Below are 62987 nucleotides of genomic sequence, written 5' to 3'. Positions count from 1 at the left end.
TAAATACAAGGAGACTCCTATTGTCAAAGCCAACAACCGGGACCTCTCCTACATTCTCCTTGTCTCCCTGCTGTTCTGCTTCCTGTCTTCTTTTCTCTTCACTGGCCAACCAAGGAAAGTCACCTGCCTTCTCCGACAAACCATGTTCAGCATTGTCTTTTCAGTAGCTGTGTCTTCTGTGTTGGCCAAAACAGTCACAGTGGTACTGGCATTCTTGGCCACAAAACCAGGGAACAGGGTGAGACGATGGCTGGGGAAGAGCTTGGCCAATTCCATCATCCTTTCTTGTTCTGCTGTCCAGATGTTCATCTGTACCATTTGGCTGGGAGTTTCTCCTCCATTCCCGGACTCTGATCTGCACTCCCAGCCTGGAGAGATCATCCTTCAGTGCAATGAAGGTTCTGTCACCATGTTTTATGTTGTCCTCGGGTACATGGGTTTCCTTGCTGCCATTTGCTTCATAGTGGCTTTCCTGGCCAGGAACCTGCCTGGGGCCTTCAATGAAGCCAAGCTGATCACTTTCAGTATGTTGGTCTTCTGCAGCATCTGGGTCTCCTTCCTGCCCACCTACTTGAGCACCAAAGGAAAGTTCATGGTGGCTGTGCAGGTCCTCTCCATCTTGACATCCAGTGCTGGACTTCTGGGCTGCATCTTCTTCCCCAAGTGCTACATTATCATCCTGAGACCAGATCTAAACACTAAGGAACATCTAATGATAAAAATAGGCAACTGATAATAAAAATTTATCTTAGACTCATAGCCTGTAGATTTTCATTGCAGTTATTTTTGGACTTCTTTGCTTCCTTTTCCTCTGTTTGAGAATTAAGATTATTTAAAACCAAAGAAAATAAAACATATGAGTGTTTAATGAAGATTAATGAAATTAAAACCCAGCATAATCATCAAACAATAAATTAATTAATCATTAAAATTGTTATGCAGCCAGGGAAGGACAGCATAAGAAATAAGATAGTTATTTTAAGATAAGATGGCTGAAGAGAAGAGGCAAGATTCCTTAAAGAGAAGGGGAAGGAGTCTTTTGCCTTGGGTGGGATGAATATGGCAATCTAAATCTGTGTGAAACAGTGGTGGTATTCACAATTTTTTACTACCGGTTGTGTGGGCATGGCTTGTTTTGTGGTCATGGCTTGGTGGTCATGTGATGGTGATCATGGCTTGGTGGTCATGCATTTGAAATAAAGCTTCTCTGTGCATTCAAATGTTTTGCAAAGATGTCTCTTTGTGGTGATTTTCAGGCTAGAGTTTCCATCAGTGCCAATCTACTCAACATGCCTTGACATTTGAGATAAAGCAACCAAAAAAATGTCTACCTTGAAAGGAGAACCATTTCATAATATTCTGATCTCTGATGTGTATGCACACAGACAATCACACAGACAAACACACACACACACACACACACACATACACACACACCATGTACTGGTCAGAATCAGGAGACTTTATGATGACATTCCTTCTTTTTAAGCACGTGGTAAGCACTCCTCGTCTCTTCTACTTCTCATCTGAGTTTGGCAGATTTATGAATTTGTTTAATAAAAATGTATAAGTTTTTATGAGTTTTTTATTTTGTTGTGTTTAAAATTGTAAGCTATCCAGAGCCCGCTATGTGTGAATTGGGTGTCTGTAAAAATCTATTCATTAAATAAATATATAAGTATTTATATATTTCAGAAAGGAAGAGGAAATGATGCCAAAAAAAAAAGGGGGAGAAAGTGATCCATCCATCCATATTCATAAATAATGGCATAATAACTCTCAGGTTACTTCTTGCCCTTCTTTTATCTGCAAAGGAAAATGGTCTTAGTTGGAAGAAACATCTGCATCTTCAGAGTCAGGGGTTTCTATGGGAATTTTCTGATAAAATTTCCCATAGATCACTATAAGCTGACAGGCCACATTCTTTATCTCTTCATTTGTGTACTAAACAGTTTCATTCATCTGGAAACTGATTTTACCCACACGAAAAATAAGACTTGGTGTTTTGCTATTGGTCTCTTTAGTAATATAGAGGAAACTAAATAGGAGTAGCTTTAGGAATAAGAGGAATACCTCCTCCCCATGTATATCTTACTCCCTTCCTTCCCATCTTTGTCAATTTTAAACCAATGTTGGTATACTATTGTTTTACTCTTTCTTCTTCTTTTTTCTTGATTGTAAGGTGCCTAGAGTCATTTCTAGCTTAGATGGGCAGCATTTAGGTTAAAGAAATAAAGAAACAAACTCTAGAAATGACTTGGCTGGAGTGACAATAGAGGTGGCTGGGGATAACTAACACATGTTTCTGCTTGATATTTTTCAGAGGCTTTTTTCATTGTAAGGGGAGCTGACTGTCAACTCTCAAAACAACTTGGCAGGAGCCATACTTTCTTCTGCTTCATTTCTTAGTTGCCACATCAGAGGGGAGGACAATAAAGGGCTCCAATGTGCCAGACACAACATAAACAAAGATGGTGGGAATCAAGGTCATTGCAACGGATGCTCGTAGCAGCCGGGGAGAGTGACTGAGAAGCCCACCACTTTTCCAGTTGGTTATTGTGAGCTGTGATACTTGGCAGGGTGGGAGTTTTATTCTCTTAGTTATGTTGTCATCCACATGGGAAAAGTTTAGAGTTGGTTTCACTTTTGAACATGCTGATATGATGCACCCAGTAAAAAGGATCTCTGAGCAGACGATAGACCTTAGAGTCCTAACTCGGTTGAGGGCATTACTCGGAACCATGAAACAAATGTTAAATGGTCAAAACCTGTTAATGATGTTTTTGAAAGACAATAGATTTGTAAAAGTCATTTTTAAATTTTATTTTGACATCAAATGTTCTTTTGTATTCAGATCTGGCCTAAAAATAATAATGTAGCATTTAGGGAAGAAGATGCAGCCCAACAGACCAGCACTGGAGGCCAAGCTAGAGAAGATCTGAACAGCCACCGTGTACTTCCCTTTGGTGCTCAGGTAAGCTGGCACAAAGGACATCCAGACACTGCAGAAGACCAGCATGCTGAAGGAGATCAGCTTGGCTTCGTTGAAGGCCCCAGGGAGATTCCTGGCCAGGAAAGCCACTGTAAAACAGACGGCAGACAGGAAGCCCATGTATCCGAGGGCAACATAAAACATGATGATAGAACCTTCATTGCATTGAAGGATGATCTCTCTAGGTTGGGAGTGCATGTCAGAGTCAGGGAATGGGGGGAAAGTTCCCAACCAAATGCTACAGATGACAGCTTGGAGACCAGAACAAGAAAGGACAATGGAGTTGGCCAAGCTCTTCCCCAACCATCTCTGCACTTTATTCCCTGGTTTGGTGGCCAAGAAGGCTAACACCACTGTGATCGTTTTGGCCAAGATAGAAGAAATGGCAATTGAGAAGATGATGCTGAAGGCTGTTTGTCGAAGGAGGCAGGTCATCTTCCTTGGCCGGCCAATGAAGAGGAAGGAGGTCAAGATGGAAAGCAGGAGGGAAAGCAGGAGGATGTAGGAGAGGTCCCGGTTGTTGGCTTTGACAATTGGTTTTTCCATGAATTTAATGAAGATCCCCAAGCCAAAGCCTGTGGTTAAAGAGAGGAACAAGGCAATGGAAGTCAGGATAATCCCCAGATTTTCCTTATAAGAAAGATAGCTTTTAATCTTGGAAATACAGTGAACTCGATTGATGTTTGGATGTTGATCATCTGGACATTTGGTGCATTTGTCTGCATCTGAAAAAGAGCAAGAATAGGATCTCAATTTAACAGGGCCTCTTGTGACTCAACAGACTAATTGTCAGCCTCCACTCCAATCTTCATATACTTTTGAATGATTATATCAGTAGATAGAATGTGAAATGTTTATTTCTGTATTATAAAACTATTAAGGAAATGAGATGTATCATACCACCGTACAGGGTAAGGGAAAGGAGCCTATTAAGAGTGTCGGCTGACATAACAGTGGGGGAGGGATGATTAACGACTGAGTGTTATCAGCTGGTTTTCTAACAGACACTGCAGAAGACCAGCATGCTGAAGGAGATCAGCTTGGCTTCGTTGAAGGCCCCAGGGAGATTCCTGGCCAGGAAAGCCACTGTAAAACAGACGGCAGACAGGAAGCCCATGTATCCGAGGGCAACATAAAACATGATGATAGAACCTTCATTGCATTGAAGGATGATCTCTCTAGGTTGGGAGTGCATGTCAGAGTCAGGGAATGGGGGGAAAGTTCCCAACCAAATGCTACAGATGACAGCTTGGAGACCAGAACAAGAAAGGACAATGGAGTTGGCCAAGCTCTTCCCCAACCATCTCTGCACTTTATTCCCTGGTTTGGTGGCCAAGAAGGCTAACACCACTGTGATCGTTTTGGCCAAGATAGAAGAAATGGCAATTGAGAAGATGATGCTGAAGGCTGTTTGTCGAAGGAGGCAGGTCATCTTCCTTGGCCGGCCAATGAAGAGGAAGGAGGTCAAGATGGAAAGCAGGAGTGAAACCAGGAGGATGTAGGAGAGGTCCCGGTTGTTGGCTTTGACAATTGGTTTTTCCATGAATTTAATGAAGATCCCCAAGCCAAAGCCTGTGGTTAAAGAGAGGAACAAGGCAATGGAAGTCAGGATAATCCCCAGATTTTCCTTATAAGAAAGATAGCTTTTAATCTTGGAAATACAGTGAACTCAATTGATGTTTGGATGTTGATCATCTGGACATTTGGTGCATTTGTCTGCATCTGAAAAAGAGCAAGAATAGGATCTCAATTTAACAGGGCCTCTTGTGACTCAACAGACTAATCCAGTCTGTTATTAACACAGCTGCTTGCAATTACTGCAGGTTCTAGTCCCACCAGGCCCAAGGTTGACTCAGCCTTCCATCCTTTATAAGGTAGGTAAAATGAGGACCCAGATTGTTGGGGGCAATAAGTTGACTTTGTATATAAATATACAAATAGGATGAAGACTATTGCTAACATAGTGTAAGCCCCCCTGAGTCTTCAGAGAAGGGCAGGATATAAATGCAAAAAAATAAATAAATTCAAATGCATTGTTTGGGTAAACTTGTGTGAATGACTGTGTGTAGACAATACATCTTTTCATTACCCTTCTGCTAGAACAGCTTAATGTTACTTTTCTTTTTTGGTGTTCATTGATTTCATTGACTGAGAGAGAAGAAGGGAAAAGGAAAGGATTCAAAGAAGGCAGGCAGTTCTACCCTTTTACCTTTTCACTGCTGAACCTGCTAAAAACTGGGCCCAGCCTTTTGTCGATGCTTTAAGGCACCAATGAGATCCAGCTTATAGTGGAATGAAGTACATGCATGGTGACACAATGATTAGAATGTAGTATTGCAGGCTACGTCTGCTGATTGCTGATTGACAGCCGTTTGGCAGTTCAAACCTAACCAGCTCAAGGCTGACTCAGTCTTCCATCCTTCCAAGGTGGGTAAAATAAGGATCCAGATTATTGAGGGCAAGAGCCCACTTAGAGAGGGCTGTAACTGTCGTGTCCCACTCCTCCTCTGACGGCTGGGTCTGGGAAGTCTGTATCAAGTGTGGCCACGAAGCCTCTGCAGCTTTGCCAAATTCCTGTCAGAGTTCTCAGGGCAGGCAGAAATCCAAGGTGTGACTTCAGCAACCAGATGAGACTTTGCCTGACTCAAGGAATGACAAAAAGCAGATCCTTTATATAGGCCATGGGGTGTGGCTCCATGACTCAGCACTTATCCAGGCCTGCCCCTCCCTTCCTTTTGCTGATGTCGCCTCTCCATTCTCCGGAAGCGGGGATCTGTCCACTGTGTCTGTTCATCCTCAGCTGCTGGCAATTCTAGCTTGTGGCTGGCTTCGTGCTCACACGCTGTAGGAAGGAGGTTTGTTTGCTCAGTCTGTCCGGGCATGGTGCCAGGGCTGGGGGCTGGAGGCATGCCAGGCCATTCTTCTTCACTATCAGTCTCTGGCTCAGATAACAGGAGCTGGGAGGGGCCCGGCTGCGGAGAGGAGGGCGGGCAAGGCACAACAGTAACACACTGTGAAGCAGTATATAAATCTAAGTGCTATTGCTATTGCTATTACATAAGCTTGGAACTTTGGAAATGGTTGAACTCCTGAGAGGTATAGGAGAAGAAATAAAAGATTTTCAAGTTGCAGCACTATTACTTAATAGATAATTACTTAAAAGATAATGAACATGTTTTTCAATCTAAAAGTTGCACCTCATATTTGCAAACATGATGTGTTGATTCAGAATCTACAAGGCACATGACAAATGACAGAAATTTCTTAACTCACCTTGACCAGAGTAAAACAGAAAAAAAAAATCACCACAGCTAATGGGCAAATAATGGAATCAGAAGGAATAGGATATTGTTTTCTTTACTGTCCTATTTCCCAGAGTGTCACCAGAAAGATAATTGTCAAAAATGTACTCTCTGTCCCTGCTCTTGAAACTAATATTTTGTCGGTGAACAAGCTCACAAAAACAAGGCAATCTAGTGACTTTTAAATGGAGCAGTTGTATTATCACAGAAGGGGATATCTTACTTCCAAAGGCTAAAATTACAGATGAACTGAATCAGTTAACTTCATTCAGGTGGTTCGTACTGCCAAGGAGGAAAAACATTCAGACTGCATACACACATGGCACAGGCAACTTGGGCACAGAAGACCTGACACAATAAAGAACTTAACTGAGAAAGACTATCCAAATGTTACAAAGGAAGAAGCCAGGCCACAAGAGGCTTCAATCAGGAGACACTACAGAAGCAATAAAGGCACCCTAGCTAAACATCTATCCGATGTTGCTCGTGAAACATTAAGACCCAGAGATGGGAAGGAGAATTCAAAAGAGACTTCAACCACTGCCATGGTACTCCAGCCCAGCCCCAGCCAGAGCTCCAGCAGCTCCAGTGTCAGCAGTTAAGAGAGCCAAGGTCAAAACCACAGCAGCAGTGCCAGCTCTGAAGACACCCAAGATGTCAAGAAGAAGAGGAAAAGAAGGACAAGGAGAAACATAAAGTAAAGGAAAAGGTTCCCCTTGCACATATGTGCTAGTCGTTCCTGACTTTAGGGGGCGGTGCTCATCTCCGTTCCAAAGCCAAAGAGCCAGCGCTGTCTGAAGACATCTCCATGGTCATGTGGCCAGAATGACTAAACACCAAAAGCGCGTGGAACGCTGTTACCTTCCCTCCAAAGGTGGTCCCTATTTTTCTACTTGCATTTTTTACTTGCTTTCGAACTGCTAGGTTGGCAGAAGCTGTGACAAGTAATGGGAGCTCACCCTGTTACGCAGAACTAGGGATTCAAACCGCTGAACTGCCAACCCATCAATCGACAAGCTCAGCATCTAAGCCACAGAGCCACCACATCCCTAAGCATAAGAAGAGAGAAGCATAAGAAACAGATTTATAGAACTAAGATCCAAAATGGGACAAATATAGGAGTAATTGTGGAGTGCTGTTTTTCGAATTCAGTGTTGGAATGTATTTCTATACAACAACTACAGTAGTATTCAGGAGTAGATGACAGTGTTTACAAGTTTGGATCTATGGTATATACTCTATGCTCCTTTGTTCTAAGTATTTACAGTTAAATAGTTGAGAAGTAAGACACATGGTGAATGTACTCTTTGTTTGTTCTGTGGTGCCCTATATAAATGTAATTTCTAACAAGAGCAATGAAGTAAATAGTAATTTGAAAGATGGAAGATGTGTCCTAAAAGATAAAGAGCAAGAGAGGTCACCTCTCTCACAATATTCAACCCCCACTTATCCTGCATCTTTATCCATGATCTCTATCCCTTTTTGCTTGTGCTAGATACCAGATTAATCTCCAAGATCAGTTCTTATGAGTCACATTCAAATGTAATTTGATCAAGACTCAAAGAGGTGGGACCCTTTATTACCAATCCTTTCAAATTCACGTTCAAGTAAAATCTCAGGATTTGTGGTCCTCCCCAAAGTCTGTCCCTTTCTCCTGCTGTCACCCACCTTCCTTGGTGGAGGTGCTTCCTTCGGGACAAGGGCGGCAATTGTAGCAGCAGATGGGCTTCCCTTCCTGAGCCACCTTCATGAATCCAGGAGGACAGCTTTCCACACACCTGGAAGGAGGCAGAGGCTGGGCAGAGAGAATGAAATAAATACATCCACAGCATGAATTATTGTATTCCTTACGGGGGTAAAGGGAGAACTTTGGACATTTCCAGTTCAAGGCTCAGCTAAACTTAGAGTCCATCCAACAGATTTGGCTGCATGATGTAGGCCTTTTTATCTACTCTTCTAATTTTTCTCCCAGTACAATTTTATTTTAACTTCTACACTGACAGCAAATGCACCAAGACAAATTCCTTGTGTGTCCAATCATACTTGGCCAATAAAATTCTGTTCTATGTATCGACTCAAGAGTAAGTCGAATGGATTTCTATTTTGGTAAAATCAATCGTTTTGTCCTATGATTTAATTCTAGCTCCCTTGCAGAAGACTGATACACAGTTAACTGGAATAGTTAAGAATATTTTTCTTACAGACTCCTGAACAACAAACCAAAAGTTAAGTTTCTCCTCTGGGAGAATTGAGATGATACCCAAGCCTGTCCCTTCCCCAGCTCTGGCATCCACTTGGTAAGACATTGAAAAAAAAATAAAGTATTTTCCAGGGGTGGGGCTGTTGGGGGTTCGCAGGAGGTCAGGAGAACCTCTAGCTAAGATTCTGTGCAGTTCGGAGAACCCCCAAATCCCACTCCTGGCTGGCCTTGCCCACCCTTCTCTTCCCCTCCCAGGAATCCATTTTGGATGCAGGTAAGCGCAGGGCACGTGAGGAGGATTGGGGAGGGTGAAAAATGGGCCTACTGGATGTTCGGGAAGGCCTCCAGATGGCCTCCAGAGCCTGGGGAGGCCATTTTTGCCTTCCTGAAGGCTCGAGGAAAGCCTCTGGAGCCCAGGGAGAGAAAAAACACCCACTCACACACATCATGGTGCAGGAGGCCGACTAGGCCATGCCCAATATGGCCACACCCACCCAGCAACTGGGCAGAGAACCCCTTCTAAATTTTTTGAAGCCCACCTCTGGGATTTTCTCTACCTTGTTCAACATTTCCATGTTTGCAATAGCATTCTGGTTCATCATGAACTTGAAATGCGAGGATCCCACTCTTTCTAGACTTCCAACTGTCACTTGGCTAACAGACATATTGTGGGAAAGAACCGTGTTCACAATGTCCAGGTCTGCTACCAGCTCTCCAGTCTCATCCAAATAGACCCCATGGATGGAATTATTATAAAACTGAGAGCTTCGAAGGAAAGGCTGAAGCTGGAATGGAAGAGAAAAGGGGCAATGTTACATAAACACAGAAAGCTCTCTGGCAGGACTCCTCCAGTTGAGCTGGAATGAAGGATCTGAACTGAGGAATAGAGGATAAAAATCTTAGAAGAACCAATAATGACTTGAAAAATAAAGATGGCAAAGGATGTCCTTTATCTCTCCCACTCATAATTGTCACTGCAGAATTGAGAAAGCCAATGGGAAGGAAAGGATACATCCAGTGTGAACTAATGAGGTTCAAAGTCAAAACCCAAAAGGAGATGATGTGGTGCACAAGCAGACTCAAGGAATTCTGCCTGTGAAGCCAAAATGAAATCAGATGCCCCACACAGAGGCAATGCTGTAAACAACTGTTGTACTGGTCAACGGGCAGATAGGAAGAGAAAAATCTTTGAAGATGAGCAAGGGGGCCTTTGTTCCATGAGTGTTTTGCATTTATGAAACTCTGCACTGAGCTGAAGATTGATCTCTTGGCACGGAGAAGAGACCCCAGATCTTCATTGTGAAAGGTGATCTCCAGTACCAGTTAAGGTCACTTCCTTCAACTTTATTGAATATTTATTGAATATTTTATGGAACATTCTTCACTCTTGCTGCTTCAAGACCCTTCATCTTTTATTTATTTATTTATTATTTAAATTTGTATACCGCCCTTCTCCCGAAGGACTCAGGGCGGTTCACAATAAATAAAATACAATCCACTATAAATACAATTAAAATACAATTAAAAAACTTATTTAAATTGGCCACAATTAAAATTTGGAGATAAAACCCATTAAAAAACCCATAACTTAAAAAACTAACCCAGTCCAGCGCAGATAAATAAGTAAGTTTTAAGCTCATGCGAAAAGGTCTGAGGTCCGGAAGTTGACGAAGTCCTGGGGAGTTCGTTCCAGAGGGCGGGAGCCCCACAGAGAAGGCCCTTCCCTGGGTGTCGCCAGACGACACTGTCGCGCCCGGCACCCTGAGGAGTCCCTCTGTGAGAGCGCACGGGTCGGTGAGAGGTATTCGGTAGCAGCAGGCGGTCCTGCAACCCGCCCTATGCCATGGGCGCTTTAAGACATTCACCAACACCTTGAAGCGCACCCGAAGGCCACAGGTAGCCAGTGCAGCCTCGCAGGATAGGTGTCACTCGGGAGCCACGAGGGCTCCCTCTATCACCAGCAGCTGCATTCTGGACTAACTGCAGCCTCCGGATGCCCTTCAAGGGAGCCCCATGTAGAGAGCATTGCAGTAGTCAGGCGAGGCGTCACAAGGGCGTGGTGACTGTGCACAAGGCATCCCGGTCTAGAAAGGCGCAACTGGCGCACCAAGCGAACCTGGTGGAAAGCTCTCCTGGAGGCGGCCGTCAAATGGTCTTCAAAAGACAGCCGTGCATCCAGGAGAACGCCCAAATTGCGCACCCTCTCCGCCGGGGCCAATGACTCGCTCCCGACAGTCAGCCGGACTCAGCTGACTGTACCGGGATGCCGGCATCCACAGCCACTCCGTCTTGGAGGATTGAGCTTGAGCCTGTTTCTCCCCATCCAGACCCGTCGGCTTCCAAACACCGGGACAGCACTTGATAGCTTCATTGGGGTGGCCCGTGGAAAAGTACAGCTGGGTGTCATCAGCGTACAGCTGGTACCTCACACGAAGCCACTGATGATCTCACCCAGCGGCTTCATATAGATGTTGAACAGAAGGCGAGAGAATCACCCCGCGGCACCCCACAAGTGAGGCGCCCGGGCGACCTCTGCCCCCGTCAACACGTTTCGCATCGGTCGGAGAGATAGGAGGAGAACCACCGATAAACGGTGCCTCCCACTCCCAATCCCTCCAACCGGCGCAGCAGGATACCATGGTCGATGGTATCAAAAGCCGCTGAGAGGTCTAATAGGACCAGGGCAGAGGAATAACCCCTATCCTGGCCCTCCAGAGATCATCCACCAACGCGACCAAAGCCGTCTCAGTGCTGTAACGGTCGAAGCCGGACTGGAACGGGTCCAGATAGACAGTTTCCTCCAGGTGCAGGGGAAACTGATATGCCACCATACTCTCTACAACCTTCGCCGCAGCGAAGGTTGGAGACCGGACGACACCTAAAACAGCCGGGTCCAGGAAGGCTTCTTGAGGAGGGCCTCACCACCGCCTCTTTCAAGGCGGCCGGAAAGACTCCTCCAACAAGGAAGAAGCTGAATCCCTGGAGCCAGCCTCGTGTCACCTCCTGAGTGGCCAGCACCAGCCAGGAGGGGCACGGGTCCAGTAAACACGTGGTGGCATTCAATCTACCCAGCAACCTGTCCATGTCCTCGGAGTCACAGGGTCAAACTCATCCCAAACAACATCACCAAGACCGCCTCAGATACCCCGTCTGAATCGCCACAATTTTGGTCCAGACCGTCCCTAAGCTGAGCGATTTTATCGTATAGATAACCGTTAAACTCCTCAGCATGTCCCTGCAGGTCATCCCGCTCCCCTGGTGAAGGAGGAGGCGGGTCACCCAAACAGGGCAGCTGGGCGGTTATCTGCCGGCGCAATGAGGGAGGAGGCGAGACGCTTCCCTCAGTGCCACTAGGTAGGTCCTAGTATAGGATCTAACTAGTGTCCGATCAACCTCTGAGCGGCTGGACCTCCAGGAACTCTCTAGGCGTCTTCTCCGGCGTTTCATCCCCCTCAGCTCCTCGGAGAACCAAGGAGCCGGTTGGGATCTGCGCCGGGTCAGAGGCCGCAAAGGCACGACACGGTCTAAAGCCCCAGCCGCAGCCCGTTCCCAGGCTGCAGCTAGTTCCTCTGCCGTGCCGTGAGCCAGACCCTCAGGAAGTGGCCCAAGCTCCGTCCGAAACCTCTCTGGGTCCATCAGGCGCCTGGGACGGTACCAACGTAATGGTTCCGTCTCCCTGCGGTGTTGGGTAGCGGTCAGAAAGTCCAGGCGAAGGAGAGTGATCTGACCATGACAAAGGTTCAATGACTATTTCCTTTAAGTCCAGATCTCTCAACCACTGACCAGAGACAAAATCAGGTCCAATGTGCTGATGTGAGTGGGGCCATCCACTACTTGAGTCAGGTCCAAGGCCGTCATGGAGGCCAAGAACTCCCGAGCTACCGTCGATGACGAGCCGGCAGATGGCAAGTTAAAGTCCCCCATGACTAAAAGTCTGGGGGTCTCCACTGCCACCCCGGCAAGCACCTCCAGGAGCTCGGGCAGGGCAGCTGTCACGCAGCAAGGAGCCAGGTACGCGACCAGCAAGCCCATCTGGCATCTATGGCCCCACCTCACAAAGAGGATTCACCCGGCAATCTGAGGTACAGTGGTCTCCCTCGGCTCTAGACTCTCTTTAATAGCAACCGCCACCCCTCCACCCCTACCCTGGGCCCTCGGCTGATGGAATGCACGGAAACCTGGTGGGCACATCTCGACCAGGGGCACACCCCCTTCAGTGCCCAACCAGGTCTCCGTAACGCCTGTAATATCCGCGGCACCCCCCTGAATCAGATCATGTATTAGGGGGGCCTTATTGGCCATGGACTCCCTTGACCTTGGCCTGCTTAGCTTCTTGGCCAAAAGTGTCTTTTCCATATGCTGCTTCTTGATGTTATCCTTTATTATCTGTGATTGTACTGAGAGATTTGAGTCGTGGAAGGAAAATCGAAGGGATTCTTAACCAAAGGATGAGAGTCACTCTGGATAAAGGCTGCCCCAGAGCAGAAGAGCATCCCAGGAAGTGAGATAACATAACATAACATAACATAACATCAGAGTTGGAAGGGACCTTGGAGGCCTTCTAGTCCAACCCCCTGCCCAGGCAGGAAACCCTACACCATCTCAGTCAGATGGTTATCCAACATTTTCTTAAAAATTTCCAGTTTTGGAGCATTCACAACTTCTGAAGGCAAGTCATTCCACTTATTAATTGTTCTAACTGTCAGGAAATTTCTCCTTAGTTCTAAGTTGATTCTTTCTTTGATCAGTTTCCACCCATTGCTTCTTGTTCTACCCTCAGGTGCTTTGGAGAAGAGCCCGACTCCCTCTTCTTTGTGGCAGCCCCTGAGATATTGGAACACAGCTATCATGTCTCCCCTAGTCCCCTAGACATACCCAGTTCCCGCAACCGTTCTTCATATGTTTTATCCGCCAGTCCCCTAATCATCTTTGTTGCTCTTCTCTGCACTCTTTCTAGAGTCTCAACATCTTTTTTACATCGTGGCGACCAAAACTGGATGCAATATTCCAAGTGTGGCCTTACCAAGGCATTATAAAGTGGCACTAACACTTCACGTGATCTTGATTCTATCCCTCTGTTTATGCAGCCCAGAACTGTGTTGGCTTTTTTAACAGCTGCTGCACACTGCTGGCTCATATCTAAATGGTTATCCACTAGGACTCCAAGATCCCTCTCACAGGTACTACTATTGAGCAAAGTACCAAATATACGGTACTGGTGCATTTTGTTTTTTTGCCTAAATGTAGAACCTTATTTTTTTCACTGTTGAATTTCATTTTGTTAGATAGCGCCCAATGTTCAAGTCTGTCAAGATTCTTCTATATCTTGAGCCTATCTTCTGGAGTGTTGGCTATTCCTGCCAGCTTGGTGTCATCTGCAAATTTGATGAGTTCCCCATCTATCCCCTCGTCCAAGTCATTGATGAAGATGTTGAAGAGTACTGGGCACCTGGTCAGAGGTGTTAGACAGCTTAATATAAACAGTGTGTGACATGTTAATGGCCCTGCTTTGTAAAATAAAAAAGAGCCAAAAAAAGAAAGAGGTGGAGGAAAAATATGTTTTTTACCAAAAAGCTTGTAAAAAGACATTGGAAAAGAAATGAGCAGGGTGAAATGAATTATAGAAAAGAGAGCAATGGAAAATTGGAATTTAATTTGTTTTTTCAGAGTACAATAAAACTGTTCTCGGAATAGTTTCACAGTTCTGACAATTGTAAAATTGATTCTCAACTGTTATGGAGAGCTGTGCAATAGAAAATAAGTACCTGCCATGCCTTCAGCATAGGAGTTTTCAGGTTTTTACCATCTTTAAACGTTCTCCTGGATCTGGATATATAAGCTGCATTTAAGGCCCGTGCCACAGCCCAGATTGTGTTGTAGATGAAATAGTTGTCCCCAGTCAGGATTGGATCCATCTCCTCTTCTTTGAGAGCTTCCAGATCTTCTCTCTGCCTGCACCGTCTCCAGACTTTCACCGAAAGGGTATTGTTGGTGTATGAACACAGGAAGGAAGTTTCTTCAAAGTGCCTCATAAGAGAGTAAAATTTCAAAAACCAACCATACTTTGAAATTTGATTTTTCTTCATAGGAAAGGAAAATATGCTGTGGATGTATTGAATATGAAAGGGTTTGTTTGACAAATAAATAGTGAAATCCCAGCGGATTGTGAAGATCAGGACTTTTCCTTTAGGAGGTTCAGTAATCATTTCAAATATCTGAAACAAAACTGAAATGCCTGCATGGAATGAAGTCAAGTCTGCCCCATAAATAAAGACCTTCACCTTTCTCCAGCTAAAGTATAAATCACTATCTATGTTCGCATTCCAAGAAGCTGGGGAAAAGGTTTGTGATAAAACTGGGCAAATGCCATTCCTGACCAGCAGGGAAGTCATCGTCCTCATGAAACTTTGTCCATTCTCATTGTCTGGAGCAAGGAGACCCACCAAAGTCCACCTGAAATGGAGGACCAGCTTCACCATCCCTGGATACTGTGATCCTTCAGCAGGGAGCATTGGGTAGAAGAAAGGATTTTCATCACTCAGAACCTGGGAATCAAAACCGTGATTGATCTGAAAAGGGGGAAAAATAAATAAAATAAATAAAACTTTGTTTTATTGGAGATCATAAAAACAAAATCTAGCCCTGGTGGAGGAATTGCTCCACTCCTTGCCATGAAGAACCTTTTATAAGGAGTTTCTGGTCATTCTGCCTTACATTGTTTCTGTTCTCACTTCAGTGAAGCCTTTGACTGTTGCAAAGAGTCAGCAGAGATGCACAATCTGCATTACAAGTGTAGCAGAGAGAGGGTTGTCTGCTCAGATCCTTCTCTACTATTTGATAGAACCTTCATCCTTACTTCATGGAATTCCCACAATAGAACTTTGCTCTTCATTTACAAGAGAGGATGCCTGGCTGTAAGTTGTATGTCTAAAAATGGTCTTCACAGCAAAGATGTCAGCTTTGGAAGCCATACTAGGTCAAAGGCTTCCACATGCTGCTACTTTCTCCTCTGTGGGAAAGGAGGGGAGGAGGGTGGTAGTACAAGGGATGATTAGACAAAACAACATTCTTCCTGCTGGTGAAGGTCAGGCTGGGTTCGCATCTGGAGAAGGAGTGGCTGGAGTGATGCTTCGACATGGGACGGTTGAGGATTGGAGCATGTGACCGGCAGAGGGGTCATGAGGATGGAGATTTTGGGGTTTGTCATGTCCCACTCCTCCACTGATGGCCGGATCAGGGAAATCCGAATCAGGCGTGCCTCTGCAGTTCTGCCAAAGTCCTAGCAAAGTCCTCAGGGCAGGCAGGAGACCAGAAAGTGACTTCAGCAAGATATGTTTAGACTTTGCCTGACTCAGAGAATGCCAGAAAGCAGGTCCTTTATATAGGCCATGGGGTGTGGCTCTATGACTCAGCACTTATCCAGGCCTGCCCCTCCCTTCCTTCTGTTGCCTCCGTCTATCAAGTCTTCTGACGCGAGGGTCACTCCAGTCTGCAGCTGTTGGCAATTGACCTCCCTCAGGCTCACATGCTGTGGAGGAGGGGGAGGGGTCTAGTTGCTCCATTTGCCTGGGCATGGAGCCAGAGCTGGGGGCTGGAGATACTTCCTCCTCTTCAGCCTGTCTGGGCATGGAGCCAGGGCTGGGGCCGGGAGGCATACTAGGACATTCCTCCGTGTTCGGAAGCAGATAAGAAGGCCCCGGCTGTGGTGAGATTGGACGAGACACAACAGGGTTTGTATTATTGAGGCAGGAGCCAGAATCCCTAGTTTCGGTTTTCCTCCAACTGTGCCAGTTTACCTATGCTAGTAAAAGAGCTTTGAAAGATGCAGGAGGGGTTTTCTGGAACATTGACAAAAGACACACCTGTGGGATTTTGTAGGTTCCCAACATGGTTAAAATCTGGAAGGAGATGTCAGTATCAGCCCCTTCGAGAACAGCCATGGTGTTTCTCTGCCTTCCACAGCTGTAGTTGGGAACATTGGCCTCCCCCTCCGAAAGCAGGTCCAGCAAAGCCTCCGAGGTCATTTGTGCTGTGAAATAATTGTCATAGATGTTGTATCCCAGAGTGACATTGAACAAAATGTTGGGATTCTTGTTGATTGCCTGGATTGCAAAAAGGAAGGATAGGATTTTCCAGTCCTCTGTTAATGCTTTCCTAAAAGTATGAATATATCAGGACATAATCAATGGAAGCAACATGTTATTTAATTGTTTTTTTTAAAAAAAATATTTCTAATCCATGTAAGGCTGAAAGGTTTGGAGGCATTTTCAAATCTTTAAAAAATATCTCACTTATCTGAGTGGAACTTTTATTTTTAGATACTGAATGCATATTATGTCTCGGTCAATTTAGTTATTGTTTAGCTTTCTCTAATTCTTTTTTAAATTTATATTTACTAAGAACTTTTACAGACGTAAAATATTAATCAGAAGAAAGAAAAAAATAAAGGAAAGAAGAAAAGGTCCAAGAAATTTTAAAAAAGAAAGAAAACTGATTTCCCATTTTCTTTTGAACAGATAATTTTTTTTCATTTCTGCAAATTCTACATTTTTCACAATCTAGTCCTTCACGGAGGGAATTCCAGATTCTTACATCCATGAGCATATAATAATCTCACTGCAGTTGCCATATATAAAATTCATCCACTATGAATGCCTTTTAATTCATTGTTCAGATGTCCCAATAAAAAAAAAATCTGGTTTCTTTACCATTTTTAGCCTTTCAAATTCTTTGCATTATTTGTCCATTTCTATCTGAAATTTCTGAGTTTTCTCACAAGTCTGCCTGGCATGATAAAATATTTCCCCATACTTTTCACAATTCCTGCATTGGTTTGAAATAAGTTTACACATTTTTGATAATTTCTCTAATGTCATATACTGAGAATAGATCATGTTATTTTTTTCAAAAAATTAAATTTTTAAAATTATGACAGTGTAAACTGAATATCCATTACCCCAATTCTCTGTCTCTGTTTAATATCCAAATTTAAGAGTGCATTCAGTCATTCAAATTTAACCAGTTTGTCTTCTGTTTCAAATCCTTAAAACTTTATACATTGATTGTTATTACATGTTCACCATTTTTACGAAATCCATTCAATTCAGTTTTGGTTTATTCTTCACATTGTCCTTATTCTTGCTGTTGTATTAAGATTTCAGACTGATTTCTTTCTATCCCTTTGCCTGTTTATCTTCTCCAATAATTAATAATTGGAAGTGTGACCTATTATTCCACATCAAATACAGAATCATTAAAGGACACATACAGACAGAGATCTTCACAATGACACATAAAATAAGCAACTATGACTGTTAAAAATGTAGTAAATGCTTCATTGCTGGAGATGTTTATATGACTTGAATGTCCACAATAGAGACCTAGCTAAGTTTTAATTATTTGTATGATGAGGATGCTGGCATCCACTCAAATGAGATTCACACATTTAAGAAATTCAATTCTGATCTGGGATCCATTTATTTAATTGGTGGTACAGGACAAAATTATTTCATTTTTACTTCAGAGGAAAAGTCAACATTTCTGCATTTTTCTACCCATTCTGATGACCTTATTGGGCCTGAGAGTGGTAGAAGAGAAGAACCATCCTCTCTTCTCCATCCACAGTCGTCCTCTGCTAAGAGGATGTTAAGAAAAGCAGATGCTTCTTCTTCAAAGACAAGAAACACAGAAAATCTCTACTGATTACTTATTTGAGAATTTCAGATCAGGCTCATCAACTGAAAAGGATGAGCCAAGGATGAAAGGAGACAGAAAGAGAGAAAAAATAGCAGATCAAAGAGATCATTCATTGTAAGAGAGGCAGGGTGGAACTCAGGGTGGAATGGAAAGGCTCTAATTCTGTGCAGGAACTTTGACATACACAGAAATTTGAGTCAAAGGAGATTTGTTGAAGCTTATTGGTAGAAGCAACTTCCTCGTTGCAGAGATGATGCCACCAATGAGAAACTTTCCTGGCTGGTAATAATTCTGTGGATGCACCTCGTCCCTCTTCAGAGTCAGGAGACATTTGGCTCTGAAACTTCCCAGAACTTCCTGGGACAGCAGAAGAAGCAGAAGCAGCAACATGACTTGTGTTCCTGATGAAGTCTCCAGCCTTGCTTTGAAGACACAAGTAAATGAAGAGGTGGACGAAACCAAAGCCCTCTTCCAAGACAGAAGCTCCAAGGATTTCCTAATCCAGACAGAGTCCAGCCGAGCTTTCACATCTGCAGCCCCTGCATGTCTTAAAATCATTCAAGGTTCTCTTTTTCTCCAGGGCCATTTATGCCCCCAAGATTTTCCAGTGCAAAGAGATCAGCTAACAAGGCTGTGATACGATATATCAAAGTGGAAGATTGTTATGGCTGTGTTTGTGTGATATCTGAAAGCAATCCAAAATGTCTTTTGAGATTTAGCACCAAGAGAATAAATAAATCTCTATGATTTGGATAATGGCAACAAGAAAATACATCATTTCTCTAAACTCTTGAGTGAGTCAACAAGCAGGTGCCCAATGGGTGGAGTCAGAAATGGGGTGAATCTGTGAAAATAAGCCAAGGAAGAAGAAGGAAGAACTTTCTCTCAAACATCCCTTAGAAATTCTCTCGATACATTCCAGTCTCAAGAGAGAATTTTGGGATGAATCTGAATTCATCCCAAAATTCAAAAAGCAAACTTCAAAAACCACTACAGAAATATTTGCAACCAAATAAAAACTGAATGCACCATTTACCACATCAAGCAAGAAGATCTTCTGCACACAAATTCCAATTGTGCTTTTTATAATTTTGTGAACAATAAACTTAAAGAATCAAGATCCATCCCACCACTAAAAGAATGTAACGGCAATGAATGTAACGATGAAACAGTTAAAGCAAACCTCTTTAACACATTCTTTGGCTCAGTCTTTGTTAACAGTGATGGCACATATCCAACATTCCCCAATCATACTAACAATGATTACAACAACTTAACTCATATAGACTTCACAGAAGATAATGTTGAAAAATCTCTTCGCAAACTGAAACCATCTTTATCTGTTGTGCCTGATGGACTATGTGCATACTTCTTAAAAACACTTTCCACTAATATAGCAGAACCCCTAAGCATAATCTTTGATAAAGCTTTCACAACTGGTTCCCTTCCCAAACTTTGGTCTCTAGCCACAGTCATCCCTATCTTCAAAAAAGGAGATCCCAGCCTAGTTGAAAATTACAGACCAATCTCTCTATGCTGCATCACCTGCAAAGTAATGGAATCTATCATCAACCAATCCATTACCCTCCATCTAGAAACAAACAACCTACTCTCTAATAAACAATTTGAAAAAAATTATCATGTAACTTACAACTTCTCCACTGCAAAAACATATGGACTACTAATCTTGATCAAGGCACAGCAATAGATGCAATCTACATTGACTTCTGCAAAGCTTTTGACTCAGTAGTACACGATAAACTTCTCCTAAAACTAAAATCCTACGGCATTTCAGGACCCCTACACAATTGTATATCTGCTTTCCTGTCAAACAGACAACAAGTGGTCAAAATAGGCAATGCTCTATCAAATCCTGTTCCTGTCATGAGTGGTGTTCCTCAAGGCAGTGTTCTTGGACCAACGCTCTTCATACTATACATAAATGATCTCTGTGACCGTATCTCAAGTTATTGCGTTCTCTTTGCTGACGATGTCAAACTATTTAACACCACCAACAATACTACTACCCTTCAAAAAGACCTTGACTTTGTATCCGCTTGGTCTAAAACTTGGCAACTCCAAATCTCAACCAGCAAATGCTCAGTCTTACATATTGGAAAAAAGAACCCTAAGTACAAGCTTAATAGACATTACCTTACAGATGACCCCCACCCTGTTAAAGACCTTGGAGTTTTCATATCAAATGATCTAAGTGCCAAAGCCCACTGTAACTACATAGCAAAAAAGGCTCTAAGAGTTGTAAACCTAATTCTGCATAGCTTCTTTTCCAAAAACTCTACACTATTAACCAGAGCATTCAAAACATTTGCCAGACGCATTCTTGAATACAGCTCACATGTCTGGAACCCATACCACATCTCTGACATTAATACAATTATAATATACTATACTATACTATACTATACTATACTATACTATACTATACTATACTATACTATACTATACTATACTATACTATACTATACTATACTATACTATACTATAATATACTATAATATAATATAATATAACAACAGAGTTGGAAGGGACCTTGGAGGTCTTCTAGTCCAACCCCCTGCCCAGGCAGGAAACCCTACATCACTTCAGACAAATGGTTATCCAACATTTTCTTAAAAATTTCCAGTGTTGGAACATTCAGAACTTCTGCAGGCAAGTGGTTCCACTGATTAATTGTTCTAACTGTCAGGAAATTCTCCTTAGTTCTAAGTTGCTTCTCTCCTTGATTAGTATCCACCCATTGCTTCTTGTTCTATCCTCAGGTGCTTTGGAGAATAGTTTGACTCCCTCTTCTTTGTGGCAACCCCTGAGATATTGGAACACTGCTATCATGTCTCCCCTAGTCCTTCTTTTTATTAAACTAGACATACCCAGTTCCTGCAACCATTCTTCATATGTTTTAGCCTCCAGTCCCTTAATCATCTTTGTTGCTCTTCTCTGCACTCTTTCTAGAGTCTCAGCATCTTTTTTACTGAATGCAGTATTCCAAGTGTGGCCTCACCAAGGCATTATAAAGTGGCACTAACACTTCACATGATCTTGATTCTATCCCTCTGTTTATGCAGCCCAGAACTGTGTTGGCTTTTTTAGCAGCTGCTGCACAGTGCTGGCTCATATCTAAATGGTTATCCACTAGGACTCCAAGATCCCTCTCACAGGTACTACTATTGAGCAAGGTACCAATAGTAGTACCTGTGAGAGGGATTTTGGAGTCCTAGTTGAACGAGTCCAGAAATATTTTACAAGAAGAGTTCTCCGCTCCTCTGTAAACAACAAAATACCTTATTCCACCAGACTTGAAATCCTGGGATTAGAAAACTTAGAACTCCGCCGACTCTGACAAGACCTGTGTTTAACACACAGAATCATCTATTACAATTCCTTCCTGTTAAAGACTATTTCAGCTTCAATCGCAACAATACAAGAGCAAACAATAGATTCAAACTTAATGTTAACCGCTTCAATCTTGATTGCAGAAAATATGACTTCTGTAACAGAGTTTTTATGCTTGGAATACACTACCTGACTCTATGGTCTCTTCTCAAACTCCCAAAATCTTTAACCAAAAACTGTCTACCATTGACCTCACCCCATTCCTAAGAGGACAATAAGGGACGTGCATAAGAGCACAAAAGTACCTACCGTTCCTGTCCTATTGTTTCCTTTCAATATATGTGCTTGTATATAATGTTGTGACTAAATAAATAAATAAATAAATAAATAAATAAATAAATAAATAAATAAATAAATAAATAAATTTATGTGTGCTCCCACAGAGTGGGCCTTCTCAGGGTGCCGTTGACCAAACAATGTTGGTTGGCGGCCCCCAGGGGGAGAGCCTTCTCTGTGGCGGCACTGGCCCTTTGGAATAAGCTGCCTCTGGGGTTGCGCCAACTCCCCGACCTCCGGACCTTCAAATGTGAACTCAAGACTTTATTATTTCATCGTGCGGGACTGGCCTAAGCGTAATTTTAAATTGAAATTTTTAAATGGGCTTTACATCAGTCTATGACCGATTTAGCTTGATCTGGCCTATTAAATATTTGGTTTTAATTTTGTTTTTAAATTTGCTGTTTGTATTTTGTATTTTTAAATATGGCCCTGAGGGCGGTATAGAAATTAAATTATAAATAAATAAATAAATAAATAAATAAATAAATAAATAAATAAATAAATAAGATGGGAATATTATCCAGGCTATCTGGAGGATAAAATTACTGAGATTTCTTCTGATCTGAACAAGGAAGATGAAAGTGCCTGGTACATATGTCTGGTGTTGTGATCTGGGAGGTTGAGCTGGTGAATCCAAAGGAAATGGATAAAGTTCCCTCAGAAATCTGCAAGGTTTGAAGATCTCCAAGGTCCCGTCCAAATAACTCTGGAGTGTCCACCATCAGAAGAATGAGATGGATGAATTTAAGGAGTATTTACGCCCAATCTCACCTCCTTCCCTTAAGCCACATTTATGGAACACTTAAATTTAGATACTCTTAATTATTTAGAAATTCTTTTGTAAAATTCTTCTAGGGCTGTATTTTAGCTCCCCTCTTATTTTATTTCTAAATAATTTGACCCGATATATAATCCAGATTATCCAGATCTTCCAATTATATTGGATAGGGATGGAGGACACTATCTTCCAGTTGCCCTTTGATAATTTTAGCTCAAAATCATTGCCTCAGCTCATGTAAGTGGGACAAATTGAAACAATTTCTATGTTTGGCCTGTTCAAATGTGTTGAGAATGGAAATTCCTCTAACTCACATTTATACATTTCTTCTGGATGTAAGATACTCCTTTGTATTCAAGTTTGGCCTCAGAATGATAATGTAGCATTTGGGGATGAAGATGCAGACCAGCAGACCAGCACTGGAGGCCAAGATGGAGAAGACCTGCACAGCCACCATGTATTTCCCCTTGGTGCTCAGGTAGGTGGGCAGGAAGGAGACCCAGACATTGCAGAAGACCAGCATGCTGAAGGTGATCAGCTTGGCTTCATTGAAGGCTCCAGGGAGATTCCTGGCCAGGAAAGCCACTGTGAAGCAGATGGCAGCCAGGAAGCCCATGTAGCTGAGGGTGATGTAGAACATGAAAACAGAGCCTTCATTGCATTGCAGGATGATCTCCCCAGGCTGGGAGTGAAAATCTGAGTCACGGAATGGGGGAGAAATTCCCAACCAGATGGAGCAGATCATAATTTGGACACTAGAACAAGAAAGGATGATGGAGTTGGCCAAGCTCTTCCCCAGCCATCTCTTTACTCGGTTTCCTGGTTTTGTGGCCAGGAAAGCCAGCACTACTGTGATGGTTTTGGCCAAGAGAGAAGAAACGGCAACTGAGAAGATGATGCTGAAAACTGTTTGTCGGAGAAGGCAGGTGGCTTTCCTTGGTTGACCAATGAAGAGAAAAGGAGACAAGAAGCAAAGCAGGAGGGAGGCCAGGAGGACGTAAGAGAGGTCTCGGTTGTTGGCCTTGACGATGGGTGTTTCTCGGTATTTAATGAATATGATTAAAACAAGGGCTGTGGCTAAGAACAAGAATACGGCAAAAGAGACCAGAATGATTCCCAAATGTTCTTCATAAGAAAGGAAGGTTATAACTTTGGGGATACATTGGATTCTCCCCTCATTTGGATATTTTTCATCTGGACACTTGGTGCATTTTTCTGTATCTGAGTAAACAAAAAAAACCCCAATATATATATTTTAATATTCTGTACTTTCACCTTTCAAGAAATACCTTCTTGGGATAACATTTGTTACTAGCAGCATTTTCCAAGAAGCATTGCTTAAAATCTCTACAGAGAGAAGGTAAAAAGAATCTCATTTTTAAAAAAACCAGATATATTTTTATAGTTTATGAAATTGGAAGAAGTCCTGGAAGCTAAATGATTTTTTATGTAGTTTGCAGAGCCTACATTATTAGAGGTAGATTATAAATCAGTTAATCTTTCTCGACACATTTCCTGGATTTTCTGGCAGTAGAGAAGTTTGTCCAATCTCTTCCAAGGCTCTCCCTCAAGATTCTTCTGCTATTCCTCTAAATAAGAAATTAAGCAATTTGAAGATAATAGCAATCTCAGAAGGAGGGAAGAGTGAGTCAACCTTCAACCAGTGAGGCTGAATCAATCCTGAGCTCATGAGAATCAAACTGCCGAACTGCTAGCAAAAACAAAAAACAATCGAGTTTCAATCTATCTTTTAACTTGTATTTGTATGAAAGTGTTTCAGGTGAATCCACTTCCACAAGTCCTGTCCTTTTCCTTGGGGTCTCCCACCTTCATGAATGGAGATGGTCCCCTCAGGACAAGGAATACAGTCGTAGCAGCAAGCAGGCTCTCCTTCTCGCTTCCTCTTGACAAATCCGGGATGACAACTTTCCACACATTGGGACTGAGGCAGAGACTAAGCAGGAAAAGAAGAAATGTCAAAGAAAATATATTGGGATGAAGGATTCATGAAAATGGATGTAGACATTAACATTAGCCAAATAGTTCCTGGGCTTCACTTAAATAAATACGAAATCCTTGACTCATTCCAAACAGATTAAGGAGAGATAAACACTGGCAGATAGTTCATTTACTCACTCCCCTTTGCTTTTGGCATCTATAACATTGAAATAAAGGATTTTTCTACTTAAGAAAGACTGGAGGGATGGAACTGAAAAGAATTCAGACTTAAGTGACAACCAGTTTGGTTCCTCCTCTTAGTTTTGTTAACATGTATTTCTCCATTCTTCATAGAACTATGATTTTAAAGTACAGTATGATGATCTTGCATGAAATTTTGGAAAAGAAATTATTGTAAAAGAAGTATTAATTTTTTATTATATTAGGTTTATTAAATAAAATAATACTTTAATGAAGAAAGAAACCTCGGACCAGAAGGATCTAGATAGGCTTCTTCTGGAGTATATAAAACATTGCAAACTGGGGTGAGATGAGGTGCAGGAGAGGTCATGAGAACTTGTCCCTCAAAAAGGCATCTTTTCATTTTCAGCAAGTGAGAGAAGAGTAGGAGACTTGTGTCCAGCTCTGTATTTGGGTCTTTTTCTACTACAATTAGAAGACACCAACTTGCATGGAAAGACAAATCTACATTTCTTATTAGTTAAATTTGGATCCTCCTTTTTGCTCAGAGGGACTTAACATAGCTGGCAATAAAGATAAAAAATTGCATTCTAGGTTTTTCAGATGAAGTGCCCTCTTACAAGCCAAAACCCAAATCTAAATAGAATTTTCTTTCAAATTCTCCTTTGTTATTTCCAAAATGAGGAAGAGCTTTTCTTGTTTTGCTGCTTCAGTTTTCCAGGTAATGGGCATTATCTCACATCAAAACAGCCTTCATGGTTTCATGTGATGTATGAACATCTTTGGACCTTCTCAGAGCAACAGAAGGCCTGTTGCTTATCCCAGTGGAGTGAAAAAGAGGCATGGGGAACTCTGGCCAGGTTTGGGCTGCTTCAAAGGATTATAGAACATCAGAGACCTTTCAAGAAAGACATTCCTCAATCTGGACAAGGTGAGGCTTATTTCTCGCATGGACCAACAGGACCTCTAACCAGTCATGACTACATTTCATCTGATTCAGTCCAAACCTTAATGCAGATACTGGTTAAAAGAACCTGAGGCTATTAGGAACACAAATGCCAGCACTTCAATATTTCTAACCTGCTTGATCCATGGTCTCCATCCTAAAGAATAATCACCCAGCATCCAATATTTGACATGACTGAATCAGTTTAAAAGGATATTCCTTATCATTTCATCTGAAGGACACTTTTGTGAATAGTATTGAAGTCCCCACAATCCATCTAACAAAATGTTAAGCTTTCTCTTCTATACATTCCATTCCCAGTGAGGGTCATCCGCCAGGGTGACCAGAATTAACCCACTTGAAATGGGACATAATATTTACAAAAAAAGTGAAAACACAGCAATATTTGACCCACCTTGTTGAGCAGATTTATCCATGAAAGAGCAATTTCGTTGATAACAATTCTCTGTCTTTCAATACTCCCCAGTTTCCTTTTCATCAAATCCCCCTCAGGCGAAATCACCAAGAACTCAATGTCCATATCTGCAGCTATTTCTCCATTATGGTCCATGTAAAGATTCCAGTGGGAAAGATTGTAGAGCTCATTCTTCTCCAGATAGGGATGGAACTAGAATGGAAACATTCAGGAATTTTAAAAGCAGAAACTTTGGCTTGTTATCCCACCTAGTATTTTCATTTGTGATTTTTTTCTTCTAGTTTTTTTTTTTAAATTGTAAACAAGCTTAATACTGAATGGTTTCAGGAACTGGGCACAGCTAGTCTTGTGAAGAGAAGGACCAGGAGAGAGATGATAGCAGTGTTCCAATATTTGAGGGGCTGCTACAGAGAGGAGGGGGTCAAGCTACTTTTCCAAAGCACCTGAAGGCCAGATAAGGAATAGTGGATGGAAAATGAGTAAGGAGAGATTCAACCTGGAAATAAGGATAAGTTTTATGACAGTGAGAGCAATCAGCACATGGAACAGAAGTTGACTTCAGAAGTTGTGGGAGCTTCATCAATGGAAGCTTTTAAGAAGAGACTGGACTGCCATCTGTCAAAAATGGTGTAGGATCTACTTGGGCAGGGTGTTGGACTAAATCAGGGATCAGCAACCTGCGACTCTGGAGCCGCATGTGGCTCTTTCATCCCTCTGCTGTGTCTCCCTGTTGCTCAAAATATGCATAACGACTGCCAATGTGAGACAACTGCCAGCACGCAATTTATTGATCTTTTTGACCCCCAGTAGACCAACCATGGATAAATCCAAGAAAAGAAAAGTTTCGGAAGAAAACAGAACGTTTAATGGTACGTGGGCAGATTCATTTGCTTTCACTGCTGGTGAGACTGGTTTACAGTATACTTAAAATGTGGTGAGAAATTGCAAACAACAAATGTTTAATATCAAACATATATCTGCTAACAGCTCCCAGCAACTAGATTGGCCAAATCTGTTGGCTTTTTGTAGCACAAGGAGGTTGATCTGATTCCCCTCTTTCTCTAATGGAGTCCTTCTCCAGAGGAATTTAGTTTGTTGGATCCTTGTTGGGACTCCATACCTGCCACGGCTGCAGCCTTGGAGCCTCCAGTGTCTCTTGGGCCTCTTTCCTTCTCCTCCAGGATCTGGACGAATATGCAGCCTTCAAAACGTGGGCCAGAGTCATAAAGATAAGGTAAACAGAGTCACTGTTTTCAACCAGTATCCCATTCAAATCATCTTCTGTCTCCACTGGAGTTTTTTGGGTGCATCTTTTCTGGCCTTTGACAGAAAAAACATGCTTAGAAAAAGAACACTGAAAATTCTTGTCTTCATACTGGGAGTCTAAAAAGGAAAAAGATTCAAAAGCACCATCTTTTGGGCTTATATTTTGCATAAATTCAAAGCTCCAAATACTATGGATGTATTTGTGATATCCAAGATGAGTCATTATATAGTTTCCTAAAGTAGTGGTGATCCAGATCTTCTCTCTGATGGGTCCTGACAAAATGTCAAGTGTTAGATGAAAAATATGAAATGTGCTTGAAAGAATGATGTGTTCTGTGAAGTGAACAAAGACGTTGACTTGTTTCCACTGAGAAAAGCTGGAATCCCTGAAGGGTGCTCGATGTCCAGTCATTGCGAATCGTTGTGATATAACAACACAAATTCCATTCCTGAGAAGCAAAGGAGGAAAAGTCCTCAAGAAATTCTCTCCCTCCTCTGTGTCTGGAGCAAGGAGACCAATCAAGGTCCACCTGAAGTGCAAGAGAACTCGGACAATTGCTGAATACTGGAACCCTTCCTTGAGGAGCATCCGGTGGAAAAAAGGGAATTTACTTTTATCACTCAGAGTCTCTGAAACAACTCTATGATTAATCTGGAAAAGCAATGAAGAATGCTGTGTTATATTTTGAGTGAGGTCAACTCCAAAATATGAAATATATATCCAAATATATCCAAATAGATCTTAGGATAGAACATCTTAGAACATTTTAATTGATTGGCCATTGTTTAAAATATTAAACAATATTAAGATGACTTTATATAAAAATGGAAAATGAGAAACAAATTAACTAAAAAGAATAACAATCAAAATGCAAATCATATTTCTTTATCACCCCTACAATTGAATGCAGTTAAACTCACATGTGCAAACTTTAACTGAAGTATATTGTTCTAATAAAGGGCTATATTACATTTAATTTTGGAAGATTGCTACATCTTTCTCTGCTTCTATATCTCAGATTCTTTGTGCAACCATCATTTTACCTTCTTTTCCAGTTGTGCAAGAGACCATAGTTGCTCATATACTTTATCGGTTGTATAAGATGAGAGGCCTTTAGTTGAAATTTTGTCTGTTCTAACAGACACAATTTGGGGAGTCTGTAGTTTCCATAGCTTTCATTTTGCACCATTAACTAGTGATGTTAATTGATGTTGATTAATGTCAGATAAACACTCAAGAAGTAAACAATGTCCCCATCAAGGAACTGCCAAGCAAACAGCTCACAGTAACTAACAGTAAACAGCTGAACCAAAAAACTTCCAAGACCATTTGCACCAGCGCTTACAGGGCAAGTCACTAGAAGATAAAATTGAGAGCATACCTCACACTCCTTACTAGCACTCATGATCTTGACTAGTTTGTGTAATGAAATGTCTGTAAGAAAATAACTATGCTCAGAAAGCTGCAAGAAACCATCACTTCAACACCGAGCTACAAATATTCTCCTTTATCAATTTGATCCCATCCCTCTATTGATGCAGCCTAGGTCTGCATTGGCTGTTTTGGCAGCTGCAACATACTGGTGCCTCATATTTAAGTCATGATCCAGTAGGACACCAAGATTTCTCTCACAATTGCTACTGTTCAGCCAGTTATCAACTATTCTATAACTGTGCGTTTAGTATTTCTTGTCTAGAAATAGGACCTTATTTTCACTCCACTGACAGTTGCATTTCATTGGATATGGCCCAGTGCTTAAGTCTGTCAAGATCCTTCTGAATCTTGAGTCCATCTTCCAAGGTGTTGGTGATTTCCCCCAGCTTGGTATCATCTGCAAATTTGATGAGTTCCCCTTCTTTCCCTTCATCTAGATCATTTGTGAAGATGTTGAAGAGCACTTAGGCTTGAAGGGGTCCTAAGACAGAATTTTGTGATACCACACCGCATTCTTCCCTCCATGTAGGTGCAGTTCCATTGTGGACTACATGCTGAATGTGGTTGGTTAGTCAAAACTCTGTCTAAAGTTTGAGGAACCATCTCATCCCAAAGAGGCGTGCTGCAGAACCCATCAGTCAGGGAATTCTGATTGGCTGATCCAGGAGAAGAATGTTCTCTGCCATTGTTCCTGCCCTCTGGAACATCTTGTCCTCCAGAGTGAGGTCAGTTCCCACTCTCCTGGTCTTCTGCAAGAACCTGAAGACCTGACCTGGTCATTTGGCTTGTGGCCCCAATGGGTGCTTGATTGGAGGTGCTTGATTGATCAATAGCAGATCCCACCTCCAACCCTGCTCATCCTACTCCCTCCTCACCCCATGTTTTAGACTATTACAAGTGTGCTTTTCTCTAGTTTTATCAATTTTAATATTATTAGCTGCTCAGAGTCACTTTGCAGTGAGACAGGTGGCAAACAAGTTTAATAAATAAATGAAAAAAAAAACCCTCAGCAATAAATTATTTGTCAACTACCCTGTTTCCCTGAAAATAAGCCCCCCCCAAAAAAATAAGCCCTCCCTGAAAATATTTAAATGCATGTGCAGCCAGTCTCTGCCCTTTCCTCTGTTTAGGGTTAGGGAGACAGAGCTGGAAATCAGGTAAGATGGCAAGAGGAGCCCCGATTCCTCCATGCACCCCAAAATAATAAGATCTCCTCGAAAATAAGGCCAAGCGCTTATTTCAGGGTTCAAAAAAAATATAATAGAGGGTCTTATTTTTGGGGAAACACGGTATCAACTCTACTCAATAGGAACTTTGCATTTATTTTAGACGCAATAGCTATTTGACCAATGAGACATTAATTGATTGGGTATTTTTATTCCCTTTTTTATATTAAGAAAATATTATTATATTATCTTCCACCCAACTGGATATAGGAGGTATTATTTATACATATGTGTAAATCAACCTGCCAATAGTTGGACTCACAACATGGGGATGTTTTTTCCCATTGCTTCTTGTCCTGCCTTCAGGTACTTTGGAGAATAGTTTGACTCCCTCTTCTTTGTTTTTGAACCCCGGAGATATTGGAACATCGCTATCATGTCTCCCCTAGTTCTTCTTTTCATTAAACTAGACATTCCCTATTCCAGCAACTGCTCTTTATATGTTTTAGCTTCCAGTCCCCTAATCATCCTTGATGCTCTCCTTTGCACTCTTTCTTCTCTGCACTCTTTCTAGAGTTTCAACACCTTTTTTACATCATGGTGACCAAAACTAGATGCAATATTCCAAGTGTGGTCTTACCAAGACCTTATAAAATGGTATTAACACTTTATGCAATCTTGAATCTATTCTTCTGTTAATGTAGCCTAGACATGTGTTGGCTTTTTTGTCACCTGCAGTGCATTGCTGGCTCATATTTAAGTGATTGTCCACTAGGACTCCAAGAACCTTCTCACAGTTACTGCTATTGAGTCAAGTACCACCTATACTATACCTGTGCATTTAGTTATTCTTGCCTAAATGTAGGACCTTATTTTTTTCACCATTAAATTTCATTTTGTTAGATAGTGCCCCATGTTCACATCTGTCAAAATCCTTCTATATGTTAAGCCAATCTTCTGGAGTATTGGTTATTCCTGCTACCTTGGAGTTGTCTGCAAATTTGATGAGGTCCCCATCTATCCCCTCATCCAAATCAATGATAAAGATGTTGAAGAGAACTGGGCCTAAAATAGAACTTTGGGATACCGCACTGCATATTTCCCTTTCCCATAATAACATTCTTTTCTCTGAGAATGACATTCTGCCCTGCACCAGGAGTGGCGTGACTGAGAGGCATCTCCAGTTGGGACAGTGCATTGATTGGACCATGTGATGGACATGTGGGTGCAGGAGAAGGGACTTGAACTTTCCTTAGGGTGGGTAAACTTGGAAGCTTTCAGATTCAGGTTTTCCCAAATGTGCCAATATGAAATCTCTAATAAAATGGAACTTTGAGGAACTTCTAGTCTCGGAGTCTGCTTTTGTTGGGGGTGTTACTTGGAGCCCAGACACTCCCGTTCTAATGTCTATCCCAGTTTTCAGCCATGAAACCTACAATGGACATAGTGAAAAGCAGCTCTTGAATTCCATAGAGAAGATACGGATGGATTTTTCATGCACCCACTACCACCACACTCACATTACTATATAGAGAAACACACAAACACAAACCTGTGGGACTTTGTAGGTGCCTACCAATGTTGACATCTGGATGGAAATCTCCCTGTCAACTGCATCAAGAAGAGCCAAAATGTGGTCCTTCCTTCCACAGCTGTAATTGGGAACATTGGCTTCTCCAGTAGAGAGCATGTCCAGCAAGACTTCTGAAGTGCCAAGTGTATTCAAATAGTTGTCATGGATATTGTAGCCAAGTGTGAGATTGCACAAGAGCTGAATATTCTTGTTGATCTCTTGAATGGTGAAAATAAAGCGTTCTATTCCTTTGGAAGTATAAGATTCACTAGTGTAAAAAATGCTTTGGTTAATACAAGCTTCATCAACAGCAGTATTAAAATATATTTTTTTTACAATTTCATTCTCTTTATCAACACAAAACTATTGAGTCAGTCAATACTGATAAAAACCAAAGGCAAATGATAGCCACCCATCAGCATTTAATATTTGTAAATGTTTGTTTACATTTATATGAGACTCAGGGCGGCTTACAGAAGGCAATAGTCTCATTCTATTTGTACATTTACAAAGTCCACTTATTGCCCCAACAATCTGGGTCCTCATTTTACCTACCTTATAAAGGATGGAAGGCTGAGTCAATTGGACCTGGTGACTAGAATTAACCACTTGAAATGGGACATAATATTTAATATTTGTAAATGTTGAGAAAATGGGAAGCAAATAAGAAACACAAATAGTCTATTATTTATAGCAGCAGTGATTTTTCATCAGCACAGTACCCAGTCTGCAAAACAATTCCTTTTTTAAAAGTACAACCATCCTTAAATGAAGAGGATATTTCATAAGTGACCCAGAAAAGCTGTTCTAAAATCAAGGCATCCTCTATTCCTATAAGGATCAGGCACTGAATATCAACGAGCAATTATAAAAATATGAAAGGTCAAGGTTAAAAATCATTACTTTAAACAAAAGTCAGTATTCAAGTCATGCATTCTAGATTGGACCTAGAGAAGAAAATAATATGGACTTTTTCAGGTATTTTTTTCTGCTCCGTCATTGTATTTGTGTCTCTTCCCCTAAATAAGACAAAAGAGGAAACCCACAGAAATCTGATCAATTAACAAAATTAACCAATTCCTGAAATATAGGAATAAGCAGAATAAAGAGAGAAGAATGAAAGAGTTAGAACTGCAGATGGAAGGCATACAATTTCATCACATTGAATAACTTACAAGTAAGACAGACTAAAAGGAAGCTGTTTGAAAAACAATATTTTCTGGTTTAGTGTTACTGCACTGGTGACTATACCGATGAGATGGTCTCCTGGCCTGTAGTAGCTCCAGGGTCTTTCTCTATCCAGGTGCACCATATTCAGTGGGCACTTCATTCTAAGCTTCCAAGAGACTGTCTGGGATACCAGTAGCATCAAAAACAGAAGCAGGAGGTCCATAATTCATGGAGCTGAATCAATCGCCTGTTTCCAAAGAAGAGTTAGATGATTTCAAAGCACTCTCAGAAAATGGAAGATCCAGGGGCTTTTCTTATTCAAACAGAAACAAATTGAGCTTTATCTGGAAAAGAGGAAAGGTACATTCAGCAGCACAGCCCCTGCCTGTGTCCTACACCTCGTGCAAACCATTCAGCATGAACAGAGGCTTATATCTTTTTCTGATGCAAGAGCCATTCCACGTTGTTTCAGTCTTACATTCTATCAAAGGCAGAAAAGTAGCAGTAGACGTCTCAAAGTCTGGGATTGTGATAATTACTGTGAGTGATAATTTGTGCTCTTCCAGGGCTCCATGTACAGAGGGGCAGCTGGAGAAAAGGATTCTTGTGAAATGTTGCATATACACCCCTGGAGACACCCTTTTACAATGGTTATTATCCTTCTTGTCAGGACATGTCCAGAAAGTGATGCTGGAGGAAGATGCTTCAATACCCTGGGAATTGATTTCTGCTGTCCGTCATTGCGGCAGATGGTCTCCAGAGAACACGAGAGAAGGTTACCCAGAGCTATGCAGTTTGGTGGCAGTCTAGGTTCTTGACACGTAACTCTACTGCTTTATGACACCTTCTGCACCTTTGAACCCTGCCTAATGTTAAGAGCAGGTCCTCTTTGTGATTTTCTTTTCTATGAGATCTCCAGATATTAATCCTAATTTGGATCTGATTTTAAAATTCCTTGTTCCTGAAGTGACATTTCATTTCCATCTGTTCTAGAAGTGTCCTTTTTTGGATGAGAGTTGGCTAAGATGCAGGAAAGTGACAGTCTGTAGAATGTATTCTTGGGTAAACAGGGAGAAATTTATAGAAGGGATAGAAATATTTATTTCCCTTGACTCTCTGTTGTCCTTCAATATTCATGGAAAACGCTGAAATACTTTATATTTTTAAGTTTCATAGTTTATTAAATAAAACATGGATATGAAGTCTGCAGCTGAGCTGGTGGTGGTACTCACAGCGTGGTGGACGGTGAGACCTGATTTCTTGCCAGACACACTGAGAAACTAAATAAAAAATAAAATAAATAAAAATAAATAAACTAAATAAATAAATAAATAAATAAATAAATAAGATGGGAATATTATCCAGGCTATCTGGAGGATAAAATTACTGAGATTTCTTCTGATCTGAACAAGGAAGATGAAAGTGCCTGGTACATATGTCTGGTGTTGTGATCTGGGAGGTTGAGCTGGTGAATCCAAAGGAAATGGATAAAGTTCCCTCAGAAATCTGCAAGGTTTGAAGATCTCCAAGGTCCCGTCCAAATAACTCTGGAGTGTCCACCATCAGAAGAATGAGATGGATGAATTTAAGGAGTATTTACGCCCAATCTCACCTCCTTCCCTTAAGCCACATTTATGGAACACTTAAATTTAGATACTCTTAATTATTTAGAAATTCTTTTGTAAAATTCTTCTAGGGCTGTATTTTAGCTCCCCTCTTATTTTATTTCTAAATAATTTGACCTGATATATAATCCAGATTATCCAGATCTTCCAATTATATTGGATAGGGATGGAGGACACTATCTTCCAGTTGCCCTTTGATTATTTTAGCTCAAAATCATTGCCTCAGCTCATGTAAGTGGGACAAATTGAAACAATTTCTATGTTTGGCCTGTTCAAATGTGTTGAGAATGGAAATTCCTCTAACTCACATTTATACATTTCTTCTGGATGTAAGATACTCCTTTGTATTCAAGTTTGGCCTCAGAATGATAATATAGCATTTGGGGATGAAGATGCAGACCAGCAGACCAGCACTGGAGGCCAAGATGGAGAAGACCTGCACAGCCACCATGTATTTCCCCTTGGTGCTCAGGTAGGTGGGCAGGAAGGAGACCCAGACATTGCAGAAGACCAGCATGCTGAAGGTGATCAGCTTGGCTTCATTGAAGGCTCCAGGGAGATTCCTGGCCAGGAAAGCCACTGTGAAGCAGATGGCAGCCAGGAAGCCCATGTAGCTGAGGGTGATGTAGAACATGAAAACAGAGCCTTCATTGCATTGCAGGATGATCTCCCCAGGCTGAGAGTGAAAATCTGAGTCACGGAATGGGGGAGAAATTCCCAACCAGATGGAGCAGATCATAATTTGGACACTAGAACAAGAAAGGATGATGGAGTTGGCCAAGCTCTTCCCCAGCCATCTCTTTACTCTGTTTCCTGGTTTTGTGGCCAGGAAAGCCAGCACTACTGTGATGGTTTTGGCCAAGAGAGAAGAAACGGCAACTGAGAAGATGATGCTGAAAACTGTTTGTCGGAGAAGGCAGGTGGCTTTCCTTGGTTGACCAATGAAGAGGAAAGGAGACAAGAAGCAAAGCAGGAGGGAGGCCAGGAGGACGTAAGAGAGGTCTCGGTTGTTGGCCTTGACGATGGGAGTTTCCTGATGTTGAAGGAATATGATTAAAATAAGGCCTGTGGCTAAGAACAAGAATACGGCAAAAGAGACCAGAATGATTCCCAAATGTTCTTCATAAGAAAGAAAGGTTATAACTTTGGGGATACATTGGATTCTCCCCTCATTTGGATATTTTTCATCTGGACACTTGGTGCATTTTTCTGTATCTGAGTAAACAAAAAAAAACCCAATATATATATTTTAATATTCTGTACTTTCACCTTTCAAGAAATACCTTCTTGGGATAACATTTGTTACTAGCAGCATTTTCCAAGAAGCATTGCTTAAAATCTCTACAGAGAGAAGGTAAAAAGAATCTCATTTTTAAAAAAACCAGATATATTTTTATAGTTTATGAAATTGGAAGAAGTCCTGGAAGCTAAATGATTTTTTATGTAGTTTGCAGAGCCTACATTATTAGAGGTAGATTATAAATCAGTTAATCTTTCTCGACACATTTCCTGGATTTTCTGGCAGTAGAGAAGTTTGTCCAATCTCTTCCAAGGCTCTCCCTCAAGATTCTTCTGCTATTCCTCTAAATAAGAAATTAAGCAATTTGAAGATAATAGCAATCTCAGAAGGAGGGAAGAGTGAGTCAACCTTCAACCAGTGAGGCTGAATCAATCCTGAGCTCATGAGAATCAAACTGCCGAACTGCTAGCAAAAACAAAAACAATTGAGTTTCAATCTATCTTTAACTTGTATTTGTATGAAAGTGTTTCAGGTGAATCCACTTCCACAAGTCCTGTCCTTTTCCTTGGTCTCCCACCTTCATGAATGGAGATGGTCCCTCAGGACAAGGAATACAGTCGTAGCAAGCAGGCTCTCCTTCTCGCTTCCTCTTGACAAATCTGGGATGACAACTTTCCACACATTGGGACTGAGGCAGAGACTAAGCAGGAAAAGAAGAAATGTCAAAGAAAATATATTGGGATGAAGGATTCATGAAAATGGATGTAGACATTAACATTAGCCAAATAGTTCCTGGGCTTCACTTAAATAAATACGAAATCCTTGACTCATTCCAAACAGATTAAGGAGAGATAAACACTGGCAGATAGTTCATTTACTCACTCCCCTTTGCTTTTGGCATCTATAACATTGAAATAAAGGATTTTTCTACTTAAGAAAGACTGGAGGGATGGAACTGAAAAGAATTCAGACTTAAGTGACAACCAGTTTGGTTCCTCCTCTTAGTTTTGTTAACATGTATTTCTCCATTCTTCATAGAACTATGATTTTAAAGTACAGTATGATGATCTTGCATGAAATTTTGGAAAAGAAATTATTGTAAAAGAAGTATTAATTTTTTATTATATTAGGTTTATTAAATAAAATAATACTTTAATGAAGAAAGAAACCTCGGACCAGAAGGATCTAGATAGGCTTCTTCTGGAGTATATAAAACATTGCAAAACTGCTTCCCTTTGAAAGGAGCCCAAAACTATCCCCCAATTAAGATATAAAAGGGGAAAAAATCCTTTAAAATGAGGGCTTTCTTTATTTGTGTGTTTCTTTCCTCAATTCATATGGCTCTCAACTAAAACTAAAACTGGGGTGAGATGAGGTGCAGGAGAGGTCATGAGAACTTGTCCCTCAAAAAGGCATCTTTTCATTTTCAGCAAGTGAGAGAAGAGTAGGAGACTTGTGTCCAGCTCTGTATTTGGGTCTTTTTCTACTACAATTAGAAGACACCAACTTGCATGGAAAGACAAATCTACATTTCTTATTAGTTAAATTTGGATCCTCCTTTGTGCTCAGAGGGACTTAACATAGCTGGCAATAAAGATAAAAAATTGCATTCTAGGTTTTTCAGATGAAGTGCCCTCTTACAAGCCAAAACCCAAATCTAAATAGAATTTTCTTTCAAATTCTCCTTTGTTATTTCCAAAATGAGGAAGAGCTTTTCTTGTTTTGCTGCTTCAGTTTTCCAGGTAATGGGCATTATCTCACATCAAAACAGCCTTCATGGTTTCATGTGATGCATGAACATCTTTGTTGTGTCTTGTCTCTCAGAGCAGATCTGCTAACAGAAGGCCTGTTGCTTATCCCAGTGGAGTGAAAAAGAGGCATGGGGAACTCCGGCCAGGTTTGGGCTGCTTCAAAGGATTATAGAACATCAGAGACCTTTCAAGAAAGACATTCCTCAATCTGGACAAGGTGAGGCTTATTTCTCGCATGGACCAACAGGACCTCTAACCAGTCATGACTACATTTCATCTGATTCAGTTCAAACCTTAATGCAGATACTGGTTAAAAGAACCTGAGGCTATTAGGAACACAAATGCCAGCACTTCAATATTTCTAACCTGCTTGATCCATGGTCTCCATCCTAAAGAATAATCACCCAGCATCCAATATTTGACATGACTGAATCAGTTTAAAAGGATATTCCTTATCATTTCATCTGAAGGACACTTTTGTGAATAGTATTGAAGTCCCCACAATCCATCTAACAAAATGTTAAGCTTTCTCTTCTATACATTCCATTCCCAGTGAGGGTCATCCGCCAGGGTGACCAGAATTAACCCACTTGAAATGGGACATAATATTTACAAAAAAAGTGAAAACACAGCAATATTTGACCCACCTTGTTGAGCAGATTTATCCATGAAAGAGCAATTTCGTTGATAACAATTCTCTGTCTTTCAATACTCCCCAGTTTCCTTTTCATCAAATCCCCCTCAGGCGAAATCACCAAGAACTCAATGTCCATATCTGCAGCTATTTCTCCATTATGGTCCATGTAAAGATTCCAGTGGGAAAGATTGTAGAGCTCATTCTTCTCCAGATAGGGATGGAACTAGAATGGAAACATTCAGGAATTTTAAAAGCAGAAACTTTGGCTTGTTATCCCACCTAGTATTTTCATTTGTGATTTTTTTCTTCTAGTTTTTTTTTTTAAATTGTAAACAAGCTTAATACTGAATGGTTTCAGGAACTGGGCACAGCTAGTCTTGTGAAGAGAAGGACCAGGAGAGAGATGATAGCAGTGTTCCAATATTTGAGGGGCTGCTACAGAGAGGAGGGGGTCAAGCTACTTTTCCAAAGCACCTGAAGGCCAGATAAGGAATAGTGGATGGAAAATGAGTAAGGAGAGATTCAACCTGGAAATAAGGATAAGTTTTATGACAGTGAGAGCAATCAGCACATGGAACAGAAGTTGACTTCAGAAGTTGTGGGAGCTTCATCAATGGAAGCTTTTAAGAAGAGACTGGACTGCCATCTGTCAAAAATGGTGTAGGATCTACTTGGGCAGGGTGTTGGACTAAATCAGGGATCAGCAGCAAATGACTCTGGAGCCGCATGTGGCTCTTTCATCCCTCTGCTGCAGCTCCCTGTTGCTCAAAATATGCATAACGACTGCCAATGTGAGACAACTGCCAGCACGATTTATTGATCTTTTGACCCCAGTAGACCAACCATGGATAAATCCAAGAAAAGAAAAGTTTCAGAAGAAAACAGAACGTTTAATGGTACATGGGCAGATTCATTTGCTTTCACTGCTGGTGAGACTGGTTTACAGTATACTTAAAATGTGGTGAGAAATTGCAAACAACAAATGTTTAATATCAAACATATATCTGCTAACAGCTCCCAGCAACTAGATTGGCCAAATCTGTTGGCTTTTTGTAGCACAAGGAGGTTGATCTGATTCCCCTCTTTCTCTAATGGAGTCCTTCTCCAGAGGAATTTAGTTTGTTGGATCCTTGTTGGGACTCCATACCTGCCACGGCTGCAGCCTTGGAGCCTCCAGTGTCTCTTGGGCCTCTTTCCTTCTCCTCCAGGATCTGGACGAATATGCAGCCTTCAAAACGTGGGCCAGAGTCATAAAGATAAGGTAAACAGAGTCACTGTTTTCAACCAGTATCCCATTCAAATCATCTTCTGTCTCCACTGGAGTTTTTTGGGTGCATCTTTTCCGGCCTTTGACAGAAAAAACATGCTTTGGAAAAGAACACTGAAAATTCTTGTCTTCATAGTGGGAGTCTAAAAAGGAAAAGGATTCAAAACCACCATCTTTTGGGCTTATATTTTGCATAAATTCAAAGCTCCAAATACTATGGATGTATTTGTGATATCCAAGATGAGTCATTATATAGTATCCCAAAGTTGTGGTGATCCAGATCTTCTCTCTGATGGGTCCTGACAAAATGTCGAGTGTTAGATGAAAAATATGAAATGTGTTTGAAACAATAATGTGTTCTGTGAAGTGAATAAAGACGTTGACTTGTTTCCACTGAGAAAAGCTGGAATCCCTGAAGGGTAATGGATATCCACTCATTGAGAATTGTTGTGATATAACGACACAAATTCCATTCCTGACAAGCAAAGGAGGAAAAGTTCTCAGGAAATTCTCTCCCTCCTCTGTGTCTGGAGCAAGGAGACCAATCAAGGTCCACCTGAAGTGCAGGAGCACTCGGACAATTGCTGAATACTGGAACCCTTCCTTGAGGAGCATCCGGTGGAAAAAAGGGAATTTACTTTTATCACTCAAAGTCTCTGAAGTAATTCTATGATTGATCTGGAAAAGCAATGAAGAATGCTGTGTTATATTTTGAGTGAGGTCAACTCCAAAATATGAAATATATATCCAAATATATCCAAATAGATCTTAGGATAGAACATCTTAGAATCATTTTAATTGATTGGCCATTGTTTAAAATATTAAACACAATATTAAGATGACTTTATATAAAATGGAAAATGAGAAACAAATTAACTAAAAGAATAACAATCAAAATGCAAATCATATTTCTTTATCACCCTACAATTGAATGCAGTTAAACTCACATGTGCAAACTTTAACTGAAGTATATTGTTCAATAAAGGGCTATATTACATTTAATTTTGGAAGATTGCTACATCTTTCTCTGCTTCTATATCTCAGATTCTTTGTGCAACCATCATTTTACCTTCTTTTCCAGTTGTGCAAGAGACCATAGTTGCTCATATACTTTGTCGGTTGTATAAGATGAGAGGCCTTTAGTTGAAATTTTGTCTGTTCTAACAGACACAATTTGGGGAGTCTGTAGTTTCCATAGCTTTCATTTTGCACCATTAACTAGTGATGTTAATTGATGTTGATTAATGTCAGATAAACACTCAAGAAGTAAACAATGTCCCATCAAGGAACTGCCAAGCAAACAGCTCACAGTAACTAACAGTAAACAGCTGAACCAAAAACTTCCAAGACCATTTGCACCAATTGAGGGCAAGTCACTAGAAGATAAAATTGAGAGCATACCTCACACTCCTTACTAGCACTCATGATCTTGACTAGTTTGTGTAATGAAATGTCTGTAAGAAAATAACTATGCTCAGAAAGCTGCAAGAAACCATCACTTCAACAATTTAGATACAAATATTCTCCTTTATCAATTTGATCCCATCCCTCTATTGATGCAGCCTAGGTCTGCATTGGCTGTTTTGGCAGCTGCAACATACTGGTGCCTCATATTTAAGTCATGATCCAGTAGGACACCAAGATTTCTCTCACAATTGCTACTGTTCAGCCAGTTATCAACTATTCTATAACTGTGCGTTTAGTATTTCTTGTCTAGAAATAGGACCTTATTTTCACTCCACTGACAGTTGCATTTCATTGGATATGGCCCAGTGCTTAAGTCTGTCAAGATCCTTCTGAATCTTGAGTCCATCTTCCAAGGTGTTGGTGATTTCCCCCAGCTTGGTATCATCTGCAAATTTGATGAGTTCCCCTTCTTTCCCTTCATCTAGATCATTTGTGAAGATGTTGAAGAGCACTTAGGCTTGAAGGGGTCCTAAGACAGAATCTTGGGGAACCACACTGCATTCTTCCCTCCATGTAGGTGCAGTTCCATTGTGGACTACATGCTGAATGTGGTTGGTTAGTCAAAACTCTGTCTAAAGTTTGAGGAACCATCTCATCCCAAAGAGGCGTGCTGCAGAACCCATCAGTCAGGGAATTCTGATTGGCTGATCCAGGAGAAGAATGTTCTCTGCCATTGTTCCTGCCCTCTGGAACATCTTGTCCTCCAGAGTGAGGTCAGTTCCCACTCTCCTGGTCTTCTGCAAGAGCCTGAAGACCTGGTTTGGTCATTTGGCTTGTGGCCCCAATGGGGGAATGTCATGTTGGAGGTGCTTGATTGATCAATAGCAGATCCCACCTCCAAACCTTCTCATCCTACTCCCTCCTCACCCCATGTTTTAGACTATTACAAGTGTGCTTTTCTCTAGTTTTATCAATTTTAATATTATTAGCTGCTCAGAGTCACTTTGCAGTGAGACAGGTGGCAAACAAGTTTAATAAATAAATGAAAAACCTCAGCAATAAATTATTTGTCAACTACCCTGTTTCTGAAAATAAGCCCCCAAAAAATAAGCCTCCTGAAAATATTTAAATGCATGTGCAGCCAGTCTCTGCCCTTTCCTCTGTTTAGGATTAGGAGACAGAGCTGGAAATCAGGTAAGATGGCAAGAGGAGCCCGGTTCTCCATGCACCCCAAAATAATAAGATCTCCTCAAAAATAAGGCCAGTTCTATAATAGAGGGTCTTATTTTTGGGAAACATTATCAACTCTACTCAATAGGAACTTTGCATTTATTTTAGACACAATGAGACATTAATTGATTGGGTATTTTATTCTTTTTATAAGAAAATATTATTATATTATCTTCCACCCAACTGGATATAGGAGGTATTATTTATACATATGTGTAAATCAACCTGCCAATAGTTGGACTCACAACATGGGGATGTTTTTTCCATTGCTTGTCCTGCCTTCAGGTACTTTGGAGAATAGACCTCTTCTTTGTTTTGAACCCAGATATTGGAACATATCATGTCTCCCTAGTTCTTCTTTTCATTAAACTAGACATTCTATTCCAGCAACTGCTCTTTATATGTTTTAGCCTAGTAATCATCCTTGATGTTTCTTTGCACTCTTTCTTCTCTGCACTCTTTCTAGAGTTTCAACACCTTTTACATCATGGTGACCAAAACTAGATGCAATATTCCAAGTATGGTCTTACCAAGGCCTTATAAAGTGGTATTAACACTTATGCAATCTTGAATCTATTCTTCTGTTAATGTAGCCTAGACATGTGTTGGCTTTTTTGTCACCTGCAGTGCATTGCTGGCTCATATTTAAGTGATTGTCCACTAGACTCCAAGAACCTTCTCACAGTTACTGCTATTGAGTCAAGTACCACCTATACTATACCTGTGCATTTAGTTATTCTTGCCTAAATGTAGGACCTTATTTTTCACCATTAAATTTCATTTTGTTAGATGTGCCCATGTTCACATCTGTCAAAATCCTTCTATATGTTAAGCCAATCTTCTGAGTATTGGTTATTCCTGCTACCTAGTTGTCTCAAATTTGATGAGGTATCTATCCCCTCATCCAAATCAATGATTTGATGTTGAAGAGAACTGGGCCTAAAATAGAACTTTGGGATACCGCACTGCATATTTCTTTATAATAACATTCTTTCTCTGAGAATGACATTCTGCTGCACCAGGAGTGGCGTGACTGAGAGGCATTCCAGTTGGGACAGTGCATTGATTGGACCATGTGATGGACATGTGGGGAGAAGGACTTGAACTTTCCTTATGTAAACTTCTTTCAGCCAGGTTCCAAAGCAATATGAAATCTCTAATAAAATGGAACTTTGAGGATAGTCGGAGTCTGCTTTTGTTGGGGGATAGCATACATCTCTCTATGTATCCCAGTTCCCAGCCATGACACCTACAACCGACATAGTGAAAAGCAGCTCTTGAATTCCATAGAGAAGATATGGATGGATCTATTCTGTATCCATTACCACCACACTCACATTACTATATAGAGAAACACACAAACACAAACCTGTGGGACTTTGTAGGTGCCTACCAATGTTGACATCTGGATGGAAATCTCCCTGTCAACTGCATCAAGAAGAGCCAAAATGTGGTCCTTCCTTCCACAGCTGTAATTGGGAACATTGGCTTCTCCAGTAGAGAGCATGTCCAGCAAGACTTCTGAAGTGCCAAGTGTATTCAAATAGTTGTCATGGATATTGTAGCCAAGTGTGAGATTGCACAAGAGCTGAATATTCTTGTTGATCTCTTGAATGGTGAAAATAAAGCGTTCTATTCCTTTGGAAGTATAAGATTCACTAGTGTAAAAAATGCTTTGGTTAATACAAGCTTCATCAACAGCAGTATTAAAATATATTTTTTTTACAATTTCATTCTCTTTATCAACACAAAACTATTGAGTCAGAAGTTTTTGATAAAAAACCAAAGGCAAATGATAGTCACCCATCAGCATTTAATATTTGTAAATGTTTTTTTTTTGTTTACATTTATATCCCGCCCTTCTCCGAAGACTCAGGGCGGCTTACAGTGTGTAAGGCAATAGTCTCATTCTATTTGTACATTTACAAAGTCCACTTATTGCCCCCCAACAATCTGGGTCCTCATTTTACCTACCTTATAAAGGATGGAAGGCTGAGTCAACCTTGGACCTGGTGGGACTAGAACCTGCAGTAATTGAGGCAGCTGTGTTTTAATAACAGGCTTCTTACAGCCTAAGCCACCACGGCCCAAATGTTGAGAAAATGGGAAGCAAATAAGAAACACAAATAGTCTATTACAATCAACAAAATTAACCAATTCCTGAAATATAGGAATAAGCAGAATAAAGAGAGAAGAATGAAAGAGTTAGAACTGCAGATGGAAGGCATACAATTTCATCACATTGAATAACTTACAAGTAAGACAGACTAAAAGGAAGCTGTTTGAAAAACAATATTTTCTGGTTTAGTGTTACTGCACTGGTGACTATACCGATGAGATGGTCTCCTGGCCTGTAGTAGCTCCAGGGTCTTTCTCTATCCAGGTGCACCATATTCAGTGGGCACTTCATTCTAAGCTTCCAAGAGACTGTCTGGGATACCAGTAGCATCAAAAACAGAAGCAGGAGGTCCATAATTCATGGAGCTGAATCAATCGCCTGTTTCCAAAGAAGAGTTAGATGATTTCAAAGCACTCTCAGAAAATGGAAGATCCAGGGGCTTTCCTTATTCAAACAGAAACAAATCCAGTTTCATCTGGAAAAGAGGGAAAGGTACATTCAGCAGCACAGCCCCTGCCTGTGTCCTACACCTCGTGCAAACCATTCAGCATGAACAGAGGCTTATATCTTTTTCTGATGCAAGAGCCATTCCACGTTGTTTCAGTCTTACATTCTATCAAAGGCAGAAAAGTAGCAGTAGACGTCTCAAAGTCTGGGATTGTGATAATTACTGTGAGTGATAATTTGTGCTCTTCCAGGGCTCCATGTACAGAGGGGCAGCTGGAGAAAAGGATTCTTGTGAAATGTTGCATATACACCCCTGGAGACACCCTTTTACAATGGTTATTATCCTTCTTGTCAGGACATGTCCAGAAAGTGATGCTGGAGGAAGATGCTTCAATACCCTGGGAATTGATTTCTGCTGTCCGTCATTGCGGCAGATGGTCTCCAGAGAACACGAGAGAAGGTTACCCAGAGCTATGCAGTTTGGTGGCAGTCTAGGTTCTTGACACGTAACTCTACTGCTTTATGACACCTTCTGCACCTTTGAACCCTGCCTAATGTTAAGAGCAGGTCCTCTTTGTGATTTTCTTTTCTATGAGATCTCCAGATATTAATCCTAATTTGGATCTGATTTTAAAATTCCTTGTTCCTGAAGTGACATTTCATTTCCATCTGTTCTAGAAGTGTACTTTTTTGGATGAGAGTTGGCTAAGATGCAGGAAAGTGACAGTCTGTAGAATGTATTCTTGGGTAAACAGGGAGAAATTTATAGAAGGGATAGAAATATTTATTTCCCTTGACTCTCTGTTGTCCTTCAATATTCATGGAAAACGCTGAAATACTTTATATTTTTAAGTTTCATAGTTTATTAAATAAAACATGGATATGAAGTCTGCAGCTGAGCTGGTGGTGGTACTCACAGCGTGGTGGACGGTGAGACCTGATTTCTTGCCAGACACACTGAGAAACTAAATAAAAAATAAACTAAATAAAAATAAATAAACTAAATAAAAAAGATGCTGAGACTCTAGAAAGAGTGCAGAGAAGAGCAACAAAGATGATTAGGGGACTGGAGGCTAAAACGTATGAAGAACGGTTGCAGGAACTGGGTATGTCTAGTTTAATAAAAAGAAGGACTAGGGGAGACATGATAGCAGTGTTCCAATATCTCAGGGGTTGCCACAAAGAAGAGGGAGTCGGGCTGTTCTCCAAAGCACCTGAGGGTAGAAAAAGAAGCAATGGGTGGAAACTGATCAAGGAAAGAAGGGCCTCTGGTGGCTCTACAGACTAATGCAGTCTGTTATTAACACAGCTGCTTGCAATTACTGCAAGTTCAAGTCCCACCAGGCCCAAGATTGACTCAGCCTTCCATCCTTTATAAGGTAGGTAAAATAAGGACCCAGATTGTTGGGGGCAATAAAAGTTGACTTTGTATATAATATACAAATGGATGAGACTATTGCTTAACACAATGTAAGCCGCCCTGAGTCTTCGGAGAAGGGCGGGATATAAATTTATTTATTTATTTATTTATTGGAATTTTTTTTAAAACACCTTAGAACTAAGGAGAAATTTCCTGACAGTTAGAACAATCAATAAGTGGAACAACTTGCCTGCAGAAGTTGTGAATGCTCCAACACTGGAAAATTTTAAGAAAATGTTGGATAACCATCTGTCTGAGATTTTGTAGGTTTTCCTGCCTGGGCAGAGGGTTGGACTAGAAGGCCTCCAAGGTCCCTTCCAACTCTGTTGTTATTATTATTATTATTAAACTGGTTTAGAGATACATAAATTCTTTGTGTGTCCAATCACACTTGGCCAATAAAAAATTCTATTCTATTCTATTCTATTCTATTCTATTCTATTCTATTCTATTCTATTCTATTCTATTCTATTCTATTCTATTCTATTCTATTCTATTCTATTCTACAAATGTACTTGGAGGGATGGGCTTCATCTGACATTCCCATCTCTTAAGCTTTTTGTGACACTGTGGACTGTATTCTTGGGTAAATAGGGAGAAATTTATAGAAAGGATACAAATGTTTATTTTCCTTGACTCTCTGTTGCCCTTCAATATTCATGGAAGAAACTGAAATCCTTTATATTTTGAAGTTTCTTTTTTCTCATTTTATTTCATTATTTCATTAATTAATTAGTCCGTCAAATGTTCTAGATAACAGGTATAAGTATAAACATGGACATGAACTAGAAATGAGTACAAGTAAATGGGGACAGTAGGACAGGGACGGTGGGCACGTTGGTATGCTTATGCACGGCCCCTTTTACAGACCTCTTAGGAATGGGGTGAGGTCCATGGTAGACAGTTTGAGATTGAAGCTTTGTGGGTTAGAACATGTAACAACGGAGCATTCCAGGCTGTTGTGCCTTGCCCGCCCTCCTCTCAGCCGGGCCTCTCCCATCTCCTGCTATCTGAGTCAGAGTCTGATAATGAAGAGGAACGGCCTGGCATGCCCCCAGCCCCCAGCCCTGGCACCATGCCCAGACAGAATGTCAGGAATGAGCAAACAAACCTCCCTCCTACAGCGTGTGAGCACGAAGCCAGCCACATGCTAGAATTGCCAGCAGCAGATCAGGTGGACAGATCCCTGCTTCCGGAGAATGGAGAAGCGACGTCAGCAAAAGGAAGGGAGGGGCAGGCCTGGATAAGTGCTGAGTCATAGAGCCACACCCCATGGCCTATTTAAAGGATCTGCTTTTTGGCATTCCTTGAGTCAAGCAAAGTCTCATCTGGTTTGCTGAAGTCACACCTTGGATTCCTGCCTGCCCTGACAACTCTGACAGGAATTTGGCAAAGCTGCAGAGGCTTCGTGGCCATGCTTGATACTGACTTCCCAGACCCGGCCGTCGGAGGGGGAGGGGGACACGATACAGGCATTGACCACTCTGTTGCTGAAGTCATATTTTCTGCAGTCGAATTTGGAGCGGTTTACCTTGAGTTTGTATCTATTGTTTGCCCGTGTATTTTTGAGGTTGAAGCTGAAGAAGTCATTGACAGGTAGGAGGACATTGAAGCAGACAATTTTGTGTACTATGCTTACATCAGACCAAAGGCGGCATAGTTCTAAGTTGTCTAAGCCCAAAATTTCAAGCCTGGTGGCATAAGGGATTCTATTGTGAGTAGAGGAATGAAGTGCTCTTCTTGTGAAATACCTCTGGACTCGCTCAATTGTGTTAATGTCCGATATGCAGTGTGGATTCCAGGCAGACAAGTTATATTCAAGAATTGGTCTGGCAAAGGTTTTAAATATGAATAAATAAATAAATAAATATGCCCTAGTTTGCAGTACAATGTTACCGGAGAAGAAGCTTCACAAAATTCAGTTAACCACTCTTAATGCCTTTTTGGCAAGGCTGTTACAGTGAGCTCTGGGGCTTAGGTCATTTGAGATGAGTACTCCTAAGTCCTTGACAGAGTGAGGGTCGTCTATAAGGTTGTATCTGTAATTTGGTGTTCTGATTTTTGTTGCCAATGTGTAAGACAGAGCATTTGTTGGTTGAGATTTGGAGTTGCCAATTGTTTGACCATTCAGACACATAGTCCAGGTCACTTTTTAGGGCAGCAGTATTGTCAGTGGTGTTGAATAGCTTTATGTCATCAATGAAGAGGACGCAGCTGCTTATAATATGATCACAAAGGTCATTTATGTAAAGTAGAAAGAGTGTGGGTCCTAAAACGCTGCCTTGGGGGACAACGCTGTTAACTGGTGCAGGGCTTGATAGGGCGCTCCCTATTTTGACTACTTGTTGTCTGTTTGACAGGAACACAGCTATCCACTTGTGCAGGGGTCCCAAAATGCTATAAGAGTTTAGTTTTAACAATAGTTTATACCTGTTGTGGCCCTCCAGATTTGGACTGTGAAGAGATTGGAGAGGAACATGGACTAGTCCTGGAGTCTGGGGAAGGCTCAGATGAGGGCTCTGTGTTGGAGGCAGAGAGGGGGCCAAGGCCATCTGAAAATTATCAGCTGCCTCCGAGTCAGACATCAGTGAGGGAGAGGAACAGCTGGAGCCTGTTCCCAGTGTGTGCATGCACAGAGCTGTCAGAAGACAAGAACAATTAAGAAAGCAGGGTCGACTTGGGAGTAAGGCCACAGCTTGGAGATGATTGGCCCCTCCCATAGGATATAAAAGAGGAGCAAACTGGACATGGGCTTTTGCAGGAAGCAATGTTCATTTGGTCGGTTCAAGATTCGAAAGTTCGGTTTTAGGGCTGTATTTCAGCTCCCCTCTTATTTTATTTCCACATAATTTGAACAGATGGATAATCCAGATTACCACATTTTGCAATTATACTGTTAAGGGTGGAGGTCACTATCTTACAATTGCCCTTTGATTATTTCAGCTCAAAATTGTTGCCAAAGATCATATATGGGGGACAGCTTGGAACAATTTCTATGCTTGGCCTGTTGGAATGTGTTGAGAGTGAAAATTCCTCTAACTCACATTTATACATTTGTTCTGGTCGTAAGATGCTCCTTTGTATTCATGTCTGGCCTCAGAATAATAATGAAGCATTTGGGGAGGAAGATGCAGAATAGCAAACCAGCACTGGAGGCCAAGATGGAGAAGACCTGCACAGCCACCATATATTTCCCCTTGGTGCTCAGGTAGGTGGGCAGGAAGGAGACCCAGACATTGCAGAAGACCAGCATGCTGAAGGTGATCAGCTTGGCTTCATTGAAGGCTCCAGGGAGATTCCTGGCCAGGAAAGCCACTGTGAAGCAGATGGCAGCCAGGAAGCCCATGTAGCTGAGGGTGATGTAGAACATGAAAACAGAGCCTTCGTTGCATTGCAGGATGATCTCCCCAGGCTGAGAGTGAAAGTCCGAATCACGGAATGGGGGAGAAATTCCCAACCAGATGGAGCAGATCATAATTTGGACACTAGAACAAGAAAGGATGATGGAGTTGGCCAAGCTCTTCCCCAACCATTTCTTCACTCGGTTTCCTGGTTTTGTGGCCAGGAAAGCCAGCACCACTGTGATGGTTTTGGCCAAGAGAGAAGAAACGGCAACTGAGAAGATGATGCTGAAAACGGTTTGTCGGAGGAGGCAGGTGGCTGTCCTTGGCTGACCAATGAAGAGAAAAGGAGACAAGAAGCAAAGCAGGAGGGAGGCCAGGAGGACGTAAGAGAGGTCTCGGTTGTTGGCTTTGACAAGGGGAGTTTCCTGATGTTTAAGGAATATGATTAAAACAAGGCCTGTGGCTAAGAACAAGAATAGGGCAAAAGAGACCAGAATGATGCCCAGATGTTCTTCATAAGAAAGGAAGGTTATAACTTTGGGGATACATTGGATTCTGTCCTCATTTGGATATTGTTCATCTGGACACTTGGTGCATTTTTCTGTATCTGAATAAACCAAAAAAGCAATATTTGTAAAAAAATATACTGTACTTTCACCTTTTAAGAAATACTTTCCTGCGACAACTTTTGTTACCAGCAGCATTTTCTGAAAAGTGTTGCTTAAAATCTCTTCAGGAAGAATGTAAGAAGAATATCATTTTCTTTTTTTAAAAAAGCAATATTTTTATAGTTTATGAAATTAGAAGAAGTTCTAGAATTTGAATGATCTCTTATGTAGATTGCAGAACCTACATTATCAGAGGCAGATAATGAATCATTTAATCTTCTTGATGCATTTCCTGGATCCTGCCAGATAGTACTTCTTAATATACTTGACTCTGGATGGCTATCTTTTGAAATCTAATTAGCTAGGGAAACAAAATTAGTTTTGCAAATAATCTGGAATCCAAACTAAAAAGCAGAAGAGATGTTTTAACTCTGGCAGTAGAGAAGCTTGTGTAATCTGCTACACCTCCCTATCTCTTCCTACTGTCCCCCCAAGATTTTTCTGCTATTCTTCCCTTGAGATAAGAAACTGTGCAATTTGAAGATAATAGCAATAATACTTAGACCTATAAACTACTTTGTGTGCTTTACAGCCCTCTCTAAGCAGTTTAGAGTCAGCATATTGCCCCCAACAACTGGCTCCTCATTTTACCAAACTTGGAAGGATGTAAGGCTGAGTCAACCCTGAGCTGATGAGAATCGAACTGCCGAATTGCTAGCAAAAACAAAAAACAATTGAGCTTCAATCTGTCTTTTAACTTGCACTTTCGTGACAGTGTTTCAGGTGAATCCACTTCCACAAGTCCTGCCCTTTTCCTTGGTGTCTCCCACCTTCATGAATGGAGATGGTCCCCTCAGGACAAGGAATACAGTCGTAGCAGCAAGCAGGCTCTCCTTCTCGCTTCCGCTTGACAAACCCAGGATGACAACTTTCCACACATTGGGACTGAGGCAGAGACTAAGCAGAAAAAGAAGAAATATTAGATTTCTTAAATAAAATAATACTGTAATAAAGAAAGAAACTTTGAACCAGTAGGATCTGGATAGGCTTCTTCTGGAGTATATAAAACATTGTAAAACTGTTTCTTTATGAAAGGAGTCCAAAACTATCCCCCAATTAAGATATAAAAGAAAAGAAATCCTTTAAAATGAGGGATTTCTTTATTTGTGTGTTTCTTTCTTCAATTCACATGGCTCTCAACTAAGACTAAAACTGACTGCCTAGTTTTTAGAACTGGGGTGAGATGGGATACAGAAGAGGTCATGAGAACTTGTCCCTCAAAAAGGCATCTTTTCATTTTCAGCAAGTGGGACATGAGTAGAAGACTTGTGCCCAGCTCTGTACTTGGGTCTTTTTTCTACTGAAGAACTACAGTTATGGGACACCAAATTCCACAGAAAGACAAATCTACATCTTTTATTAGTTAAATTTAAATCCTCCTAGTTGCTTAAGGTAGCTAACAATAAAGATTAAAAAATGCATTCTAGGTTTTTCAGATGAATTAACCTCTTACAAGCCAAAACCCAAATCTAAGTAGCATTTCCTTTCAAATTCTCCTTTGTTATTTCCAAAATGAGGAAGGGCTTTTCTTTAAGTCAAAGTCTTGTTTCGCTGCTTCAGTTTTCCAGATTATGGACATTATCTCACATCAAAACAGCCTTCATGGTTTCATGTGATGCATGAACATCTTTGGAGCTTCTTCAGAGGAGAAAGACGGCCTGTTGCTTATCCCAGTGGGGTGAAAGAGAGACATGGGGAACTCTGGCCAGGTTTGGGCTGCTTAAAAAGATTATAGAACATCAGTGACTTTTCAAGAGAGACATTCCTCAATCTGAACAAGGTGAGGCTTATTTCTCACATGGACCAACAAGACCTCTAACCAGTCATGACTGTATTTCATCTGATTCAGTCCAAACCTTAATGCAGAAACTGGTTAAAAGAACCTGAGGCTATTAGGAACATAACTGCCAGCACTTGAATATTTTTCACTCGCTTGATCCATGGTCTCCATCCTAAAGAATAATCACCCAGCAACCAATATTAGACATGACTGAATTGGTTTAAAAGAATATTCCTTATCATGGCATCTGAAGTGTCGTGTCCCACTCCTCTTCTGACAGCCAGGTCGGGGAAGTCTGTATCACGCGTGGCCACAAAGCCTCTGCAGCTTTGCCAAAGTTCTGTCAAAGTTCTCAGGGCAGGCAGGAGTCCAAGATGTGACTTCAGCTATCCAAATTAGACTTTGCCTGACTCGAAGAATGCCAGAAAGCAGATCCTTTGTGTGGCTCCATGACTCAGCACTTATCCAGGCCTGCCCCTCCCTTCCTTTTGCTAACGTCGCCTCTCCATTCTCCGGAAGCGTGGATCCCTCCACCCTCCAGCTGCCGGAAATTCCAGCTCGTGACTGGCTTCCTGCTCCTCATGTTTATTTATTTATTTATTTATTTATTGTTCAAATTTATATACCGCCCTATCTCCCACAGGACTCAGGGCGGTTTACAGGCATCTAAAAAACAGATAAATACAATCTAAAAAACAATTAAAAAACTTATTATAAAGCCTAACAATTAAAATAATTAAAAATATAAAAAATAAAACCCCACTTAAAACCCATTAATTAAAACCTAACTCAGTCCTGCGCAATGAAATAAGTATGTTTTGAGCTCACGGCGGAAGGTCCGAAGGTCCGGAAGTTGACGAAGTCCCGGGGCAGTTCGTTCCAGAGGGTGGGAGCCCCACAGAAGGCCCTCCCTGGGCGCCACCAGACGACATTGCCTCGCTGACGGCACCCTGAGAGTCCCTCCTGTGAGAGCGCACGGGTCGATGAGAGGTATTAGCAGTAGGCGGTCCCAGATAACCCGGCCCTATGCCATGGGCGCTTTAAAGGTGGTCACCAACACCTTGAAGCGCACCCGAAGGCCACAGGTAGCCAGTGCAGCCTGAGATGGTGTTATGGGAGCCACGAGGGCTCCTCTATCATCCGCGCAGCTGCATTCTGACTAACTGCAGCCTCGGATGCCCTTCAAGGAGCCCCATGTAGAGAGCATTGCAGTAATCCAGGCGACGTCACGAGTGCGTGAGTGACCGTGCACAGGGCATCCCGGTCCAGAAAGGCGCTGACCAGGCGAACCTGGTAAAACGCTTCCTGGAGACGGTCAAATGGTCTTCTAAAGACAGCCGCTCATCCAGGAGGACGCTGTTGCGCACCCTCCATCGGGGCCAATGACTCGCCACCGATGGTCAGCGATTTAGCTGACTGTACCGGGATGCCGCATCCACAGCCACTCTGTCTTGGAGGATTGAGCTTGAGCCTGTTTCTCCCCATCCAGACCCGCACGGCCTCCAGACACCGGGACAGCACTGATAGCTTCGCTAGTGGTCCGCGTGGAAAGGTACAGCTGGGTGTCATCCGAGCTGATACCTCACGAAACTGATGATCTCACCCAGCGGCTTCATGTAGATGTTAAACAGAAGGCGAGAGGATCGACCGCGGCACCCCACAAGTGAGGCACCTCGAGCCGACCTCTGCCCCCTGTCAACACTGACTGCATCGTCGAGAGATAGGAGGAGAACCACCGATAAACGGTGCCTCCCACTCCCAATCCCTCCAACCGCGCAGCAGGATACCATGGTATCGAAAGCCGCTGAGAGGTCTAATAGGACCAGGGCAGAGGAACAACCCCTATCCCTGGCCCTCCAGAGATCATCCACCAACGCGACCAAAGCCGTCTGTTGTAACCGGCCGGAAACCGGACTGGAACGGGTCTAGATAGATTTCATCCAGGTGTAGGGAAACTGATATGCCACCATATCTACAACCTTCGCCGCGGGCGAAGGTTGGAGACCGGACGATAATTACCTAAAACAGCCGGGTCCAGGAAGGCTTAAGGAGGTCTCACCACTCTTTCAAGGCGGCCGGAAAGACACCTCCACCAAAGAAGCGTCGAATCGCCTGAGCCAGCCTCGTGTCACCTCCTGAGTGGCCAGCACCAGCCAGGAGGGCACGGGTCCAGTAAACACGTGGTGGCATTCAGCCTACCCAACAACCTGTCCATGTCCTCGGAGCCACAGGGTCAAACTCATCCCAGACAATGTCACCAAGACCACCTCGGGCACCTCACCAGGGTCACCGCAATTTTGGTCCAACCCGCCCCAGCTGAACGATTTTATCGATAGATAACGTTAAACTCCTCAGCACGCCCTGCAACGGGTCATCCCGCCCCTGATGAAGGAGGGAACGAGTCACCCGGAACAGGGCGGCTGGGCGGTTATCTGCCGACAATGAGGGAGGAGGCGAGAACGCCTCGCTTCCTCAATGCCACTAGGTAAGTCCTAGTATAGGACTTCACTAGTGTCCGATCAGCCTCAGAACGGCTAGACCTCCAGATGCTCTAGGCGCTCCGCGCTTCCCCCTCAGCTCCTCGGAGAACCAAGGAGCGTTGGGACCTGCGCCGGTCAGAGGTCAAAGGCACGACACGATCTAAGGCCGCCGCCCGCTCCCAGGCCGCAACAGTTCCTCAGACGTGCCGCGAGCCAGACCCTCAGGAATGGCCCAAGCTCCGTCCGGAACCTCTCAGGGTCCATCAGGCGCCTGGGACGGAACCAACGATCGGCTCCCCCCGCGGTGTTGGATGGCGGTCAGAAAGTCCAGGCGAAGGAGAGAGTGATCTGACCATGACAAAGGTTCGATGACTATTTCCTGTAAGTCCAGATCTCTCAACCACTGACCAGAGACAAAATCAGATCGAGTGTACCACCCCGTGTGGGTGGGGCCATCAACTACTTGAGTCAGGTCCAAGGCCGTCATGGAAGCCGTGAACTCCCGAGCTGCTGTCGATGACGAGCCGGCAGATGGCAGTTACCCCCATGACTAAAAGTCTGGGGTCTCAACTGCCACCCAGCAAGCACCTCCAGGAGCTCGGGCAGGGCAGCTGTCACGTAGCAAGGAGCCAGGTACGCGACCAGCAAGCCCATCTGACATCTATGGCCCCATTTCACAAGGAGGATTCACACCCGACAATCTGAGGCACAGTGGTCTCCCTCGGCTCCAGACTCTCCCTAATCACAACCGCCACCCCACCCCTACCCCTGGGCTCGGCTGATGGAATGCACGGAAACCTGGTGGGCACATCTGTACCAGGGCACGCCCTTCTGCGCCCAACCAGGTCTCCGTAATGCCTATAAAGTCCGCGGCACCCCTGAATAAGATCGTGAATTAGGGGCCTTATTGGCCACGGACCGCATTACACAGCATCAGCCAAGGCCCAGGCTCTGAGGGTCTTGACTATCCGGGAACGGGGAAGTCGAGGCTCGCGCGATCGCCTGCAAGCATCGAACGCGCGCCCGTAACATGATCCGAGCCCCGCCAAATCTGCCCCTCCCAAACCGCAAATAGCACCACCTCTACCAATGGGACCTGAACTCCCCACAACCTTCGGACCTATTAACTCACCGCCATGAGCATGCGAGGAACTGATACCCCAGCGGTTTCCAACACCCGCCTACCCCCTCCCACCCCTTAAAATGCCCTATCTAAAACCCCAGAGGCTCTTCCTCTTCGATGCCACCTCTGTGGATCCCAAGATCCGTCATTGAGGCCGGCCCTTGGTAAACGGGCCATTCCCGGAGGGCACCTGAGGCGCAAGAGCTCCTGTACCGAATAGCAAAGGCGAATCGTGCAAATAATACTCCGCTAGGGATAACAGCCGGGAGATGATCATTGTCCGGGATGGCAAGATATTAGTCTATAGTTCTGCCATGGATACCCATCATCCGATGGTGGCTGAAATGATAGATAGGCTAAGGATGGAAGATGGAAAAGTAGCCCAGTCCCAAAATCCATGGGGAAAACGAGGTGGGTACATCCTCGACAGGTCTCAAATCGGTCTCCAAGTCTCTTCCACTATAGTTCCAAAGAACAATCCTGGCCAAAGATCCCAAAAGGCCATATAAGTGCAGATGACAGTGCTTAAATAATAGTGGGAGAAATAGGTCTCAACGGCTGGAACATCTCCAGTAATCACCACGCCAATTCCCTGTTAAGATGGTTCAAGATAAAAATCTTCCAGGAAGCCTCAGACAAATCCACATTCCAAGTTAATCCAGAACTAATCCAGAAACCTGGCCTCAGATCCAGGGCCTTTCCCAGAAACCGGGCCAGGCACCTCTGAGGAAGGCCGGTAAGATGTACAGGCCGATCCCAGATATGGCATAAATAAAATGTCCTCAGAGAACCTCCTGCAGGGAAGGCAGGGCGAGCCGGCAATGGAAGGCAGTAAACTCTCCACCCCTTCGTCCAGAGAAAACAATCCCGGGAAAACCAAGCTGGGGAAGGAAACATACCCAAGGTAGTCCAGCACTCAGCAATCCACAGTCCACAGGCCATGATGGACCAGCAGTTTCATGGCCGCGCCTCACCGCCCCACGCACCCAGGAAATGGCCGCCGCCGCCTCCCTCACCCGGCCTCGTTCTCGGCAGCCGTGGCACGAGGCAGACCCTCCCACGGCTGCCGAGAAGCTGACAAAGTGGGCCGGGCAGGGCGGCTCCAGCTGCCTGGGCAATGCCATCCTGCGATCTTGTCAGCGGCCCGTACCTAGCGGGTAGCATCTAAGCCATGCACATGCTGTCAGGGGGTTTATTTGTGGTCTGTCGGGCATATAGCCAGGACTGGGGATTGACATGCCTGGCTGTTCATCTGCATATCAGTCTGTTTGAGGTAACAGGAGATGAGACCCGGCCCAGACGGGAGGCACAACATGAAGGACACTTTGTGAATAGTATGAAGTTGAACCACCTAACAAAATTTTACACTCAAGGTAAAGAAACTCGATTATGAAAATACGATCAGCAACAGAGTGATCAACGCCTGGAATGCTCTACCTGACTGTGTTGTTACAGTCTCAAACCTCATAGCTTCAACCTCAAACTGTCATGGACAATTGGGTCTGAAAGAATAAAATAGAATAACAGAGTTGGAAGGGACTTTGGAGATCTTCTAGTCTAACCCTCTGCTTAGGCAGGAAACCCAACAACACTTCACACCAAGTCTGTAAAGGGGACATGCATAAGCGCACCAGGGGTAGTCCTCAATTACTGCCCCCCATTTATCTGTACTTACTTCCTTTGTTTATGTTTATACCTGTACCTGTTATCTTATACATGTTTGACAACCAAAATAAATAAATAAATAAAATGTTAAGTAGTCTCGTCTGTACATTCAACTCCCAGTGAGGGTCATCCATCATGGTGATTAGTGTTAGCTCACTTGAAATGGGTCATAATCTTTAGAAAAAAGCAAAAAGACAGCAATATTTGACCCACCTTGTTGAGCTGATTTAGCCATGAAAGAGCAATTTCGTTGATAATAATTCTCTGTCTTTCAATACTCCCCAGTTTCCTTTTGATCAAATCCCCATCAGGCGAAATCACCATAAACTCAATGTCCATATCTGCAGCTATTTCTCCATTATGATCCATGTAAAGATTCCAATGGGAAAGATTGTAGAACTCATTCTTCTCCAGAAAGGGATGGAACTAGAACAGAAACATCCAGGGATTTTAAAAGCAGTAACCTGGGTTCGTTATCCCATCTGATATTTTCATGTGTGATTTTTTCTTCTACAGTTTTTTTTTAAAAAACATGCAAACATGATAAATAGGACAAGTGTTACCACTAAGTTCGTGAGTGAACAAGAAAGGTTCCGCAAAATTTGTCAATGGTATATTGAAAAAAATATGTATGGGGAAAACATAATAGGCACATTCTACAGCAGGTATCAAATTAATTGAACAGCAGAAAAGAGAGGCAACTGGACTGCCTTGGTTTCTAGAAAGTGTTGCCCCCCTTTGGGACAGGTTTTGTGTTTTGAGTGGCCAAGGGACATGATTGCTCACTGATAGTAAGATTTAAAAAAGGAAGTAGGGGTATGGATCCTCCAATTTGTTTTAGTTTTCTCTCATGATAATAAGGCTCAGTAACATTGCACCAGGCTAGACCTTTATTTAGATATCTGTGGCATGTACTAATTTTATTGTGATCCTGACAAGCTTGGGAGACTTGAACCTGGGTCTCCTATATATTTCGTTATTTTCTCTCTTTAGTGGCATTTTGTAGCCCAAGTGTACCCACTTTCTGGAGATTTCAATGACTTCTCTGTTAAAGGATTCACTTAATGAAGTTCTCCCCCCCCCCCTGCTTATGGCAACTTCAAAGCTGGTCTGGAAACCTTTGCAAGTTGACACAAGAGTTGATCATTGATAGTTATCATTGCATTTTAACTACTTTAATTCCTCAAGGTGTTCTGGCACCCTGCCTGATTTGTAACTCCGGCTTGCAGGTATTGCTGATGAAAGGTAAGGCGCACATGAGTGTTGCTGACTCTGGGGCGTGTTCATTCTTTCAAAGCACCTCTGTCAAGACATCTGGGTCATGTGGGGCATGATCAGCAAAGGTGCTGAAGTTGTTACCTTCCATCAGGTGGTCCCTACTTGCATTTTTCGACCAAACTGCTAGGTTGGCAGAAGCTGGGAAGAATCTGAGCTCGTTACAGGCAGCACTGGGAAACTGCCAGCTGCCAACCTAAGACAAGCTCAATGTCTGCCCCTGAGCCATCATGTCCCTGAGGTATTAATCAAGAATGGTGGCTGTGGTTATCATTGGTCTTCAGTGTGTATTCCTGCATTTCTAATCTAATGATTGGTATTTAGAGCAGCTTTTTGCAAGCAAAGAAGCTCTTTGTATTTTTTTACAGATAATCCTTGACTTACAGCAGTTCGTTTAGTGACCATTCAAAGTTACAATGGCACTGAAAAAAGTAACGTGGCCGTTTTTCACACTTACGTCCATTGCAGCATCGCCACGGTCACAAGAGGCCAGGCAAGAAAGCGTTATGAGTGGCATCAAGTTAGCCACCCAGTCACATGAGAGCCAGCCACCAGCTGGTCATTAAGTCAGAGAACCAATTGTTAAATTATCTGAATCCCACCACTGTTGACATGTTGTAAACATGATCATAAAATTATAACGTTATAATGAGCTAACTTTTACGCAGACTACTTGAAAAGGACTTCTGTCCTTCAAATTTATAAAAGTAAAATTCTATAGTTCTAACTGTCAGGCCTGGAAACCATACTAGACTTTCCCCAGGCTGCCTCCTGAAAGAATTGATAACATTCTTCTCCTCAAGGTTGGATGGTGTTCACAACTGCAGGAAGAGCAGAAGATTCAATGAACAGTGGGACCATGGATCTAAATCAATTTTGTATAACTGAAAAGAAAAGTTCAGTTTTAATTTCATATTTTATTTTCATTTATAAGAACTCTAAAGACAATGTTTTATTTTTTTATGCAGAAATTTTTCTATTTGACATTAACCACAAACCATACATACAGGAATAGTGCTAAAGGTGCAATCACCCTTTTAAAATCAGAAGTGTTTAATATCAAAATATATCTGCTCCCAGCTCTCTTATCAAACTAGACTGGCCAAATCTGTTTGCTTTTTGTAGCACAAGGAGGTTGATCTGATCCCCCGCTTTCTCTAATGGATTCTTTCTCCGGAGGAATTAATTTGTTGGATCATTGTTGGGACCCCATACCTGCCACGGCTGCAGCCTTGGAGCCTCCAGTGTCTCTTGGGCCTCCTTCCTTCTCCTCCAGGACCTGGATGAATATGCAGCCTTCAAGACATGGGCCAGAGTCATAAAGATGAGGTAAACAGAGTCACTGTTTTCAACCCACATCCCATTCAAATCATCTTCTGTCTCCACTGGAGTTTTTTGGATGCATCTTTTCCGGCCTTTGACAGAAAAAACATGTTTTGGAAAAGAACACTGAAAATTCTTGTCTTTATACTGGGAGTCTAAAAGGGAAAAGGGTTCAAAAGCACCATCTTTTGGGCTTGTTTTTTGCAGAAATTCAAAGCTCCAAATACTATGGATGTATTTGTGATATCCAAGATGAGTCATTATATAGTATCCCAAAGCTGTGGTGACCCAGATTTTCTCTCTGATGGGTCCTGACAAAATGTCGAGTGTTAGATGAAAAATATGAAATGTGTTTGAAACAATAATGTGTTCTGTGAAGTGAACAAAGACATTGACTTGTTTCCACTGAGAAAAGCTGGAATCCCGGAAAGGTGCTAGATCTCCAGTCATTGAGAATTGTTGTGATATAACAACACAAATTCCATTCCTGATGAGCAAATGAGGAAAAGTCCTCAGGAAATTCTCTCCCTCCTCTGTGTCTGGAGCAAGGAGACCAATCAAGGTCCACCTGAAGTGCAGGAGAACTCGGACAATTGCTGAATACTGGAACCCTTCCTTGAGGAGCATCCGATGGAAAAAAGGGAATTTACTTTTATCACTCAGAGTCTCTGAAACAACTCTATGACTGATCTGGAAAAGCAATGAAGAAGACAACTCCAAAATATGAGTTTTAATAAATCCAACTTTTGTTTTGATAAACATCTTAGAATTATTTGTTCATTGGCCTGATTGTACAGCATTTTATCATGCAGCTGTAGGACACTCTGATCATTGCATGATTCAATTTTGTATAAAAAGACTTAAAGCCACAAAACCAATAATTAAATCAGTGAAGACCTGGACGGAGGAATCAAATTAAAGCTGCAGGCATGTTTTGACTGCACTGATTGGAATATTTTAAAGATACCTCTGCAGACCTGGATGAACTCACAGATACTGTAACATCATATGTCAGCTTCTGTGAAGACCTATGTGTACCTACAAGGACTAATACACAGTAACAACAAACCTTGGTTTACACCTAAACTTAAGCAGCTACGACATTCCAAAGAGGAAGCCTACAGAAAAGGTGTTAAAATGCTGTACAATCAGGCCAGAAATGCACTAACAAGGAGATCAGAGCAGCAAAAGAAGCTACTCTGAAAAGCTAAAGAATCAGTTTTCAGCAAATGAACCAGCAAACATGTGGAAAACTCTTAAAAATATCACCGGCTATGGCAAACCTCCTTCCCAGGCTGAAGGTAATCAACAACTGGCAGATGACCTGAATGAGTTTTACTGCAGGTTTGAAAGGAAACTACAGCCACCTATCTCCACAACCCCCATCTCAGACACACCAACAACAGCCAAGCCTCCTACAACTGACCCCATTTCATTGGGTTCACAATTGATCACAGAAAAGGAAGTGCAGGACCTATTTCACAGACAAAAGCCAGGAAAAGCTCCAGGCCCAGACAACAATTCCTTTTTGCTTAAAAGTCTGTGCTGACCAATTGGCCCCCATCTTCACCCATATTTTCAATAAATCACTAGAGATGTGTTATGTTCCTTCTTGCTTCAAATGCTCTACCATCATCCCAGTGCCGAAGAAGCCCACCATCAAGGAACTGAATGACTACAGACCAGTTGCTTTAACATCTGTAGTCATGAAAACCTTTGAAAGGCTAGTGCTTTCCTACCTGAAAACCATCACGGATCCGCTGTTAGACCCCTTGCAATTTGCATACCGAGCAAATAGATCAACAGATGATGCTGTTAATATGGCTCTGCACTACATCCTACAACATCTTGAGTCTCCAAAGACCTATGCAAGGGTCCTTTTTGTAGACTTTAGTTCAGCATTCAATACCATCATTCCAGACATTCTTCTAACTAAGCTAAACCAGCTACAGGTATCGGAACAGACTTGTAAGTGGATCACAAGCTTCCTAACAAACAGGAAGCAGCAGGTGAAGCTAAGCAAGATCACATCAAATACCTGTACAATTAGCACAGGGGCCCCCCAAGGCTGTGCTCTCCCACTTCTCTTCTCTCTGTATACCAATGACTGCATCTCCAATGATCCATCTGTTAAGCTACTGAAGTTCGCAGATGACACAACAGTGATTGGTCTCATTCGAGACAATGAGCAATGTTATAGACGAGAGGTTGAACGACTAGCCTTGTGGTGCAACCAAACAATCTTGAACTGAACACACTCAAAACCGTAGCAATGGTGGTAGACTTTAGGAGAAATCCTTCCATACTTCCACCTCTCACAATACTAGACAACACAGTATCAACAGTAGAAACCTTCAAATTTCTGGGTTCTATCATATCACAAGATCTCAAATGGACAGCTAACATCAAAAACATCATTAAAAAAGGACAACAAAGAATGTTCTTTCTGCGCCAACTCAGTAAGCTCAAACTGCCCAAGGAGCTGCTGATCCAGTTCTACAGAGGAATTATTGAGTCTGTCATTTGCACCTCTATAACTGTCTGGTTCGGTTCTGCAACCCAACAAGAAAAACACAGACTTCAGAGGATAATTAGAACTGCAGAAAAAATAATTGCTACCAACCTGCCTTCCATTGAGGACCTGTATACTGCACGAATCAAGAAGAGGGCCGTGAAAATATTTGCAGATCCCTCGCATCCTGGACATAAACTGTTTCAACTCCTACCCTCAAAACGACGCTATAGAGCACTGCACACCAGAACAACTAGACACAAGAACAGTTTTTTCCCGAAGGCCATCACTCTGCTAAACAAATAATTCCCTCAACACTGTCAATTTACTGAATCTGCACTACTATTAATCGTTTCATAGTTCCCATCACCAATCTCTTTCCACTTATGACTGTATGACTATAACTTGTTGCTGGCAATCCTTATGATTTATATTGATATATTGACCATCAATTGTGTTGTAAATGTTGTACCTTGATGAACGTATCTTTTCTTTTATGTACACCGAGAGCATATGCACCAAGACAAATTCCTTGTGTGTCCAATCACATTTGGCCAATAAAATTCTATTCTATTTAAAATGTTAAACACAGAATATTAAGAAGACTTTTCATAAAAATGGAAAATGAGAAACAAATTAACGAAAAAGAATAACAATCAAAATGCAAATCATATTTCTTGATCAGCTACAATTTAATGCAGTTAGACTCACATGTGATAACTTTAACTGAGGTATTGTTCCAATAAAGGCCATATTATATTTAATTTTGGAAGAATGTTACATTGATCTCTGCTTCTATAGTTCACATTCTTTGTGCAGCTATCGTTCTACTTTCTTCCCTAGTTGTGCAAGAGACAGGAGACCATAGTTCATATAATTTGTCAG

General features: G+C 42.1%; 3 protein-coding genes across 3 annotated transcripts; all 3 read right to left on the bottom strand.

The window, feature by feature from the left end:
• Positions 1-2821: 2821 nt before the first annotated feature.
• Positions 2822-17577, bottom strand: LOC131190425 (vomeronasal type-2 receptor 26-like). The gene is made up of 7 exons (XM_058167747.1): positions 17567-17577; positions 16357-16648; positions 14260-15063; positions 9052-9279; positions 7963-8089; positions 4232-4564; positions 2822-3717 (listed from the first exon to the last, which is right to left on the bottom strand). The coding sequence occupies exons 1-7, from the start codon at positions 17575-17577 to the stop codon at positions 2822-2824; spliced, it is 2691 nt and encodes an 896-aa protein (XP_058023730.1).
• Positions 17578-18346: 769 nt separating this feature from the next.
• LOC131190424 (vomeronasal type-2 receptor 26-like) lies at positions 18347-33530 on the bottom strand. The gene is made up of 7 exons (XM_058167746.1): positions 33502-33530; positions 31599-31887; positions 27300-28097; positions 26159-26371; positions 24486-24612; positions 23133-23735; positions 18347-18612 (listed from the first exon to the last, which is right to left on the bottom strand). Exons 1-7 carry the CDS (start codon positions 33528-33530, stop codon positions 18347-18349), a joined length of 2325 nt encoding a protein of 774 aa, XP_058023729.1.
• A 187-nt stretch (positions 33531-33717) lies between these two features.
• LOC131190423 (vomeronasal type-2 receptor 26-like) lies at positions 33718-35713 on the bottom strand. The gene is made up of 3 exons (XM_058167744.1): positions 35698-35713; positions 34883-35485; positions 33718-33809 (listed from the first exon to the last, which is right to left on the bottom strand). Exons 1-3 carry the CDS (start codon positions 35711-35713, stop codon positions 33718-33720), a joined length of 711 nt encoding a protein of 236 aa, XP_058023727.1.
• Between the last annotated feature and the right edge of the window lie 27274 nt (positions 35714-62987).

The sequence above is a fragment of the Ahaetulla prasina genome, chromosome 2 (genome assembly GCF_028640845.1).
Source record: "Ahaetulla prasina isolate Xishuangbanna chromosome 2, ASM2864084v1, whole genome shotgun sequence".
NCBI classification, from domain to species: Eukaryota; Metazoa; Chordata; class Lepidosauria; order Squamata; family Colubridae; genus Ahaetulla; species Ahaetulla prasina.
The sequence above is the reverse complement of the archived record's forward strand: the minus strand, read 5'-3'. Positions and strand labels throughout refer to the sequence as shown.

What these genes read in the sequence shown, in the direction of transcription:
- LOC131190425 (XM_058167747.1), bottom strand. An exon ending in GAACCTACAAAATCCCACAG is followed by an intron (nt 15,064 to 16,356) that starts GTGTGTCTTTTG and finishes CCCCCTTTTCAG; the next exon opens with ATCAATCACGGTTTTGATTC. An exon ending in CTATGCTGAAGGCATGGCAG is followed by an intron (nt 9,280 to 14,259) that starts GTACTTATTTTC and finishes CTTCCATTCCAG; the next exon opens with CTTCAGCCTTTCCTTCGAAG.
- LOC131190424 (XM_058167746.1), bottom strand. Translation starts at nt 33,530, where the DNA reads ATGACGGACAGCAGAAATCAATTCCCAGG. An exon ending in GGATAAATCTGCTCAACAAG is followed by an intron (nt 24,613 to 26,158) that starts GTGGGTCAAATA and finishes TTTCCTGCTTAG; the next exon opens with TCTCTGCCTCAGTCCCAATG. An exon ending in GACCATCTCCATTCATGAAG is followed by an intron (nt 23,736 to 24,485) that starts GTGGGAGACCCC and finishes TCTTGTTCTTAG; the next exon opens with CCACAGCCCTTGTTTTAATC.
- LOC131190423 (XM_058167744.1), bottom strand. An exon ending in CTTCCTGCCCACCTACCTGA is followed by an intron (nt 33,810 to 34,882) that starts GCACCAAGGGGA and finishes CCTGCATCTTAG; the next exon opens with CCAACTCTCATCCAAAAAAG.